Here is a 65,577-nt window from a genome sequence, read left to right as displayed (position 1 = left end):
TCAAGCAAATCCTTCCCAGGCAGCTGCAGTCTTAGAGGAAGCTCCTCACAGTGTAGAGCTAGCTGTAGGATACCACTGCCAAATGCTGGAGCAAACCTGAGTGGGTTGGCTGCAGCTCAGGGAGGATGCTGTTGCCACACGAGTGAAGAGCACTGCAGCTGAGGGCCTCCAGTGCAGCTCTTGACACACTTGGCCACTCTAATAAACAAAAAGAAAAAGCTTATTGTCCTATTGCATTGTGGGCCATTTGGGGGGTGATACACACAAGGATTACCTTCGATGCACCCTGAGCCTTCCATACGGTAGGTTACATGCTTCCCTGGAAGCAAGGCAGTTGTGGCGTGCACCTTATCTGTGGAAGTACATGGGTTTCATTCCCAGTTGTAGTCGTCTCCAAGGTAGTTTGAAGCTCAGACAATTTCTTCCTAATTACCTAGAGATGCACTGGAAACTCAATGTTGCTCATATGACTCTACAGTAATACAGTGATAACTTTCATCTGGAGTTAAGAAGGAGTTCTCAGAAGATTTGCTGATAAAGTGAGCACAGTTGTTTTATGAACCGTTACCGGCCAAGTGTTTAGAATACCAGGAGCAGAAAGGGAAATACTTGTTAGCAATATGGAAAAATCACTGCTGCTATCTGAGGTGAGGCAGATGGGATTCAGAAGGGGGGAAAAAAGCCACATGCAAACCGAGAAGAACCCTTCCCAAAATAATACAAGGTAGGGTATTAGGTATTAGGATAAGGTATTAGATATTCTGATCTAATAACCACCTTGTTTAGTGATGTAACTATATAACATTATCGTTTTGTGCTGTAGGAGAGGAAGGGTAAGATAAAATTTTCAGTATGTTTACTGTTGGACTGTACTTTGCTAAACCACATTTTACTGAACTAAGCACATGCAACTCTGCACATAAGCCCCAATGAAAGGACTTCAGCAAAGACAAAGTCCTAAGTAAATAATCATGTAGTTACTGTGCTTGTTATACACTGTTTGAACTTGTGTAGCAAAGCAAACTCAGATACTGGGAAAAGAGGCAGAAATAGACTTACAAACTCTAAGGTCATAGGAAAGAAAATTGTTGTGAACTTTAGGTCCTACAAAACTGAAATACATTTAAATAACTGTAACATTGATATAGAATTTCTGAAATTTCATCTCCCAGCGGAAGCTTTGAGTGGTAGGGGTATTTTAAGGCAGAACAAGTTCTTCAAGTTAAGCAGCCCTCTTCCTAGGCCAAATTTCCTAAATTAACTCAATCTTTTCAGGCTACCACAAACAACTGTGTTCTTAACTGGCAGCCTCCCAGACTAACTTCCAACCAGGCTACGTAAGCCATATTCCCATCACCAATGCAGAAAATCCTGTAAGTTCTTTTTCAGCATCACTCTTTTAAAATCTGATATGTTCAAACTGGACTTCCTTTAATATTCCGTTTTTTCAGCATTCATATGTAAAATGCTTGAATTCCTTTCACAAACTTGTCTCTAGAACAGTGAAAAACACCACTGTAATTTTTTCCTTATTCCAAGACTTTGAGAAAACTCACCAAACCTAGTAGAACTCATAATGTATTTTTTATATTGTTTCAGAGCAACAACTTCCATATCAGAACATCTTTCTGTTGCAGAGTGGTTTAAAGACAGAAAACACTTTATGTCACCTTTTGCTATGCTTTTGGCTGGCCTCCTCTCCACATTTGACAAAGAAATGGGTTCTCCCAACTGCCATAAAGCTTCCTTAGTTCCAGGAAATCACAGATATTCCAGTGATAAGCAATTACTCTTACAAAGAGTAGCTTGTAAGAATCATTCTGAAAATTTGTTCCTGGTCATATTATACGGTATATTTGACAGGTGAAAACCTTGCCATTTGCTTTGAAGGCTAAACAGAAGGACTAGTCATGAGAGCCTAACTCAGTTAGTCACACAAATGCTAATCTTCACACACAGAAGCAGCTACCTCCTGGCCATACCAAGGCCATTAATCTCAGTCTGACCTAATGATAAGAGAAGCATCACAGGTTTTCAAATCATGCAAAGATTAGCATCCTCAAGGGGGGCAGTGGAGGGGGAGGTGCTGATCTCCTCTCTCTGGTGACCAGCGATAGGACATGAGGAAATGGTACGAAGCTCTGTCAGGGGAAGTTCAGATTGGACATTAGGAAAAGATTCTTCACTGGGAGGGTGGTCGGTTGCTGGAACAGGCTCCTGAGGGAAGTGGTCAGGGCACCGAGCCTGTCAGAGTTCAAGGAGCATCTGGATGATGCTCTTGGTCATATGGTTTAGTTTTAGGTAGTCCTGTGAGGAGCAGGGAGTTGGACTCAATGATCCGTATGGGTCCCTTCCAACTCAAGATATTCTATGATGCTATGATTCTATGTATGTAGGGAGCAAGGTGGAGAAGAAACCTCGGATACTAAGTGAAGCAACATACCTACAACTACCTTATTTGGCAGAAATCAAGTAGAGACAAAGTATGGCAGAGCTGGGGTTGAGAAGGAGTACCTTTGCTTTATGCAGCTCTCTTTTAAGCAGTAACAAAAGGCAAAGGAACTGTGATCAAGGAACGTGGCTTTACATAGTGCCTGTGACCTGACACAGCAGGGAAATTTCAATAGTCTGTCCCTTTGGACTAGTGTGGCTGAGCACTTCTTGCACTTTGTTTGCAGCATCTATGGGAGCTCTACGCTCATTCTTCTCCTTAAAAACACAGGGAGCCTGAGATAAACACAGCACTCTAAGGGCAGCTAGCTATTGGGTGGCTAATTCTAACTTCCGCAACTTGCTAAGCAGAGGCCTGGGGAAAGACTGTGGCCCTATTTGTCTTGTTTTTCCTCTCTCTGGATAGTAATTTGAATTTAAAAGAAAATTAGTATTCAGCCACCTACAAAACTGCTTTGGTTTTAGTGGCTACAGTGTTCAAGATAAGGCAAGCTCTGAAAATTGGATGACATAGAAAAGTTAGCTGCTTACTGTGAAATATCACGGTTCATGTTGGATCACAATCTCATGAGTCCAGTAGAAATGCTCTGACAGAATTTTAGATCAGGTCCTTAATAGAGACATAGTGTAAATCCAATTTAGGAAAAAAAACAGGCCAAGGTTGCTTAGCTTCTCACCTCAACCTGTTCTCTGCCCCATATCTCTGCCTTTCTTTTGGCTGGCAGTAACTTTCAGTCATGGTGGACATGGTTACCGGGTATGTAATTTCAGGGTTATACAGACTTCAGTATTAAGTATGCAGTGGCCTCTTCTGAATTGTCTTGGCATCCATGAAATAAAAAATTGCTTTTAAAAAAAGGGGTGGAATCTACTCTAGCCTGAAACCCATAAAGCTCTAATTCTTAAAGCAGAGTGTTCATATGCTTCCTCACACGGGGCCCTGGGTTCTCATTGTTCTGCTACTCCATGTTTTTCACCAGGAAGGCTGTTTAAAGAAAAATCTTTCAAGTAGAAAAAGCTCAAGGGCTCAACCTCCTGATGAGATGGCTTTCTATGCAGGGAGTCTTTCTTACGTGAGGAAGTGCCAATAGGTCAACGAGACCTGTGTGCATGAACACCAATCAGCCGTGTCATTGCTCCTTGTATGTGGATTTTGAAAGATCTACATCTTCTTAAAAAAGAAAACAAACAGAAAAGAGCAGCTGAACTGATTCCTTGCAAACAGGAGTAACTAGTGCCCTTGATTAGTTCAGGAAAAGTCAAGGAACATTATGGCAAGATGAGAGGTTAAGGAGCTTTGTGTTCATTCTAAGGCAAAATGTAATAAAATACCCAACCGTCTCCTATCAAAATTAAAATACTGAAGGCATTCTTCATGTATTTTAATCAACAATTAATGACAGAGGTCCATTCCCTGCTTTTCCTCAGCCTGTTACAGATCGCCTTATACTTACTGCCAGCTGTTTCAAACTGTGTGGTGGACTCAAACCTGATGGATCAAATAAATCTTTCATGTGAATTTCCTGAATTCTATGGGATTATACCAAGGATAAAAATATAATCCATGTTGTTCTTGAATTCTTCTGGCAATTTAGAATGTGCAAAATAGTGTTGTAACCATAAGTTATGTAAAATATTTTGCCAAACTCACTTCAGATGTTTTTATCATGTGGATTATCAGCACAAGAGGGCTTGACACCAAACTCAAATTAATTGTTTTCCTAGCTAACATTACCTTGTTAGTGAAGTACACAGCATTTCTCTAGAGTTATTATCTAGGTAGTGCTTGTAAAACACCATTTTATAGTGCATTCATATTTTAAGAAGCAGTACCAGCTTTGCTGGAAATGAACTGGAACATTAGAGGATTTTCAGGCTGAATCCTACCAGTGCTTGGTCTGACCCAGGATGGTGTATTACAAAAGTGTTGGTAGCCTTAACACTTTACGGTATGTATGGGATCACCTTTTGACAGAAGGGTATGATACAAATGCAACTGCCAGGCTTCAGTATGGTGGCTGGCTATGAATGGCATTAATTCACCAGATGTCCCCAATTTGAGTGCCTCTTTACAAGTTTGTATCAAAAATATGAGATGTGAGTCACTGGTGTAATACATTAGCTTCATGACGGTTTATCTCCCATGAGTCAGTGGCGATAAAGAAGCTGAGTTAATATTTACCTATTGTATTTACTAAAATCACATACCCTTTGATGGCAAATGATCCATGAAATGGCTGTAAAGGGGCCAAGAGGAATTGCTCTTTTTGCTAGTACAGCTGCAGCAGAGTGAAGGCCTCTTATGCCGCAGGGCCCAATAAAGGGAAGAGTTATTAATACCAGTATGTCACTGCAGGGGGAATAGTTATACCTTGTGTGCCTGCAATAGCAATGATTCAGTGGTAAATGATCAACATATTCACAAGCTCCCTGTCTGACTGAATTTGCTTCTGAAAAGCTACCACGTTTTTCTTCTGAAAACCTCAGTGTTGCCACACGAATATAAAAAATTCATTGAATGCAAATATCCTTCCCCTGTCAGTAGTCCTGAAATCATTGCAGGGGATTGAAGCATCCAGTGATTTCTAAGGACTGTTAGCCAGCACTCTCTGCGGAGAAGCCAGAAGCAGCAGCTCTGGTTAGTCACTGACAGGAATTCTGCTCCCCAAGAAATGGCAAAGGAATGGCAAAAATGACAGAGCAGACAAGCAGAGGTAAGAAAACGGCTAGGTACAGAGCAAGAGGACTGGGTTTCCTCTTTCTCTGAGTAGCGACAGATGTGCTCTTGCTTTTCTCAGGGGAGGATCCCAGATGACTGATACTACTTTCTCTGCTGAGTGGAGCATAAGTGGATGGTGGTTCAGTGAATTATTTGTTTTATTCTGTCTGTTCCTTGGACACAGTTTTAACATGTGCTGTTCATGTTCTTCCCAGGCCCCTAAGTGCTACGTGGGGCTTGCAGAGGGAAATCATGCCTTAGTTCATCCCTTCTGCCCACTCTGACATGCCCCTGAACCACCCCACATGTAGAAGACAAAGGGCTGGGAGTTGCAGTGGTCAGCCTCACCATGTCTTTGTCATCTAAGGACTACTCCAACTTGAAGGGTATCTTTGGCAAGTAGTTCATATGTGGTTCCTGCTGCTTTTGTGCTGCCCGCTGGGAATAAAGTGATTTTTTTCTAGGGTCAGGAATCATACTCCTAGAGTCCTATTCTTCTTTCTGTTCTCATACCAATATGAATGAAATAGGTGCCCTGATTGCCTGGGTGGGAATGGGAAAGGAAGAGGACCATGATTTTAAAAAATGGACTCTATCTCAGCAAAATTCTGCATTTGGATTTTGACTCTAGCTTTGATTTGGGAAAATTAATAGGTTTCAGCTTTCCATCTTTATCTTCAACTAAGCTTTCTTTGTCAGTGTTTGTGGTCTACTGACCTATGTGCTTTTTTTCCCGGGCTTCACAGCCCTTCCCCACACCTGCCATTAACACTGTTGTGTGGCCTGAACAAGAACTCAATTTGAAAGTTACCATGGGAAGCTGCTGAATTTGAGTGTTACTATTGCACTGTATTCAATTTCAGATCATCCTCATATCTACAATGCCATATTCTCATGGTTCGGTTTATCTACTAGATATTCTGCTGGTTTACTTTGTAACTATTTGGATGGAGATCAGCAGGCAAGATGTGTTGTGTTTAAAAGGAAAAGCAGCAGAAGCCTATTACTTCCACCACCGGTGCCGTAAAGTCTGTTGGTTCTGTATTCCAGCCAAAATGGCAGGGCTTCAAGAACAGACTTTACCTTCCAGTAGTGCCCTGCCTCAAGTGCAACTGACAATGGAATTAATGGGGCACGGGCAGTGGGAAAGGGGTAACATGAACTCATGTTTCATGTACTGCACAATGCTCTCGCCCGCTAGTGCAGGATTTTCTTAAGAGCAACAGCAGCAGCAAATGTTCATCTGGCAAATGTTTGCACCTGCAATTCTGTAAACCACTCAGAAAGCTGCTCATAACTGTGTAGGGGGAACAGCTGAAAGAAGAAATGGGCCAGCTTTAGGACACTTAACTTTGTAAATGCTGGAAAGCTTGGTAAAGCAGTAAGCGAGATTCAGTTCTCAAGGACCAGCTTACTGTCTGCCAACTAGATAAAAGGGTATGCGTATAACCCAGTGAGTGCATGGACAGACTCGACCTGAGGACTTGCAACAAGGGTGAAACCCAAGTCCACTTTAAACTGTATTTGTGCCCACTTACTACTGACAATCATTCTGGCATTAGTGTATTCCCAAAGGGGCATGGAGCAGTTGAAAGTGTAGGAACATCTGTTACCCATGTTTGATTTGCTAGGACTAGGTGAGAGGTTTCCTCTGTGTCAGAGGCAGTTCCCCCACAGCATGGATAAGGTGAAGAAATGCTAGGTCAGCTTGTGCCAACAGAGCAAGTAAATCTCTAAAAGAGACCCTAAAATTACTGACAAAAACATCTGTGACAGGATATCTAAGAACTGTCCTACACTGGAATGTAGATCAGCTCATGACTGAGCCCGCTGGATTTTTTATGGGTATGTGATTGAGTATTAAAGCACTCTGATAGCACCAAGGGACCCTTTTGCAGCAGTGTAATTTAGGAGGTGAAGGAATGAATTTGCAGTCTACATTTTGGTGGGACTTGGGCACTGCTCCCCTATGCTGTTTGGAGAAATCACCACTTCTGTGTGCATAAAGAATAAATTAACTTCCCATGTCTGACTGGTGCAATTAAATCCCATTTGTGCAGTAGAGGTGAGAAGTTTGCACTTTGTGGACTAATGTCATTCCTGGTCTGTTGAAGCAGTAGATCTCTGGCCTTATTTGTAAGATATTTTAGATACACTTCTTAAAGGACATTGCCCTCCTGCCAAAAGTTTTTGCTCTAAATAAACCATACGTTACGCCTGACCTTACAATATTTTTTGCTCTAACATTTAGAAGTTGCCATCAAGCCAGCAGAGGCAACAAACACTTTTTCTTGACCTGGGGGACTGTGCTGATGTGCAAGCCAGAGAAAAGCTCTGGAAGATCTTGGACAATGATTGCTTGTTACTAATCAGATGTTATGAAAAAGAAAAAATATTGTTGCCAAAGAAAAAGCAACACTATAGGGGTGGGGGGTGGTCCTATATTAAAAAAAGGAAATGAGAAAAAGACAGCTCTCTGTCTCCACATAAAGCAAGAGAGAACTGGATACCTGTCTTGTCTGAAAGACAGGAGGTTGCTGGGTGCTACACATGAACCACTGAAAGAAAATTGAATGAAGCTCCACCTTTCAGGGACCCTGCCATCAATGTTTTGTTCTCACGTCAAATTCCTGGACTATAAAAATCTGCCTATAAGCCAAGAAAAAAACACTTCCCTGGAAGGATTTTCAAGTTACTGCTTCACGGCAAGATGGAAATAAAAAAGGGGAGGTCATTTTGGATCTTCTGCCTAATTTGGAGTTGTTGCAAGGGCAAAGAACCAGTTCAGATAGGTAAGAAAAAAATCTAATTCTCAGATTATTTGCTCACATATTGCTCTCCATAGGTGACAAATAGAGTTGTCAAATGAAAATGTGTAACATATTCCTGTAAGAGATGTAGGCATGCAATACTGTTTAACATTGTACGTTTTCATCCTTAATGTCAACCATTTAAGTATTTTACTTCTTTTCTTTCACTACTAGGTAGTTTATCAACTGTTTTATATACTAAGTGACTAATCTTAAATAGGACACTCTCTGGATGCAGTTTGCATCACAAAAAAATGGTGACACTCTTTTCAACACATTTCACATATATTCTTTATAGAAGAAGTATGTTACCATAATGCCTGCTAGGCTTGATTGACCAGTATGAAATACTGCATTAGGAGTAATCACATTTTTTGTGGTCTGCTGCCTCCTGGTTTGGTTTTGAATGTGTTACACTTTTCCTAGTTGCTTAATACACAAACAATTGATGTGACAGTTATTGCTGTCTTAGTAATTCTAGCAACTCCACTTCCAGGAATAGCCAAACTGTCTCATTTCCCCTCATTATTGTGTAGGAAAGTGCTAAATTACCCTTCTCCACTTTAGTGCTGCAAACACCTATGGCAAATTACAGTCCCTTTAAAAAGCTGTTTCTGTACGGACTTCTTGGCACTTGAGTTTGTGTTGCACATTTCTAACATCAAGATCTGAATTTTTCAGTGTTCCCCTGCTGGTTCTTAAGTAGGAATATTTAATAATATTTTAGAGTTCACTTGAGTACATTAATGACTGTTTTTGTTTTGATCTGTGATGGATGTTGCTATGTTGATTTTCCTAAACGTGCTGCATAAACACCACCAAAAAAATTGCCCATTTTCATTTGTCATTCTTTCAGATGGGCCTAAAGCATTTTGTAGCAGCATATCTTATTTAATTCAAGGTGATTCATATTGGCTTTGCGCAGCCAGTGGTATGGAAACTACTTTCTGAAGTGATGTCTTTATATGCACTTAAAGTATGTATCAATACCTTCGACAGAGGTACAACTCAGAGGTCCAAGACATGAGTTTTGGTTGAGATGAAAAACAAATAGCTCTGAGCCGACTGCTGAAGCTGGTGGCAGCCTCAACTGCTGAGATCAGCGGCTGCCATATTGCTGAAGAGTCATGCCACTTGTGATATCTCCTGGAAGGGACTCGATTCAAGACTTTGAACCAAAGTCTTGCCTGTGTTAAGAAGCAGGATTTCAAAAGCAGAAATGAGATTTAGGCAGCCAGGATGAGATTCCCCTCACTTCACTTTAGATATCTACAGTGTAAATGTATCTACAGTGTAAATGCTGAGGGGTGCCATCTACATTGGCACCCCTCAGCAACCTTTATATACAATGGAGAGAAACACACCGTCTTGGAACGTCTTCTTCCTAGGTAGATATGTAAGGTAGGGAAGCTGAAACTTTTGTTTCTCCCTGTTGACTTCAAAGGAGCCTAGGCTCATCTGCTCACACTGGAGGTATCTCTGGCATGGTCTTCAAAAGTTCAGTGAGATGAAACTCCTTCCCACAAGCTAGTATCTTCCAGGGGTTAACATTTTTGCCTTTGAAAATCTCTCCTTTAATGTTTTCCAACAAAAAAACCCAAAGCACCTCATGTGGGGTGAATTTCTAAGCTCCCCTCCTATGACTCTTTCTTTAGTCCAGGTCTCTACTGTCAGTAGGAGTGAATGTGCCACCTGGGGCAATTTCCACTTTCATACATTTGACCATGTTAAGTTCACTTTTCCTGGAACCTGCACATATGTCTTCGCTTCGCACTGCAATGACAGCTACCAGGACTTTACCATCCAAATCAGGCGCAGTGACAAGAATAGCTTCCTGATCTACTTCACTGTCACCATTGATGGAGTGATCTTGGAGGTGAAGGAGACAGGCATCACGGTGAATGGGAACAAGTGAGTAAAGACCATACTGTTGTTTTCTTGTGCAGCAGTTTTACTGCTATGTATTAGCAGTGGTCTGTCTAGAAAGTGGTCCTATTCTCTAGGGGTGAAAATTACTGTGTATGACATGTTCATAGCACTTTGAAAAGCGTATTGCAAAGAGTCCAGCCCATAGTGGTGGAGGAGGCAAGAAGCATATAAACTACATCTCCCAGGGATCAACACCAACATGTTAAGCAAAGGCAATGTGTATGTTATAAAAACAGAAGGTGTAGGTTTTCTTAATGTTGCGTTGATTTGGGAGGGAGGGGTGAAGGGAAGGAGATAAGATCAACACTTTATTTACAGAAGGTTTTGATTTTGTAGAAACTTTGTATTTTTTTCTCAAAATATTATTTCTGTGGTACTAACCCTACTGTTGTATGTTGCTGTTCAGGAACAGATGGTCCTTTTAGAAAAAGTTTTCTGTTTCCAGATAGATTAGTCTAGAAAATTGCACTGCTTTGCAGATCACAGCTTGCCTTGGGATCTTCTTACACATAAGACAGAAATTTCAGAAGTCAAAATCCACACCTTTAATTCCAATCTGAATTGAACCAGAAAGCAAACTGCAAACAGAAGGGTAAAAATACTCCATAAGTAAAAAGTCATATGCAACAGTAGCTGAAAGTTGGGCACAATTTTAAGGGCAGCCCTCATGAGAAGTGCAGTGACCTGCTCCCAGCATATAGGTATGAAAGGCCAAGGCAAGCTTTGACTCTGGGAAAAACCCTCACAATCTTGTTGGAGAGAAAATTGCAAGCATAGGGGCTGTCTTCTCTTGACAGCCTTCTAGAAACAATCAAATACAGAATAGCATCACTCAGTTGTAATTATAGTAGCAAAGCCCAGATGTATCTTCTAAATCAAAGGGGCAAGAAATCTCCTATCTTTTAGCCATTTTCTGATTTTCTAAGTTTTTCAGGCTCTGGGAAAATGAATGGTAATTGTCTTGGTGAGATGAAAATGTAATGTAGGTCTGAGTCACATCAGTACATGAGTAACAGAACAGACCTCTTTTCACACCTCTGTCAATCCCAAATGTCAAGGAAAGCCTGGAGGGATGATGAGAACCTGCAATATCCTCATGTGGAGGGCCATTTTCCCAGTATTGTGATCTATTATAACCTTTTGGGTTAGGTCCTCAGGATATGTAAACAAGCAGAGCTGCATTGGTATCAGTCGAGTGGCTAATGTAGTATTGACACACTCATACCAAAATACATTGTGTTGTGGATTAAGGTTGGTAAAACATCACAGTGGGCAAGGTGATCATACCTAAATTTAATGCATTGTGTGGATGAAGGCTGACCTTGAAAAGAATGTCCCCATGGTTTATTTAGCTACTTCTGACTCTAGTTTTTCTTCCTATATCTCTGAGAGGATTTCATGTCTTTTTTTTCAATGCAATCTGTTTTGTTCCCTCCAATTTCCAGGATCCCCATGCCCTTCAGCTTGAAGAGCATCCTGATTGAGGACACCTGTGCTTACTTCCAAGTGACTTCCAAGCTGGGCCTGACACTCAAGTGGAACTGGGCTGACACTCTACTAGTATGAACAGCCAGTTAGCTGTTTTTCCCTTGGTGAATCTCATCAATGATGAAAAGCAGAGCTGGATGCAGGCACCATGTTGATATAAGAGATTGTGGGGGGGAGGTATCACTGTATCCGTAAGCTGATAGGGACATACCAAACTAGGTAATAGTTTCATGGGGCAAGGGCATGGAGTCACAACCCCCAGGCATTCCCAACTAATTTTATGTGACAAAAGGTGCCACTGTTAAGCCTGGAGATAGCGCCTCTGTAGTTATCTGCTTCCTCCATGTGGCACTGGCAGCCGCACAGCTAGTCCCTCCAGCTCTGACTTGTTAGTTACCCTCTGTCTTGATGCACATCTTGTGTGGGAAACTAATCTGTGTGGCCAGTTCAGACCTTGGCCTCTCTCATTCCAAAGCCTTGCTATGCGGTAGTTCCCTTCCATACATCCACCCAAAAATATCCTCTTCTGCAACAGTGTATTTACACTTCTGGGTGTGAACACTTATCCTCCACAAACAGGACTGAGATTAAATAAATGAAAGCTGTATGTCATGTTTTGCAGTTCAGAGAGACAGAGAGAGGGTAGAAGGTGAATAGAGAGGAAAAAAGTCAGGAAGCAACCAAGTGGTATTCAAATTCTGATTTAATGAAGTATTTGCTTCCCCGTTTCCCCTGTACTAATTAATACCTGAAGTATTACAGGCACCACCTGTAGAGTGGATACAATTTTAGGGTGACACACTTGTAGGAAAAGCACTGCCTTTTTTTGGTGGACCTGAGTGACACCAGTACTACCCTCCAAGCATGTAGGAGTGATTAGGTGCAATAGTTTTATCTAGCAAGGCAATAATATGCTAACCTGGCTCTTTATTACCCCCAAGTATGGGGATAACAAGTTACACTGGGCAGACCCGCCCCTAGAAATGCTATGAAGTTTCCATTTAGCCTATGGACTAGAAAAAGCTTTAGATATGTCTAAAAGTTGACCAGAAGCTGTTTCTTCACAGCGTCCAGCATCAGAGCACAGTTATCTGACCTGCCCAGAGAGGAGCTGTGGTATCTTGCAAGAGCTACCACATGTCTATATACCAGTGTCTCTATACTGGGAGACACTGGTCCAAGGATTAGTCCAGTATTCAGCATGCTTCAGTTAGCTCTTTAGTAGGTAGGAATGACAATTGCTAGAGGATTATCTTCCCATTTAAATTCAACCTGTCTGCAGGTAAGTTTTATGACAGGTTTGTAATGGAAAAGGAGAGTGCTACAAATTGGTAATGAACATTGCTGCTGCTGTGCTTTTTTATTGTAAACCACTTTGTAACATGTGCTGCTGATGTGGGGAAAAGCCTTTAAACTCTGGGTTTCCTTTCCTTTTGTTTTGTAGCTGGACCTGGAAGAAACATATAAAGAGAAAATATGTGGTCTGTGTGGGAACTATGATGGCAGTGAGAAGAATGATTTGATTTTGGATGGTAGGCCATGAATACAGCATATTCCACATAGAACAGAACTGTTAATACGTGACGTGAAACTTGATATCTGTTTCCTCTAAGCGGGGTTTCGGATTTCCTGACAGACACTCTGAAATACATGAACATTTTCATATACAGGAAATTTATTTTAAGAGATTCTGGGATGATTTGGGTTCCTCTGCTGTTTGCAAACTTGCAAGTGTCTCAAACCTCTTTGACCCAAATTAATTACCTGACTATCATGCAGGAACTTTGCCAGGTTTCCCACTGATAGTACCAAACCTTAAGGAACTTGCAGTCTCAAATGAGGCACGAGTGCATTTTCTGTCCTTCCATTTTCATCATTTTACAGTTGGGTATCAAATGTGATTGTTTTTGCCTCTGTAATGAATTGAAAGCATCATCACTGAGCCAGAGAGATTTCACTGAGCATCTTTGCAGAAACCGTGGTGCCATCCAGTGACACCTTCAGATATTGCACTGAACTGGAAAGAGGCCAACACAGCAAACAGCTGAGGCTACAATCCTGCAGTGGGTTGTATGAGCGGAAAGAAACCTGCATCCTGGGATATTAGCTGCAGGACTGAAGCCGAAGTTATAACATCATCCCTTCATGTAATACCTGGGTTTCTTAAGTCACCAGAAAAATATTGTCCTCTACCTCACCCATTCAGAAAGAATCCTGAGATTTGATTAAAAATACCACTTGTAGTGATAGATTTGGGATTCATTTTCATATTTCGTATTAAGCTTTTTGGATGCATCTTAGTCATGTTTCTGCCCTTTACTTCACAAACACAACAGGTAAAAAATAAAGCTGGCTCAAATTTTTCTGAAGAAATAGTTTGCTACTGAGAAGCATTGCTCTAAGAAAAACAGGCTCTTCTTTTACACATCTGGTTCCACAGATAACAGGTTGCCACACCCAGGGACCAGGTGGCCTCCCACATCCCTCCTTTCTGCTCTGAATACATCCTTCTCCCTGGGCTGAGCAGGCAGCAGTCAGTCTGCCTGCCCAAGTTAAGATCCACTGCATGTAAAGGTCCAAAATTTCTTCTCACTTTCAGACTCTTTTCTCTTGAGGAGAAAAATTATCAGGAAGAAAAATCCCATTTCTGCATGGAGTAGCTCTTCTTGAAACTTTATTCTTTATATTCTTTAATGTCAATTGAGATCCTTGGCAAATCACGTGGCTCTAAGAGCTCAGGGCTTTAGAAGAGCTTCTGTTTCCAGAAAAGTTAGTGGTAAAGCACCTGAAAACAATGCTTTTGTGGAAGTCATTCTCTCAGGCCTGCACTTAGTTGAGGGACTGAGCCAGTATAGAGGAATAGACCTGGTTAAAAATCTGTCTATTAAACTTTTTTTGTTAAAAAAAAAAAATATCTGAGAATGGCAATTTATGCATACTCTCCATAAAAATATATAAATTTCAAACTTTGTCAGAAAGATTTCTCACATCCGGGATCAAGTTTCTCGTAATGGTTTAGGAAAATGCAACTCTCTAGCTAGTGTAATGGTTACATACATGTATTGTGTGCCTGTCTTCCTCCTGCTCCCTCTTCCCATCTTCTCTAGCCTGTAAAATTGACAGATTTCCAGATGATTACAAACATGCACCTAAGGTTGTATTGTAGGTTGTGATAGTAGAAGAAGGCAAACTAAAATGTATAACCATTACACATGCAAATACAAAACTCTGTAAGATCAAATACACCCATAACAAACAGAAGTCTTTGGAAGTGATGAGGTGCAACAGAAAGGTCAAGAGTCTTGTGTGATTATAAATGCCCAGGCTGACAGCAGGCCTTGATACAAGTGTGCCAGATTCCTGGCTCTAGCTCAACAGAAGTTGTATCAGGCTGTCATCCTCTACAATATGGATGCTGTGGTTACATTTGGCCATTTGGTGAAGAACATAACTGCCTTAGAGCCCAAAGATTAAGTGCATCTTTATAGCCCATTAACTGATCTAAAGAATTGCAGGCAGTTACTCAGATGCGACTGGGGATTTTGCAGGGTATAAAATGCATCCGAGGCAGTTCGGGAACTTCCACAAAGTAGAGGATCCATCAGAAAAGTGTGCTGATGTGAGTCCAGATGACCACACTGGAAGACATCCTAGGAGGGAAGACGATAGATGCAGTAAATACGTAAGTATGTGTGGCCAAGAAGTATAAACCCTCCTGAACTACAGCCCTGGAGAGACTGTGTTGAAACAAGTGTTAATTACAGAGCATGCACTGAACTGAATTTTTCAGGAGTCTACCCATGAATCTGAGCAAAATGTTGATCTTATAGCTGAAAGAATATCCTATTATAGTGTTAAAGAAATAGATAGTGGGAAAATGCACAATTGAATGACAGCTTCCAGTCCAAGAAAAAGGACCTCATGACAGAAAGTTAGACTGGATAATCTCCCAACCTGAATAATGGTCTGACCTGAATAAATTCCAACCTGAATTATCTTGTGACCCTGGAATTGTGTCATCAAAAATTGGGATGCACATCCATAAACCTGAAAGTTGGTAAAATGTCAAGTATTGCTTTTCTTTTCCTTCTTTTCTTTTTTACAGAAAAAAAGATGCAAGAAACTTATGTCGCGTTTTGGAAACTGCCCCAAAGTGGTTGCATTTGATGACTATGTAGAGACCTGCACTGAGGATATGTGCCACTGTGCAGTTAATTCTTCTCACTCTGATTTGGTTTCCAGCTGCATATGCAGCACTTTAAACCAGTACTCTCGAGACTGTGTCCTCAAGAAGGGAGACCCTGGGGAATGGAGAACCAAGGAACTTTGCTGTAAGTAACTACTGCTCTGGAGATTTCTTTCAGGTTAGACATATATGTATGTATTCTGATTCCAGCAGAGCAAAGCTAGGAGCTCTGTTAACTACTGTGAATCAAGCTGTAGAAGTACTTTGACAGAAACATTGTTAATGGAAAAGCTTCTACAAATTGAACTTGATTTTGCTCCTTAAATTAGAACTATATCTTAATATTGTCCCCCTCCTCCTTATGGCTAAGTTTTCTCCAGTTCTTTTTTGAATTTCACCATGCACAGTTAACTTATAAATAGCCTTGTTTTAAATGTTGACATCTAGTCAGAAGAAGTCACTGAGAAGTCTAATGTGTTTGTACTTAGCTTATCCTGTGCTTTCATACTCAGTAGTCGCAGCTACTGAGCAGGAAATCACTGTAAATCCAGGGGGAATGCTACAGGTATTTCTCCCAAACTGCTGGTGTGGATTGGGATAGAAAATTAATGCCAGAATGACTGATGCTTCAGGCAAAAATAAACTATGTCTAAAAATAGACACCAGATTCTGGTGTCCTTTATTTGTATCATGACTTCAGCCAACCTTGAGCTAGGAAAATAATGTGAAATAACTCGTATTTCCCAGCAGTACTGTTTTCTCCAAAGATGAAGTAAAAGTGACCATAAAAATTTCCTTTAGAGGTTAAACAAACATGACACATCTGGATAGAAAGTTTTGCAAACAAGATATAGGGGAAAGAGGAAGAAGGAGCTGGGTAGTGATACAATGATTTGAGAGCTCTCATAAATACATCATTAACATACCCCATTTTCATTTGGTCTTGCAGATCAGGAATGCCCAAATAACATGGAGTACATGGAATGTGGAAACTCCTGTGCTGACACATGCGCCGACCCAGAAAGGAGCAAGATTTGTAAAGCCCCATGTACAGATGGCTGTTTCTGTCCTCCTGGTAAGGCAGTTCACTTCTTCCAATGGGTCACACATATCAAGGGATAAAGAGGAAGGTTGTTCCTTTTCAGTTAGTGGCAATTTTTTTTCTTTAACATTTTACACTAAAACCTGTTTTAAGAAACTAAACTGTTTCTTCTAGCATAATTTAACAACTTTCTTCTTGGAAGAACCAGATCTCCAAAGATTCAAGATCCTGACACTGGAGGAGGGTAGGGAAAGATTTCTAAGGACTAGACAGAAAAAAATGGTACAGATGTGGAAGGAGGAGAGGTGTTCTCTAGACAGTAAGAATGCAGGTGAAGATGTCTGGTGAGGTGCCTCCCTGTTATGAGGTTAGATCTTGCTGTAGCTTAAGTCACATGTAATATAAATGCATTGCCAGGTATGTGCATGTGTAAGTTTGCACATGAAGTAGAGGCTAAGATGAGGGTCTGATTTCTGTTAGATTCACTATTAGAAAAAGGATGGAAACTGGCTCACATCCTTGCAGTCTGGCACTTGATAATCCTGCTCACAGTGACAAATTCCAGTAACATGCAGAGATAATCTTTGGGGTTTGCATTGCTTTCATTTGAGCTCTAGTAAGAAATGTTTCCCATCCATTAACACCTGAAAGGGCCTGGTGTGGTGTTCTCCTTAAAACATATCCCATTCATTTACAGAAATGCTGAATACTCCAGAGTTTTTTCCTTACTCTAATCTTCCTTGATGGTGTTTCCCAGACTCACCAAAGGAATAATAACCAGCCAATGTGTCTGAACAGGAACTATCCTTGATGACCTCGGTGGCAAAAAATGCATCCCCAGAGACAGCTGCCCCTGTATGTTTCAAGGCAAAGTCTACTCATCTGGAGGGACTTACTCCACACCCTGCCAAAACTGGTACTGTTGTGAACTTGTTTGCACTAACAAGGCAGAGGCATTTATTTCAGAGTGTTGATGAGTTGCATTCTGTTATTTTCCCCCTTTTTTTTTTCCTATTCCTAACATTTGTTAGGAATAATAACGCAAAACCTGAGTCTGAATTTCAACAGTAGAGGAAAGCTTAGAGGTAGTCCTCAATCTCACATAGTTACCACCCTCACTTGGAACTGCCAGCAAAAACAGCTCAAGATTTCAGAATGCAGAAAAATTAGACTCTTTGCTGGTTAGTTCAGAGGCATTGGCCACTGAAGTGAGGCAAGGAGTCATACCATGTTAATGAGTTACATTTCCAACCACCTCTAGATCTACAAAAGGCTGTTTCAAGGCCTGGATCTCAAAAGTCCCAATCCTCGAGAATGATTTGGTTTAAAAAAAACCCTGTAGCTTGAACCCATCTCTACTCTGCACTAGTGAAAGGTAATAAGAGCTCAGGTATATTGTTCTCAAAACAGTTTTATCTCTTACACTGATATCCATCTAGTATGTGTTATTTGTGCTCCCGTGAGACAGCATCGTTTCTTGACCACAGGCCTAACCTTTACTATAGGGAGGAATGAAATATGCTGTGGTGCATGGTGGGGTAGGCCAGATGTTCTGCAAACCTCTTTGGATTGAATATTTCCTGCATTTTCAGGAAATATTCCTCAAAACCTGCAATTTTGTGGAACTCAACTTGATGGGCTCTGGGTGGTTCCCATCTATCCACATCCTCACTTACTCCTCACAAAGCCTGAGCTAATATGGCCAGGCTGTTGTCCTCTTGTGTGCACAGCTCTAAGAATTGTAACTGCTCATTATCTCAGGTTCTCCACAATTAGTTGCTGAAATGTAGCATCAGCAACTTGCTGAAAGTTGCATCAGTAGCATAAAATGTTGCAAGATCTTGCTTGAAGAGGTTCTTTCTTTCTTTAAAAAGTCAAGTAAACAATTTAGGCCCTAAAAAACATTTCTTGCTTGACCAGCTCAGTGTCTCTCTGAAGGAGCTAGTTCGAAGCCCAGATGCAATTAACTCTCATTGAGAGTCATTCAGCCTTCACACTTTAAGGGCCTAATATGAAGTCTTCCTCCCACAGGTATTTAATAAGCAAATGAATAACAAGCTAAAAAGACAAAGAGGGTGTCATCTGTGCAGATTCAGATACAGATGTTATCTCACTTTTGCTCGTTTAAAGCCATGTTTATTCTAACCGCTCCTTTTTGGGTTTTGTACAGTACTTGCAAAGGAGGCCACTGGAACTGTATCTCTCTGCCCTGTTCTGGAAGTTGCAACATAGATGGAGGATTCCATATAACAACGTTCGATAATAAGAGATTCATTTTTCATGGCAACTGCCATTATGTCTTAGCTAAGGTATGAATAATCTCCCATTTCACTCCTAAATCTCTTGAGTAGCATGAGGCATTAAGCTGTGCTGGAGCTTTATATGACTTAATTTAATTAAATGGCACCAATCCAGCAAAGCACTTCAACACATGCTCAGTCTTAAACCCCATAAATTTTCCCATTTGCAGTGGATTGCAAGTCAATTGCTTGATGCTTAGCATCAAAGTTTTGCAGCTTCAACATAGTTTTACATCTTTTTTCTTCAATGAATTAGTTTTCTTACTGGATGCATTAGTGTAGATTTAAGCATTTCTCCTGAAGCTTTCTTCATGTATGACTGTCAAAAGGAAGTGGATAAGCAAAAATTCCTGCAAAAAGATTGAATTCTACGTGGCTGTCTGCAAATATGCAATCCACACAGGTTGATAGCAAGGAAACAGAGTGCAGAGGAAAGGCTGTGAACATTATTGATTTTGGCAATGAAATAAAGCAGTTTGCAGTTAGAGATTAAATGCCCCAGTTCTTTCATTATTCCATTTTAGCCTTTCAGAGACACCTTTTTTCTCTTCTAGCTCCTTTCCTGTAACATGCTAACAATGTCTGCACATCTGTTTTCTCACGCCTTTTCAGAATACTGATGACACATTTGTGGTGATTGGAGAGATCATCCAGTGTGGGACATCAAAGACAATGACTTGCTTAAAGAATGTATTAGTCACACTAGGAAGAACTGTAAGTAACTTGCTTTAATTAGTGACACATAATATGTCACTTTTATTTAGGTTCAAAGATGGGATTTCTCTAGCACTGTGGACTCATTTTAGTCTGTTGCAGTCCTGAGACTGCAAGATTAATACCAGCAGATGATGCGGTGCATGTGTTTATTGGTTTTGTTCTATGAGAGTTATTTCCTTTCCAGTTCTTTTGGATTCTGGCTTTTCCATTTTCTTTAGAGGTAGATGGCTAAAAATGTTCCTTGTTGGCTTTCCCTCTCTTTTTCATGACTTCAAACTTTTTCACTTGTTTCTTTTTGAAAGATTGAAATTTCTACAAGAAAAGATCCCCTTCTTTTTACAACAGTTCTGAGTCCTGAGGTTTTTCCTAATGCAGTGAGTGAAGTAGCAGAATTTTCCAAATGAAGGCCAGAGGCTTCTCCTACTGAAGATTATGCCATGATTCAAACTGAATTCAGTGGAAGCTGAGTTAGGGCTGGTATTTATGCACTCCTAAAGTTACGCAGATTCATTATGCCCACCTGGTATTTAACTGGTGCAGTCCTAACCTTGTTAGGAGATCCAACCTCCTAACCTCTTTCTATAGTCAATAAAGGAAGATGGGGATCTCCAAAGGACAAGTCAGCCTACCTAAGGCATGAGGTGTTCTTCTGGAGGGGCCTGTCTCCCTCCATTGACTACTGAGGGAGTTTGAGTCAGATAACTCTCATTTTGGGTGTGTTACATTTCCAATGAGATGGATCCAAACCTACACGTAACTTCTCACATGTGGTTCTCAAAAAGATAACTAACCTCTTAGGTATGTGAGAGCACTCAATCAAAGCTGTTGCTTATGGAGAGGGTTTTTCATTTTTTGTTCTGGCCTAGAGTTTTTCTCTATGTTACTGTATGGCATCCAGATGCTGAGTTACATTGACGTCAGAGGTGATCATGTTTTGAAGACACTACTTCTTAATGCTTAATAAAGCTTGTCAGGTTGCTGTTGTCTGTCTCATGTCATATGCATTCACTATTGTGGGCTTTTTCTTTTTTTTTTCACTGCAGACTATAAAAATATGTTCCTGTGGAAATATCTACATGAACAATTTCATTGTGAAGCTGCCAGTAAGCAAAAGTAAATGTCCTTCTTCACATCTTCCCCAGACTAGCCTACATCCATTTACAGAGGGATTCCTGCTCCTTTCTCTGAAAAGAACATGATCCTGCTCATTATTAGGTCATTTGACTTGGGTGGATACTAGGTCTGGGACTCCCTGGGAATTCCTGTATTACACTGGATGCACTGGTAAACAGAAGTTTACTTCAGCTTCATAAAGATTTGCAGGTGCATACATCTTTTTTTTTCTTTTTTTTCCTCTTTAGATGGCATCACCATCTTCAGACCCTCTACATTTTTCATCAAAATCTTGAGCTCAACTGGAGTACGGATTCAAGTGCAAATGAAACCTGTAATGCAGCTCTCTATAACAGTTGATCATTCTTATCAGAATCGCACATCTGGTAGGACACACCATGCTCTTTCAGTTTGCTCTTAAACTGAGTTATAACTGTTTGTCTATCACTTTAAGTGAACAAATTATTTGATTTTGTATTGACTTTGGTATGTTAGAACCCCTGGTTAAATCTATAGCCTTCCTGAAACAAAATGTTGGCTAAACCCTTTAATTTGCTGAAGAATATTAGATAATCTCTGTGATGTTTAGTGTGTGCAGGTCTTCTAGACTATCTGTAAAAGCAGGCTTTCATCAGAGACTTGTGAGATGCAGACTATGTTCTTGGTTTTGCCACTAATCTCCTGTTCACATCATTTAAGCTTTTTGTGCTTCTGTTTCCTATCTGTGATATGGGATTACATTCTGTCTCTCCAACCCATTTTGTTTTGCTTTTGCGATTTCCTTTGCTTATAAGCCTTTGAGGAAGACACTTCTCGGTCTGCCAGTGTTTACTGAAGCACATTTAAGCAGCTTCCAATCTCTGTGCTATCACTAAGTGCTACTGTAATGCAGAAAAATAATAATTACACTCTAAATACAGGGTCGTGTCTGATTTGTGGGAACATCAGGAAGTGTCTGAAGGAAAATGGGCTTCTCTCAGGCGAGGTCCATTATAGAGCTAAGAGTGTTCATCTAGAAGCCATTCCGTTTTCCACTCATGTAGTGATTTCTTCTTTTCTTTTGCTTTCTTTTTTCCTGCCACCCTCACAAGGTTTTTGTGGCAATTTCAACAACATACAGACTGACGACTTCAGAACAGTCACTGGAGCTGTGGAAGATTCAGCTTCTGCTTTTGGTAACTCATGGAAAACTAGAGCCAGCTGTTTTGATGTTGAGGACAGCTTTGAAGATCCTTGTTCAAACAGTGTGGATAAAGGTAGCAGGCTTTTCATCCCTGGATTATCAGTGCTAAATAATTTTCACATGACAGATAACCAAAAAAGCTTTAGATATCTCATAAACATCAAAAGCCACTGCCTTTGAGGCTATTACTAGAGAGAACACATTTGGTTTTGCAGGCCTTTAAGGTGACAGCTTTGCTTTTAAAACAAAAAGACTGCACTGCTGGAGAAAGAGCTAACATCTTCTTCACTGATGGCTTGAAAAGTACACAAAACATCAGTGAGAACAATTTAGGTTTAAGACAGAGCATACTCGGTTGTCAATATTTGGGCAAGATCTTAATCCAATCTAGGTTGTTACAGCTGTGCTGAAGTCAAAAGGAATAAGTTATCAACAGTACTGACTTCAACAAGCATTGTACTGTACTAGGTGCCCTGTCTGGTTTCTCACTTTGACTGGGTTTGGATATATACAGGATTCAGACTGTACTCTCTTAGGTATTGTCACATGTAATTAAAGCTGCAGCTCATAGCCACACAGCTCACTGATTATTACATGCTTGGTGTTATTGCTTGACTATAAAGAATCGCCTGACTGTAAAGAACTAGGAAAGTTTGATGGAAAATTATGAAAATGGGGAGTTTTTGCAGATGTTCTGCAAATCCAGCTACAGTAATAATGTTAGTACTTGGAAGGTGAAACCGTTCTTTTAGGAAGATGGCTGGTCACCCATCCAACTATGTTTATCACCTTGATATGTTAATGCCCGTGTTTCCTTCTGGCATCTAAACACTTCAGGACATTCTAGTTCTGTGTGATACCTGATAAAAATATTGATTCAGGTAGTAATGTGGTTTAAGTGACTATGGACAATGATATTTTTTCCCACTTCAGAAAAATTTGCCCAGCATTGGTGTGCTCTTCTGTCTAATACAAGCAGTGTGTTTGCTGCCTGCCATTCTGTTGTAGACCCTTCTGTGTACATCAAGGTAAGGCACTGGTTGAAATGGGTGGTTTAATCTAGTGCAGAGACTGATCTGCCATGAAGGTAGTCTGGCTTAGGGGAGTGAAATAGGTTACAGTAATGCCTGTTTGCAACGTTCACTGATGCTAATAAGAAAAATAACAAAATGAGAGTTTATGCAAGATACAATGGGCCTTTTTGGCTGCAGCCCTGAAAATATTCACTGCCATCACTGACGGTTCTGTTGCATGACCCAGAAGCAAAATAGGAAAAAATGGATTTACTGTTCTTGAAAACTGTTCACTCTTTGAAAAGCCAAATCAGCATGTCTGTGTGGAACTGAGCTGAGAGTTTTTTCAGCCCCATGGATTCCCTCTGACTTGGTTTAAAATTCACGTCTAGGGAGAGAATATATACTATATTTACATCAGTTATATCCCATTTATTACTGTGGAATCATGTTAGTCTCCTAGTATTTAGAATGCAAGAAGGTGCCCATAAGTACTCTTGGTGTACAGCTCTATAATGCTGTTGAGGAAGTTGGCTGAGCTAGAGAGTTGCCGCATTTATGTGACTAGTAAAGAAGTTTCTGCAAAAATGCGGAAAATTCATGTAAGGAGTGTGTGTGATACAACTTACTGAGAAAATATCTGACCTGAAATTTTGTCTGAAATTTAATGTCTTCAGGTACCTTTAAAAATATGGCTTATGCTTTACGTCTCCCAAGTTTCCCTCAGAAAAAATGTCTGCCTGAGAATTCATGTTAACTATAAGTAAAATAGCAATTTGCAACTTTCAATTAAGGAAAAGTAATAACCATTTTCTTATTAATATATCTGTTACTCCTGCTGATCTCATCAGATTTTAAACCATGATTAATGGAAGCATTTTCCATGACATCAGTAATGGCAGGATAAGCCACCATCTATGCAGTATGACTCTACTGCTCTTGAGTGACTAGGTGTATCTGGGTTCTTCTGTCCAGCCACCCAATTAAAAGAACTTGAGCTTTAAATCCCCTTTATACTTACCTAACTAGTTCTTTATGTCATACATATAATTCTATTAAACCACCTTCTGTTATGCACCTGTCATTTAATTGGGTGTATCTTATCTACATACTAGATAGGTACACAAGTGCCAGTCATTACGGTGCAGTATTTTCAGTTCTGTATATTTTCAGATGACATATTTTGACATGTCCTAGATTGTACATCCTCATGGGAGGCTGGTATAGACTTTTCTTAGTACTTTAATGAACTGTAGATGCCCTTATCATTCTTATTATTCATTTATTCATGAGTGTTAGGCATAACGTCATTGCAGTTACATGACTGTAATTGATTTCCTATTTTTCAGGTTTGCATAGTATTTCATTAGCATACATTTTCTCTTAGAGATATTACAAATTAAGTTTCACTGGTAATAATACTTTTTCAAAACTATATTGGTTGACTACTTTTTGAATTGCTATATGTTTCCCTGTTTCTTCTGTGAGCTGGGCATAATACTACCCATGTCCTTTTCTGTCCCCTAGAAATGTATGTATGACACCTGTAATGCTGAGAAGAGTGATGTTGCACTGTGTAGTGTGCTCTCTACTTACTCCAGAGAGTGTGCTACAGCAGGCGTGTCCCTGAAGGGCTGGAGGCCGGGCATCTGTGGTATGCATTCTAAAATACTTTGGGTAGGGATATGGGGGAACAGCTTCAGGAGAGCCTGTGGCACTGTCTGTGGCAGTCAGTATCTTTTGTGCTTAGTCATCAAGTTAGTGGCTCTTTGAAAAATAGAATAAGCATATATTCTATAAAAAACTTCTGCCTGCCAAAGTCAGTTCATGTCCACTTCACGCTTTTATGATGCATGTTGCTTGTGTAAAATATTAGGTGAATTCAGTACTCAGAAAAGCAACATAGTGTAAGGTGTATTAATCAAATCGCAACAAAGAGTTGCAATTAGGTTAGTTTTGAACACATGGGCGTCCCTATGTATTTTAATTCTGATACCTTTTTTGCAGTTCATCTCAGTTCTCTTGTCTCAGACATTGCCCATACAAATAGTATCACTCTCATTAACTGCATTTTTCCATGTTACAGTAAAATAGTAATGGTTTTTAATAAATATATATTGGTGATATCTGAGAATGTGAAAGTGTTTAAAGGCATTTTCAGCTCAGGACTATCTAACAAATGGATGAAAGTTTCGTGGACATACACATTGTCACTAAATCCTGGGTTTGGAGTCCACATATGTATATTTTTCTTTGGCACTGCCAGAATTTATTATGAGATTGTATCAGAGCTGAGAATAAAACTCACAAGTCCCAGCTTCTGAATTTTACTTCAACATTTCCATTTTTACATTGACAATCAGATAGTTCAAGTGAGATTTGCCTATATCAACATGAAAATAGGTGTATGGGTTTCTTGACTAATAACATGTCTGAATAGGAAACATAACAACAATTATTTTTATGCAGCTTTGATGCACCTATCATCTATTTAATTGCCTGACTTAGAGGCTAGCTGGGATATTTAATAGAGACAAACAATGTAACCGGTGTGGTGCTTTGTCAAAGGCATTTAAGACTGCAGTAAGAACAATTTAACAAACCTGTGCTGAAATAATTCAAAGACAACACAGTGTAGTCCACAGCAAATTATCCTAGAATCATGCAGATTTATGTACTAGACACAGTCCCTGTTTATTGAAAGCTTTGTTATGGACATAGAATTACTAACATGCCAAAGCGAGACTGGTTTGCAGCATACATTAGACTGAAATCTGTGGACTCACGGCACAGCAGGTAATATTGACGCAAACAATGCAGTAACCTTGGGAAAAAAATGCTAGTGGCTTAATCAGCACGATCGTTTTAGGCCTTATTTAAGAAGAAATAATCTTTTGGGAACATGCCTGTGATAAGATTGAAAGTTGCACTATTCATGAGTGAAAGAATAAATGGGCCAGAACAGTCACTCTCAGTGGTCTGTCCCATTGCAGGGGTTGGAAAGGCTTTTCCAGCTCCTGCAGCTGTGTCCAGCTGTGCCGGGCTGCAGGCAGCATCCAAGGCAGGTTATATCCTAAGGGGATGTCTACACTGAAGTAAGTAGAGTGTATGAAATAAGTAAACCCTACTAGCTAACTGTTAGTAGTGTATGTATGTGACACGGTCTTTAGTGGAAGCATGAACCATTACTTGAGTTACTGGTTACCCAGAAGACGACTGGGGTTAGTAGCCTCTGCTAAGTCATGGCACTGTTTTTCTAGCGGTCCTTGTGCAAGCTAGCTTGAAGCTATCTTTGGTATGCTCATGTTCTCTCCGCTCACGCCTCCAGTTGTGATGTATGTAATCTAAGATTACCAATCTGTGATCATGAGTACTATAATCAAATAACCTTTTTCTTACCAGATCTTGCTCTACCAAAATTGATCTTTTTCCTCTATGAAAAATTAAGGGGAGAAAGTAAACACATTATTTTATTGCATTAATAGCTGACAATTGAGACACCCATTAGGGTAAATCTGATGTAAACTCATGTTCAACATCTTTATTAGTATCTTTCTATTTGGCCTATTTTGATTTACAAATACCAGTTGATGCATCTTTATAGTATGCTTATAAAGTAGGTGAATATGGCCTGCTCGATTCATACATGGGATATCATGTCTGCTTCAGGTAAGACCAGGAAACCAACAGGTTTTTGTTGGTGGAGGTGGTGGTTTTGAATGTGTACACAAACCTAGCACGCTAACTAATCTAAGAAAGTCTACTATGGTCATGGACTGGAAAACCATACAGAGCTTTGTTTAAGTATGGAACGTATTGCTGATATGGTGATAACATTGCTGCAAAGTTGATTAGCACAATTGCCCATGAACAACTCCCCTGTACCTTCTAGTACATCTGTGTGTATCTGAAAAACAGCTGTGGGGTTAAATCTGCAGATGTGAGTTAGAAAGATGTCCAAGATGACTAGATCTCCAGTTCTCATTGAATTTCAGAGGAATCTGGATGCCAGGCTTTCTTGAAAACCACAGCCTTAATGCAGGTGATATTTCCTGACAAAATTTGGTGTCATCCCTATGGATCACTACTGCAGATTTTATGGCAGAGTTTTGAAGGTGTTGTTTCTTGGTAGCCTGTGAAAATTAACCAGCTTTTCACTGTCTTACAGGGTCAGCTGAGCTTTTTAGATTTTGGTATTTAACTGTTTGGTCCACCCAGAGATCTTAGAAACTGTTGTTTCTCGTTTCCCCAGAGGATGACAACAAGAGTTTTCCTCAAGACATCTATGAGAATTCAAACACACTCTGGTAGCATCAAATGATTAACAGAGTTCCTTGGCACTGCCCACTTAACGTCAAAAATTGCCCCTTACAAAATATGCTCATTTCTTTAATTATTCCCAGCCAAAGAAATCATTAGTAAAGGACAGAAAATTAATTTTTAACTACAAGGACAAGTCAGAAGTTATTGATTTCAGTTTTTGGCATAAGATAGAAATGTAAATTGTACAAATTACAAAATTATACTGATTTCCTTATTCAGGCAAGATATACCCTGCTGAGTATTTCAATATTCAGTGTCACATAGTTTAGGCTACATGAGCAGACTTCCCCCAGACCACTGGGAGACAAGGTCTTCTAGTTTGAAAAAAGCACATTTATGGCTACCGATGTGCACAAAGCTGCATTAACAGCATAAGCGATGATTGCACAGAGAAGGCCATACATCCATTTTATTTCTCTTGCAAAGATCCCTCTGAGGAGTGTCCTGAGACTATGGTTTATAACTATAGCGTGAAGTACTGTAACCAGTCTTGCCGCTCGCTGGATGAACCTGATCCACTGTGTAAAGTTCAGACTGCTCCTATGGAGGGCTGTGCTTGCCCTGAAGGGACCTACCTCAATGACGAGGAGGAATGTGTAACTCCAGATGACTGTCCCTGCTACTACAAAGGCAAGATTGTTCAGCCCAGTAACTCCTTTCAAGAGGACAAACTGATGTGGTAAGCTGCTCTGATGATGCAAAGGCTGCATACCAGGGGGTCATCAGGGCTCACTGGGGAAGTCCCTGCTCTAATCCCTGAATGGTGTCATTTTACCATAAGGAATAATGACAAATTTCTCCCAGATTGTAGCAAAGCAAATATTTCCCTGGCAAGAAGTGCAGCCACAGCAAAGGTTAAGATCCTATATTCCTGCTAGCAAACAAGAACACGAAAACATGTTAAGTAGAGTAATGTTTGCAATCTATCTCTATGCAAAGTTCATTGTTGTGTAAAAAATATCCATATACAGTGGGAGCAAGTTTTCTAGAAGACAGGGGACTTGGGGGAGTTTCTGCCTTTGAAATGAAGAAGCAAAGTGAAAAACACCCTCCAACACACCATCCTGCAGACTATTTAAAAAATAAAAGTGGCCCAGGAAAAAACGCCAAAATCTCAGTTATTAAACTGAGTTTTTTAAAAAGAAAGAGAGAGAGAGAAATTTTGGGGAAAATACTAAAACCAACATAATTAATTTGCATCTACAGTGAAAAACAATTGTCATTTTCTCATTTTCAACTAGTTCAGGGCAGCAATACAAACAAATACCAGGGCAAGGCTGTTTTATTCAAACAATTTATTTATATCTTTAGATGTCTACATATTCTCTCTCTCTCTCTTCCAACTCCCATGTTTTTTTCCGAGGATTCTAGACTATTTTGTAAACACAGATTCATTTAGTAATTTAAGAGGTCTCTTATTTAAGAAAGTATTAGTCTCATCTCACGGAGTGGAAAATAGATGCTTAGGAAAAACTTGATTGAGGGAAAACACACAGTAAACCAGTGGCAGGTGAAGGAAGAGTATTTAAGAACAGGGTGTCTTAATCTTCCTTCTGGGGATGGTAATTCATGTCTGTGAACCTGATAGCTGTACCAAATATTCGTTTTGATAGGAATTTGTTATCTGTGTGACTACTGAAACGTTACAGTGCCTTTCTCTCTAGTGAGAGAGAAATGTGCAAAGAGCTGATGTGTTTCATTTTATGGAATCTCTTTAGCAAATGCATTCAAGGAAGATTAGACTGCATTGGAGAAACTGTCCTGGTAAAAGGTGAGATTTTGTTAAATAATGGCATTATGGTGTCAGCTAGTATTTATAATGTTTTTTTGTGTTATCTCTCACTTTCTGTAACATTTTAGTATTCTGCACATTTTTGCCTTCTCCCTGAAATGTGCTGGTTATTGATAATAGTTGTCTTTGTAAAAATGTCACAAGACTTGCTGAAGTCTTTAAAAGATGAAGACATTTCCCAAATCTTAGAAGTTATCTGCCTCCTTCTCCCTGCACTGTTGGTGGGCAGAAGCAAAAGCTAATAGAAACTGTAAATGAGAGACACATGCTGCCCTCTGAAATGCTCCACTCTGTTTTACAATTGCTGATGGCATCCTTATTGCTTTCACTAAATTACCTTCCTAAAATGTTTTCTTCCTCCTATAGATTGCCCAGCTCCTATGTATTACTTCAACTGCAGCTCTGCGGGTCCCGGCACGATTGGATCAGAGTGTCAGAAAAGTTGTAAGACGCAGGACATGCACTGTGTAAGGACTTCACCTCCTAGCAGGAGCATGGGACAACATGATTGTGCATGTATGATTGTCCTTAACAAATGCTGATGGTAACATGTTACACTGTTCACAGACCAACTACTTTACTGTTAACACAACAGCTATAGCTACCCACATAGCTGTGTTACTTGTAGTTTGATTGTCACTAACTTACAGTTACAGGATTTTTAAAAAAAATTCAAAAGTTTGGCATCCAGAGCTAGCACCTCTGCTTGTTCCCTGTACTTTCTGTGCATTAACGAGTTGCCTTGTGTTGTATCTTTATATATGCAGTATGTCACAGAATGTGTTTCTGGCTGCATGTGTCCTGATGGGCTGGTATTAGATGGCAGTGGAGGATGTATTCCCAAAGATCAATGCCCATGTGTCCATGGAGGACACTTTTATAAACCTGGGGAAACCATCAAAGTGGACTGCAACACATGGTATGTTATTCCAGGGAGCCTTGTTTTCTAAAAAAGGCTGTTAAAATTGTCAGTGCATAGTGCGCCCATGGGGCAGGATGTATTTTGAAGACTTCCTCTTCATCATTAGAGCCATCAGGCTTCTAGTAAAAATAAAAGGGGAAACATTTCCTCTCTGCAACACGCTGCATGAGCCTGCACTTGGGGAGAACAAGTACCAAGATCTTCTGTCAAAAGATTTCCATCCTTTTCTGTGAACTGCTTCCACACCAGCTTTAGAAGTACCAGCCTCATCCAAGTTGGTCTGGGGCTGGTCATTCTACAAGGGAGAATTGAGTCTGTGTCTGTTGGGCACAGCTGAACCCCAGAAAAGGATTGAATTTAGAGGAGGGAGGAATCACAACGATCTTCCAGTGACTTGCAGTGCTTCCAGGTGTGTAGTTCTCAAATAAGATAAATTAATACTCTAGTTGTTCTAATTGCTGGTATAACTCTGCCATAGACTTCACTGTTATTACTGATCATGGTGGGTAAAACACTTTGAATCCTTACCCATTATTTAGTGAGGTTGACACTGTATAGTCCTGCGAAGAGGATGCACAGAAAATAAGAGCCAGAAACACTTTGGTCTGATCACCACTGGTACAAGCAATCAAGTTTAACATGTGAAACCAAACCCTCATAAGCAGTTGTTGATATCACAGAGGCCATTAAGAGGTTTTATTGCAGTGAGGGCTTTGTTTTCTTATGAGAATAGGACACATAGGGGAAAAAATTGCAGTCTCTGTGTCAAGGGTATAACAACTAAAATTTTCTGTCTGTGTTCCCCCTGAACTGGAGGTAAAGTTTGTCAAGGTGTGGTGGGTTGACCTTGGCTGGATGGCAGGTGCCCACCAAGCTGCTCTATCACTGCCCTCCTCAGCAGTGGAGGGGAGAAAATAAGATGGAAAAACTCGTGGGTCAAGATAAAGGCAGTTTAATAAAGCAAAAGCAATGGCCATACATGGAAGCAAAGGAAAACAAAAGATTTATTCTCTACTTCCCATCAGCAGGCAAAGTCCAGCCACTTCCCAGGAAGTAGGGCTTCAGTACATGTAGCAGTTGCTCCAGAAGACAAACACTGCAATAACAAATGCTCCCCCTCCTCCTCCTTTCTCTCAGCTTTTATTGCTGAGCAGATGTCATATGGTATGGAATATCCCTTTGGTCAGTTTGGGTCAGCTGTCCTGGCTATGTCCCCTCCCAAGATCTTGCCCATCCCCAGTCTACTGGTGAGGGGGGAATGTTGGAGAGACAGCCTTGATGCTGTGCAAGCACTGCTCAGCAGTTGCCAAAACACTGATGTGTTATCAACAACTTTCTAGCTACCAATACAAAGTACAGCACTATGAGGGCTGCTATGGGGAAAATTGACTCCATCTCAGCCAGACCCAATACACAGGGGAAGACAGGGATAATACTGGTTCACACCACTGTAGTCAGGGACAGAACTGACCACATGGTACCTCACAGATTAATATTCAGAAATAGTTGAAATATTCAGTTCTTCACCTTGAATTTACCTCCTAAATCCCCACTGTCTGCTGCCAGGACTTAATGATTTAAAAGATATTTGAAGAAAAAAATAGAATAAAAATAGACAAAGTTCAAATGTGTCTTGGTAGTAAACATGAACTTTCTGATTAGTAAGCCATCTCATGGCATGGTCTCAGAACAGTTGAGAGGGTAAGCCTGGAAGAGTGAGAGATGATCACTTTCTTTGAAGTACTGCAAAAGACAAACCTTTGAATTACTCTGCCCGTTTGGAGTTAAGGAAAAAACGCGCTTCATACAAAGATTGTGATTCTTTGCATTTTGCCTCCCAGCACCTGTAACAAAAGGCAGTGGAACTGCACAGACAATCCCTGCAAGGGAACCTGCACTGTGTATGGAAACGGGCATTACATGAGCTTTGATGGGGAGAAGTTTGATTTCCTGGGAGACTGTGACTATATCCTAGCTCAGGTATAAATTTTTTTCACTTTCTTATCCATATGCTTTTCATAGCTTACACTGTAGGGTTCAGTCTGAGTAATTAAAGGGCTATCCCATGCAAAATAGTCAACACTGATGAGCAGAGCCTACTCTCCTCCTCTTGTACCTAGAGCAGATACAGTGAGATTTTCCATATAAAAGCAAAGCAATTAACCCTCAGAAGTGACACAAGAGGGCACTGTGTGATCCTAAACGATTAACTCATGGGCTGGACAGCCCTTTCCTGATGTAATTCCAGCATCTGTAAGGGAAAGGAACTGGTGTGGTGTTGAAAAGCTAAGTGTTTCTCTCAGCCATCCAAGACTGACAGTATTTTTGTTGTGACAGAAGCACGTAGAGGTTAACGTGTGAGTCTCATGTATAATAATTGCATATAATGAGACAGTACTCAGTGAGACATTTTGTCATCCCCAAATTACAGTTGGTTTTGCTAATTTTAAGAAGAAATATTTTTACCTTTTTGGCTGTGCAGGACGCGTGCTATGAAAAGCTCAGTTTTTTCCTTAGCTTTTCTCCTTGAAATTCCTGGTCAAGTATGAACCTGCCACCAGGTCAGCTGCCACCAGATTCTTCTAAAATGCCCAGAGTTTTGGTGAATAAAAAAGTGACAAAATTGCAGAAGTCAGATTGGAGTGTCATTCATTTAGAGCTCCTGAAAATGTTTAAGACTGGTCTAGTTGCCTGAAAAGATCTAATACAACGTTATCTATTTTTCTAAGGATTTTTGCCCCAATAACATGGATGCTGGCACCTTCCGAATTGTAATTCAGAACAACGCCTGTGGGAAGTCACTCTCCATCTGCTCCCTAAAGATCACACTGATTTTCGAGGTTTGTCTAGAATTGGTTATAACTGAGGAGCTGTAGTCTTGATTTTGTAGCAGTTAGTGTAGTATCCCCTTATATTCCAACTCAGTTGCTGCTAGAGAGTACCTGCGGAAGTCAAACAGCCAGAAAGCAGAGGCAGGCAAGCTGGGAAAGGTTTAGGTATTTGGTGTTAACATGGCTGGACACTTCTGCAGGTGAGGGGATAGGTGCAGGGAGTCAACAGCACTCTATGTGCATGTGTGTGTGTGTATTTGCATCTATGACATTAGTGGTATAGGAGTGATGCTAAAGTTTTTAGAGGACCATGTTTCTGTACCATGGTTTGAGCACAGGGCAGATGTAACTACAGAGGGAAGAATTTCTTCCCTCCAGCTCGGGCTTAGCATTTCCCCAAAGTGTACACAAATGAGATTTCTCCCATAGTGTGGGGTGAGGGGATGGTGAAACAAAGTAGTATGACAAGGGGTATTCTAGCATACCCAATTGCCCATGCACTCAGGAGTTGCTGTGCCAGCAGAACAGATTTCATCTAGAATGAAGGTAATTTCTGTGGCTGTGAGATAAGACTTGTCATGCAAAGGCAGATGTTTCCCATTGAGATCAGTGGGTCTTGCCTGTGGCTCACATGTCTGGCGATAGACCAAGATGTAGTGTAAAGACTACAGAAAAATAAGATGAAGGACCAGAGGCAGAATACGAGTGCTGTTACACTAAGATTTCTATTCAAATTCCTTCCATGCAATGTATCTGTTCCTTGTAGAACAGTGAAATCAGGCTCTTGGAAGGAAGAATTCAGGAGATAGCCACTGATCCAGGAGCTGAGAAGAATTACAAAGTGGATCTCAGAGGAGGTTATATTGTGATTGAAACAAATCAAGGGATGAACTTCATGTGGGATCAGAAGACTACTGTTGTTGTTCATGTGGCACCATCTTTCCAGGTAGGTATGAGGTGGACTGATTTCAAACTCAAATTTATGCATCCAGAACTGGAGCCCCAGTTTGAAAAGCAGGGCTTGGAAAAGTGTTCAGTTCAGTGGACAAGAAGAAGCAAGCAGGCCATGTCTTGTGTTTTATTTCATTGTTCAGTCAGTATGAAACGCTCCAGAATATTTGGAGCTAGAAGTAAAGCGAGACACTTTGCAGTATTGGAGGGCTAACAGAGTGATCTTGTCACTTGAAGTCCAGCTTTCTCTAAGCCATATTTTGATGGCTGTTTAGAAATTTGCAGCTATTTTGCCTTGGCCTGCTCTATAGTTTATTTCTGTCAAACAGTGGGCTGCACTCAAAATAACCAAACCATTTACTGTGCCTATGCAAATTACCCAGGGAAAAGTCTGTGGCCTTTGTGGGGACTTTGATGGCCGCTCAAGGAATGACTTCACAACCAGAGGGCAGTCTGTGGAGATGAGCATCCAGGAGTTTGGAAACAGCTGGAAAATAACAAGCACCTGCTCAAATATAAACATGACGGACCTGTGTGCCGATCAGCCTTTCAAGTCTGTACTGGGACAGAAGCACTGCAGCATCATTAAGAGTAACATCTTTGAAGCCTGTCACAGTAAGGTAATCCTGTTCTCTCATCCTCAGTAGTTTCACACTAGGTATTTGTTGCTATTATTTGCACACACATTTTTACTATTGAAGGCTATTACACAGCATCCTCGAGTACAAGGGCTACCTCTCTCAAAATCTCACTTTACAGCTAAGCCAGTTGAATCCTGTTGCACAGTATTGAGGAAACAACAGTGCCTGTTTGGAGCAACTGAAGACAAAAAGGATAATAGTTGGCCACCAGAAGTAAAAAGTTAGGTATCAGTTTGTAAAATCTAGAGATAAGTTAGCATAGGACTATTTGTATAGGGATCCTTGGGAAAGTTTATTCAAATTACCTAAAGAGATTAATTATTTGGTTTATTTTAGACACAAATTGAATTAATCTAAACAGAAACAAGGCTACTAATTCTTAATGAGAATGTCTACACAAAGCTTCAGTGCAGTTTAACAAGCCATTTTAAAAGCAAACTTGGCTTAATTTCCTTGGTTAGTTCATGTTGGCACAGGTTAAAACATGAGACGTGAAGTTCAGTGGAAATAGGATTTCCTTTTACACTCACTTAATCACTATCTCTCAGTTAGAGAGTGCACACGCTATATAGTTGTGCTAACCCAAAGCAAGGTAGTTCAGTCCTGCAGAAATTACGCTGGAAAGACATTTTGAGCATAAATGCCAGTATTACACACATGAGAATAAGATTTAGAGTCCAATTCTACCAGGCAGGTGAAAATAGAAAACCACCTGTTGTAAAATATCACAGCTCCTCCATGACAATCCCAGTCTGTCACAGACTCAGCCTCGTTCTGCCAAAGAAATGGCAGAAAGGGTGGCAGAAATTCAGAGCCCTTTCTCTGATTAAAACACAGTGCAGCAGGTACATCTGTGGTAACAGATCTGTTGGTATTTTGATAGGTGAACCCAATACCATATTATGAATCTTGTATTTCTGACTTCTGTGGCTGTGACAGTGTGGGAGACTGTGAGTGCTTTTGTACCTCAGTTGCTGCTTATTCAAGAAGCTGTAGCAGAGCTGGTGTCTGTATTGACTGGAGAACGCCTGCCATTTGCCGTAAGTATTGCACTGAAAATGCACACAGAAAAGCAGTGCTCCATGCGCTCAGGTACATGGGAGATAAAGAAGAGCAGAATTCTGACATTGCTGTGCATGCGTGACTTAGCAAGCTCTTGTTTACAAGATTTAGAAAATAACCCCTGCCCTGTATCTGAGACTTGGAGGTTTTTTATTCTTCATTCCAGCTGTGTTCTGTGATTATTACAATCCACCTGACAAACATGAGTGGTTCTATAAACCCTGTGGAGCCCCTTGTCTAAAGACCTGCAGGAACCCACAAGGGAAATGTGGGAACTTGCTGTACAGTTTAGAAGGTAATTCTTGCTTGACTTTGATGCAGTTTATGGAAGTTGAAGCTATTAGTCTGGTTTTAAATGTCTTTAGCATCAAGGTAGCTGACAGGCTATCCCATTTGCCCAAGAAACTTATTGACCATGCCTCGCCTGGGCTAATTCCCCGTGTGATGGTGCCATTCATAGCACAATTTGCCTGTTGTCTTTAAATCTGGGGAGAGGTAAAAGATCATTCAGTCTAAATTTGCAAAGAATAATTATCTGTTGACAAACGGAGTTAATTAAAACTTTTGGGAGAGAGGGAAAAGAGGACGTGGAAAAATAATTAGTAGAATAAAGAACATTCATACTGGGGTCACATTCATTTTGGGATGAAATCTGCATCTGATAGAGGTATTTATGTGTTTTCCCTGGATCTGTGTAAAGCAGACTAAGAATGCTTTGTTTACTTTAACTTTCCAGGCTGTTACCCGGAGTGTAGTCCTGACAAGCCATATTTTGATGAGGAGAGCAGGGAGTGCGTCTCCCTCCCCAACTGCACTTCTTGGTAGGTCAGTTGATGGCGAGAGAGGTAGAATAGGACTGGAAAGGACAAGCTAGGCAATGTTTGGTTTATGTTCATAGGCAGTGGCAATTATCATTAAATCCTCCAGGAGCAGGCTTTTATGTAAAAGTAGATACTGTTGCAGACGTTGTTATTCCACATACTGATTCAAGCCAATAAAACAAGTCTTCTCCTTTTCTCTTTATCTTCAGCAATCCTGAAGAGAAACTATGTACTGAAGACTCCAAAGGTAACTTTTCACCACCCTCACCATTCATTGAATGATGATAGGACTGAAACAACCCAACATCACATGTTACTGCAGGTGCATTGGTAATAGAACTCCAGCTAGCTAGTTCAATTAACTAGTTCAATAAGTGGATGCACAGCAGTACAGATATGCTTTGATAAGCAAAATGCAGCCTTTGACCTGAAGAACTTTCTAAACAATAATCATAGGGAGGAAGGAGAGAGGCGTGAAATGTGCAACTCATCTCACCCAGGTAAATACCACTTCTCCACGTTTACACTTCCTCGGTTGTCAGTGAAGACAGACAGAAAGTAGTCTGAAGCAGGCCATTCATGGTACCTGTTTTAATGAGCACTTTTAGAATGGGACAAATCTTGTAGAGGTGCTATTTCCTGTCCAGTAATTTCATAATAAGCCTAGAAAACTAGCTTATGAGAGACATGTTTGTGTGCCTAAAGGACACACTTGCTTAAGGTATGGTATCAGTTCATTCCCATATCTGGGAGAAACCACATCCCAAAATACAGTAGACAACACATCTTCAGTTTTGCTGATTTTGTTACAGTAATAGATATATTCCCTTCGGTTCCTGAATGTATGTTCTCCAAAATCTGAAGAGCTTCTCATATATTTAAATGAAATTGTTTATCACTGCATGTTCCTCATTAATGGATTGAAATGGCTGTACAACACCTTCTGAGCCAATGTTTTATCACTCAACAAGGTAGTAATCCCAGTCATGTTCCCTGCCAAGAGGGAATGCACCTGTGCTCCATGCTGGGTGAGGACAGTGCCAGTTCTGATGCTTTCACCAGCCAGTAATTCCTCCATGCAAGCTGACTCCAAGAAACACGAGCAACCACAAAAATCCAACCCACTTTAAATAAATGAGGTTGACTCACAGTGCAACTTCTCAAGTAGAAACTGAGAAAGTTTTTTAGCCAGGTAATTCATATTTGATGATATGAGCTACAGATGGGTAAATCCAGTTTGGTTTTCTTTTCATTTGTATTTCTATTACAAGTGTCCCCTGTTACCATGGCATTTGCTCTTTTGGTGCCTCAGATTGCCTTTGCTGCTACAATGGAAAGACCTACACCTTAAATGAAACTGTATACAGCCAAGTATATGGGACCGAGTGCAGTGATGCTGTCTGCGGCCCTAACGGAGAGATCATTAAAACACTCATCCCTTGCAGAACACCATCCACACTAGCACAAGGTACTAGATTTATAAGATGTTTGGTGGTGATTTTATGAAAGCCTGTAATGGTAATAAGATTCTTCCATCTTGGAAAAAGACTCCTACTGCATGTCTAGGATAAGCACAGAATTTAAGCCAGTTGACGGTTCAGGAATGAGGGGTCAGAGCTTGTGGGTCTCATGGTGGGGACCAAAAGTGTAATTTTTATAGATTCTTACTGTCAATGGGATAAAGAAAGAATAGAAAGATTCGGCCATTTTTCAGTACAGCTTTTACAATAACCTTGGGCATACCACAGTTGACACTCTGGTGTTGTTAGTCTCAATATTTCATACTTCTAAACCTTGTTTTTCTCCTTCTCATCACCTATATCATGCTATGGTTCTTATCGTACCGTTTTCCGCATTGGACTAAGTCAGTCTCAAATGGGTCGCTGGAGCAAGAAAATAAAGCTGCCTGGCGGTTTATTCCCTTCCCAAAAGAGAAGTTGCAGGGTGAAGGGGATGTGAATGAACAGAAAATAGGAAGTAAAAAGAAATAAAGAAAAGGTGGAGTTTTGCCGCATGATTATAGCAAAGAAAAATAAGTGGCTAAAAAAATGTGTATTGTCCTGGTAGCAAATTATACAAAGGGGACAAGGAAAATTAGAAGTTAGCTTCTCTACTCAAGTGAGTGGAAGAGCTAAAGACTTGATGGTGAGCCCGTGTGTTTGGTATTTACTAAATGCGTTAACAAGTGGAATAAGAAGTATAATGGAGTAATAACTAGGAAAGGAAGGACTATTGAAAGCAGAGTGTAGGTGGCATAGTAAAATGTCTAAATGATCTGTCTGTATTTATACCAACAGATTCTTCACAACAAGGCATTAAAAGACAAAATGGAGTGCCACTGGAAATAATCTCTCCAAAGTCAGGTGAAGTCCTGCAGGATTAGAAAGTTCCAAGAAACCTTAGATTGGAATGAATAAGCAACAGTAGAAGGGCAGTTTACTGTATTCTATATAGAAAAAAACTAACTACAAAGGGGAGTGAGTGTGTATTATTCTGGTAGCATACAGTGTAATAGAGAGAGTGTATATAAATACAGAGAGGATGGTTTTAGTGTGTACATGTACAGAATGTGGTGGGGGTATAAAAATGATTATTTTTTCCTGTTTTTGTGATTATAGAGAATGTAGTAGATGCCACATGGCTTGAAAATAGAGTAGCAGAAGATTTGAATATTAATTAATTTCATTTCCTGCAGAACCACATATGCAACCTGTAACATCTGCACCTCTGTCATCAACAGTAGCCACTCCCTGCTTCTGCAATGACAATGGACAATTGATACAAATGGGTGAGAAACCAAGCAAATTTTTTTTCTGCACCATTGATGTGGGAAGATGTACTGTTAGATAAAAGTGCTTCAGCAAGTGCTCATTCAGCCTGCTGCAGTTACACATTACCACAAGTTGTTACATCTTTGAATTGTAATTAACACCTTCAGAACTACAACTCTCTCATATCCTATAACTATGTCCTGGTTTGGATATCCCTGGTGTAAGGAAGCTTGTACCAGATGCTATCTTCAGTGGACTCCAGCACAAACCCTGAATCCCAAACTGCTGAACATGGGCTTGTAATCCACAGTCATATTCCAAAAACAGAGGAGGGAAGACTCTTCTTCATCTCTTAGTAGGTCCTGAACCACCTATCTCCTGGTCTTTGTGAAGACCAGATGCACTCAGTGTTGTATTCAGTATTCTCTTCTCTTGTACTCATTTTCGATTCCCACTAATGTACTTAAGAGCAGAATTTCAGATTAGCCACCTGTGGCCCTCCCTCAGCCTTTGCCATTTGGATGAATTGAGCTCCGGTTCAGTCATTGAATTCAAGGAGTTACAGACAGACAGTCACACCTGAACATGGCCATTGGCTACTGGCAGACCCAGCTAGTTAAATGCAGGGCTGAGTATGTGGCCAATCTGTGATGCATAGGCCTTGAGAGTTACCAGTTTCATGCACAGTCCAGCGCTAACAGTCGGGTTTTGGCCTTGCAGGAGAAAATGTTTCTCTGCCAGTGAATATATCAGGTCATTGTGCTTACTCCGTTTGCAATGCATCGTGTCAGATTGAATTAATTTGGGCAAAGTGTAAAATTGGTCATACTGAAGCGCTCAAGATCTGTGATCCAGACTCCGAAGCCTGTTCACCAACATCTGCTCCCAGTGCAACAAGCCAAGTTCCTGCTTCCACAGGGACTCCTGTGAGCGATTGTCTTGGGCTCATTCCTCCCAGAAAGGTGAGAGTCTTGAAAGAAGAAGATGTGTTTCTTCAGCTACAGCATTGCCTACAGCCAAGATTTGGTGTTCTCTGATGCTGGTAACCACCACTACAGCTGGACTGTAGGTGTGGCTGAATTAGATGATTTAGAAGTATACCAGAAGCCCCCAAATAATTGAGAGAAGAAGTTGAAGATTATTCTGTTCACCTGAAACATCTAAATGATTGTACGTGGGCAGAGCTACCTAAGCTGAACAAAGGCTAGGAAATCACATCTGGCAGTGTCCCATAATCAGAAGTGGTCAGGACCTTAATATTGAGTCCTATAGAAAATGTTGTAGAACTGAAGTAGATATCAAGGCTCTGTTGATTGCTATATGTTTCATATTGCCTGGTTTCCAGAGAAAGAGTAGATAACAAATAATGCCATGCTAGACAATTAACTGAATGGAGCATAGTTGCTGTGTGTGATCTTAAAGATTTTGTTACGTTACTTTGTTATGTGCCTTTCCTCTTCTTCTTCAATCCGTCAATAGTTTAACGAAACATGGAACTTCGGAAACTGCCAGATTGCCACTTGCCTGGGAGAAGGAAACAATATTAAACTGTCCAGTATAACTTGCCCTCCTCAGCAACTGAAACTCTGTGCCAATGGTTTCCCATTCACAAAACACTACGATGAAACTGGTTGCTGTGAAGTCTCTGAGTGTCAATGTAAGTACTGTGGCAGGAGAATTCCTGAAATTTATGTTATGTTCAGCTGGGCCTCAAGAAAGATAAGTCTATGTGGTCAACATCCATATTATGTTCATATTAATTCAGTAGGATGTAATGGAACAGAAGTCCCATCTAAAATATTGGCTGTTAAGAGCAGATAGGAGTGTCCTTGCTAGGCTAATTTTTCTTTATCAAACTGGTTATTTTAGCTCTCACTGAAAGTGAGTAAAAGAGTTAAAACCAGCTTGTACTTATAGGAAGCTCAGAAGCCAAACTTGAAGTCTGTCACTCTGTCTTCCAGGTATTTGCAGTGGATGGGGAAATGAGCATTATGTGACTTTTGATGGAACATATTATAATTTTAAAGAAAACTGTACCTATGTCCTTGTGAAGTCAATTCATCCTGACTTTCACAACTTCTGGATTCACATAGACAACTACTACTGTGGTGCCATTGATGGAGCAATTTGTTCAATGTCCCTTCTCATTTTTCACTCCAACTCTGTTGTTATTCTGACACAAGCAATGGAACATGGAAAAGAAACAAACCTGGTAAAGTATTGTGTTAAAATGAATTCTCAATATTATTTTGCTGTTGTTATATTACTGTACTGCCAAATGTCCTGTCACGACATAGGATGAAGCTTGTAAAAAATGGAATGGTTAAGAAATGCAATTACCTTGCTTGCTTTCTCTCTCTCTCTTTTCCTTTGTGTCAACAAAAATTTGTATATTCTAAAAACTTGGGAAATTATCACAATTGAAAGTTGTGTTTTTCTTCCTGACATGAGTATTTAAATGTAAATTACAACATATTAAAAAGGAATCATAGAGAACTGCTTAAATGACTGCCTTCGACAGACTTCATTTGGTGCACCTGAGGTCTGAATTTGTGCCGCTTTACTTTCCAGTTGCACAAACTGTATCTTATTAAACAGCAGGATGTCCATAGAGACCTTTTGTTTCTCTTCTTTTTAGATTTTGTTTAATGATAAGAAAGTTGTTCCAGACATTTCCAAGAATGGTATCAGGATAACCAGTTCTGGCCTTTACGTCATAGTTGAAATACCCGAATTAGAAGTTTATGTCTCCTACAGTCGACTTGCATTTTACATAAAACTCCCTTTCAGAAAGTTTTACAACAATACCATGGGACTCTGTGGTGAGTGTCCTCATCAGCTGACAGTAATGAATGCAATAAATTTTCCTCCTTCTTTCTCTCGTCCCCTTGTAAACATCTCTAAATGCTTGCAACTCCACTGATTTCTATTTCTGACAAATTTTAACGAATTTATCTCTACTTGGTGGAAAGACACTGTCAGGAGGCAGAGTTTTAAGTCACTTCCTTTCATTCTGTTCACAGTCTGTTGGTGGATGGAGATAGGCTCTTTCTAAGCCCTTCCTCTTGATCCTGTCTACTCAATATGGGAATGTATGAAATCTGGAGAGTCCTGTGCTAGACAGAGCCATCTCAGTTGCTTTAGCCACCAGGAGAAATGCATCAACCAACACGTCAACTCTGGTTTTCATGAGTAATTGGCAAAGTATTTCTTCTAGCCTTCTCTTTCTACAAACAGTTCTTGTGAACTCATCCAGGACCCCGCATGTTGTTACCTTCCCACAAGGAGGAGAACTTCGTTCCAGGTTTTCTCTAAAAGCAGCTTCATCAGCATCAACTGTCCTCAAACTGTCACTTTGCTTTTATATTGCTACCAGGTACCTGCACCAACCAGAAGTATGATGATGCTATGAAGAGGAACGGTGAGGTTATTGAGTCCTTCAAAAAGATGGCATTAGATTGGAAAGTCCTAGATCCTACCAACAGATACTGTAATCCAGGTGTTTCAGAACCAGCTGAGATTGAATATCATCAGCACTGTGAGCCTTCCAATCTGTGTAAAATCATCTGGTAAGACAAGTCCCAAAAGTGCCAGAAAAATAAGATCACAATATAATTTTGTGCTTCACTACATGACTTGGGTGAACCGCTTATAGGACATGATGAAAATATGAAGTCATGCCTTGAAAAAAATATGAACTCATACCTTGAAAAACTGCAAAACTGATGTGTGAGTGTTCCTCAGTTTGGCAGATATTTTTCAGCTGCATCGTCAAAATCAGTCCTCCCTTAATAGTGTCTGCTGCTTGGCACTCCCTCTGCCTGTCAGTTCTGGAGAAGCCAACCAGGAACTAGCTATAATTCAGTATCTGAAAGCTCTGGATGAAAAGGAACACAGTCAGAATATAGTAAGCAAATGAGTGTGTCTGTTTTTAAAATAACTTTGTGGTTTAAAACAGGATTGTCAAACATGCTGACATAAAAATGTCAGCATATAAAATTATAGCTGTGAGCTGTGCAGGAGACTTTTCTTTGCAGGTATCAGTCCAACATAAAATTGCTTCCTTTCAAAACACTGTAAAGAATGGGAGGTAAAACTCATTCTTAATTAAGCTATGTGGGCATATTGCCTATCAGACCAATTTGTAGTTGTATCTTTACCTTGAGGCTTCCTCTGGGTGGGGATGGGTTTGGTTCTAAGTTGAATTCTTCCTTGGAAGTAGCCCAAGGAAGTGAAATGCCGTGTCTGTCTCCTTGCTTTGCAAAGGAACCTGACCGAATGTCATGGTGTGGTCCCCCCACAGCCCTACTATGAGGCATGTGTGGCCAGCAGGTGCTCAGAACGGCACCCCAGCACTGAGTGCCAGAGCATGCAGACGTACGCAGCCTTGTGCGGGCTCCATGGGGTCTGTGTGGACTGGAGGAGGCAGGCGAACGGGCAGTGCGGTAAGCCTGGAAAAGACATGCTGCTAGTGAAGTGGCTCTTGTCTGTTCTTTCCTCACCTACACGCCTGTTTGTGTTCCTCCGCATCATCAGGCTTCAATCTTTCCTGAGCTGCCCTGGACCTGAGAAAAAGCAGGAACAAATCAAAAAGGTTGTTCCAGTCCAGAACTAGTGCAAAACAAGTGGGAAACAGGCCCATAGTCTCTCCTGAGCAGCTCAGCTGAGGAGCCCTGTGTGTTACCTAGAGCTTCAACATCAGATGGCACCACACAGTGTCTCTCTGAGTGCTTTGCCCTGCTCAGGGGGACCCAGTGATTCAGGGGTAAGCACTACTAGTACTGTCGCAAACACCTTGCTGAATCCATTGATCCCCTCTTGCTGAAGCTGCAGGGACTCCCTCACTGGGCAGGAGCCTGGGCTGTGAGGACCCATGGGGCAGGCTGTGTTAGCATGTGCAGTTCATCTGTTGTGCATTGAAGGGTACGCATGGGTCTGAGCTTTCTAACCTGTGTGTTGTAATGCTCCACAGAGGCCAGCTGTGTTCAGGATCAGGTATACAAGCCATGTGGGGAAGCAAAAACAAACACTTGCTTCAGCAGGTGGGTCATTTTCTAAGGCACTTTTCAAGTCCATAACTTGAAGGCTGGAAGTTCACATTCCCCTGGGATTTAGGTGTCTGATTGCCCTGGGGCACATTTCTGCCTCTCATTTGTTCCTGTTTATATTCTAATTGTGCAGAGAAGTCATTATGGACACCTTCCCCTCCAAAAATAACACACCAGTGTTTGTTGAGGGATGCTACTGTCCTGATGGAAAAATTCTGCTGAATGATCATGATGGCATTTGTGTTTCTGTCTGTGGTAAGAAATAATGTAAATGGTGGGGTGGGAAGGGGAGATAAGACCCTGACTGGAAGTGCACATTAAGGGGGATGTTCTGGGTACAGAGGAAATGGGAGAGACCTTGATACTGACCCTTTCTAGTTAGGCTGGAAATGTTTCAGATTGGCAGTTTCTGCCTGCTCTTATGCAGAAAGTGCAACTTTCAAAAGAACAAAGAGGAGGATCTTTAAGATGGTTTGGGTACACAACCTGTGACTTTGCACTCTGAATCTCTCTTTGTGGCTGTTTCTCAAATTTCCAGACCTTCCTTCTATTCCTGTCCTGCTTCTGTTGTTTTCCCCGGTTCAGTTATCATTAAAGGAATCTGTAATTCATTTTATAGGTTGCACTGCACAAGATGGGTCAGTGAAACAGGTAAGAAAAGGGAAAATACTGTCTTTATACTATAGCTGGGTGCTGTGACCTCTGTAAAAATGACTGCATGAGTTTCTTCTTTTAATTCTAAGCTTAAATACCAGTGAACTGCAATGACAGTGGGGAAGAAAACAGCTGATTTTAACTCCAGAACTTTATTAATCACTTGAGGTACAGAAGCAGAAATAGCAGTTTGTGGGACTCACTGTTTCCTGGCAGAACTACCAAGCTTCCCTTCTGGAAACACGTAAAACCTGCAAAGGAAGGTGGCAGATAATAGCATTTTTTCTTACTGTTCCCTTCTCCTCCCTCTGGGATTTGAACTCTGATTTTCCTACATAATGAATTAGGGCAACCTAGCCCTATACTGTCTTGCAGCAGGCATTCATTAATATAATGCTTCTAGTTTTTGCTCTCTGAACTACTATCCCTATTGTTTTCACAGCCTAGAGAGGCTTGGGAGCATGACTGTCAATACTGTGCTTGCGATGAAGCAACCTTGAATATCTCTTGCTTCGCCCGCCCTTGTGCTAAATCTCCACCTATCAACTGCACTAAAGAGGGTTTTGTACGCAAAATAAAAACACGTCTGGATGACCCATGCTGCACAGAGACAGTCTGTGGTGAGTAGATAATTCAGATGTCATAATGCGGCATCATTTGCCTTTAGCAGCAACCCTCAAGTGAGATCTGGTACCCCACAGGTACCAGATTCAAATAAACACACTGGCATGGTCATTTCTTCCATCTACATGCCAGGAGCTCTTGCTATCAGAAGAGACCTCCTCTTATCCAGTTTGTATTCTAAACTAGTGCTGTGACCCGCCAGATGCTTACATCGGATAATCCCCCGTGGACCACTGAGACAACCAGGTGCTTCACAGGGTGCTCTGGCTCTTGCCTCTTCTGAGATGAGAGGCTGATCCTTGCACAGATATCCATCCAGTAAGCGAGGATGTGCTCATCTTCCAGGCTCCCGCAAGGCCTCCTGTGGAGGTTCTTGATATATGTTTGCCTTCACCTTTCCATTTGCATCCTCCCAGTCCCAAATGCCCACCACAGCACAGGACCTCCTCATCAGCCTGCTCCTAACCCTGGCCATTCCCAGCACCTATTGGAAGATGCAGGACAGGGGATCCTGGCAATGGTGGTGGGATGTTTTTCTGTTCCTCATCCCTTCATGCTGCCAGGCAGTGGTCCATCAGGCTCCTTGGATGCCTTGAGTGGGCACTGTCAGGGTGCTTTGCCTTGCATGTCCCAACCTTTATATCTTTAGCTCTCATCCACTGCCTCTTTATTATTTGTCACTCTCTGATTCATTTACCTTTACCCCAACTTGTTTCTCTGTCATTTCTCTGAGATAAGGGTGTTTAGTTTTTTTAGACATGACATCCAGTGGGGGAAGAGAAGCAGGAACAAAGGCCAGAAGTATATGTCCAGGGAAGAGCTTTACAGTAGAGCAAGCTTAGAGATACTTCACCTGAACATGTCCCAAACTCCAAAAATGTGTGGTTCAGGAATCATCTATTTTTACCTAATTTCTTGCATGTTCAAGCTTTGGTCTGCAAGTGACACTGCTGGACGGAATGCTTTGGCTTACTTTATCTCTGTTGCTATTGCAGAATGCGATATAAAAACCTGCATTATCAAGAAAACAGCCTGTGACTTAGGCTTCCAACCAGTGGTTGCTGTATCTGAGGACGGTTGTTGTCCTATCTTCTCCTGTAGTAAGTATCATGTTTCCTTAAGGTGTTTTATTTATTCCTTGAACTATTTCATTTTTTCTAAATGAGTCAAAATCGTAAGCAGTAGCCTCTACCCTTCCCTCTCAGCCTTTTCTTTTGGAGGTGGAGTAGCTCGTGCAGGTTCTCTGTAGCTAGTATTCAGTGAGTTAAGTTATTGATTGGATACGGAATGTCGGTTACATTGAACCCATCCCGAAGCTCTGCTGCCAAATTATATTTCCAGATCCACATGCCTGACCCAGCTTCCCACTGTCTCTGTTACCAGCAAGGTGGTTAACAATAAAGAAAAGCTCAACTAATTTCAAGTATGGGTAAAAAAACATGAGGAAACAAATGGAAACATTTCCATATGGAAAATACCAGGATATAGAATTATCCTTGACTTCATGCGTAACATCTGAGCAGATGTTACATGTGGGGTTCTGAATAACAATTAGCACCATGTACTAGTTACTTTTCCCCCCCTTTTGCGGGGGCTATTAAGGCTAGTGAATAAGCTCAGTTCTACTCTTTGTCTCCTCTAAATTACTCACAATTCAGAGATGAGTACAGTAACTGTTTACATCATTCCTAGCACATCCTTTTCATTTTATTTTTTCTTACAGTACCAAAAGGTGTATGTGTTTCTGAAGGAGTCGAATTTAAGGTACGTCTTCTTCCAGAAACTTCTTTCTGCAGGTTAATGCTGCCTGAGTCAGAATTTTCTGAAGTTGTTATTGTCAACACTCACATAAAAAGCAGGATTAGAATGGCCCATAATTTTTCTCTGCCAGTAGTCTTATGTATCATTGAAAATGTTACTGAATAGGTAACACTAGAGACCAGTAGCTTGCTTACTAAATGAGATCTTACCTATGTTTTAGAGTCAAGAAGTCAGAATTGTGATTGAATACAAATTGTAAATCTCATTGGATGTTGTAAGATTAATTACTACATCAAACTGATCAAAAATTGATGCATGGAATTTATGAGATAATGTAATAACTCATTTAATGCGATTGATGCACTTAGGAGTGTCAGCCTTGTGTTCATTTTGTGATACCGACAGTGTGAGGTTTTAGAGATCTGGAGGTATCCATTTCAGGAAGTTCTTCCAAAAATAAATCCCAAGCACAAGCATTCATTTTTGATAGTCCAGGGGATGTATGTTTATTCTAGAACGCACTGAATCCTTGCCATGGCCTGTCTCCTCTCTCCTCTGTATTTCCAGCCTGGGGCAATCGTGCCTAAAAGCTCTTGCGAGGACTGTGTGTGCACAGATGAGCAGGATGTTGTGACACGGACCAACCGTATCCAGTGTGTTCCAGTGAAATGCCAAACCACCTGCCAGCAGGTCAGCACTGCACGCTCAGCCTCCCTGACCAAGAACAATGGCTGTTGAGGGGATGTACAGTAAAACTGGGATACTATAACTGCTTCTTCACCGAAAGATAGCAGGATATAATCTATTAGATTTTTTGTAAAGTCCTTTTTAGGGTGCTGGTTATTTTTGCTCTAGCAAATTTAAGACATCACCCTTGGAAAGATGCCCTGAGGGAGAATGATTGCAAACCTGTTAAAGAGAAGTCTGACTGCTGAAGGATGATGTTTGGGCCTTTCTGTTGGTGTTCTCATTGTCAGCTCAAAAATTGAGATTGTAAAGAAACTGCACAGTGGTTTATATGTTTCCAGACACTTCTCAGTACTCGTGAGCTGAGAGTGCACACAAACTGTTCAGTCTATTACTCAATGTAAGCAAAGAGTGGTTTCTTTTCCATTCTTGCCCAGATAAGGCCAGACCCACCACCAGTCCTAAAAATGGATAAACCCATTATCCTTTGTCCTGAAGCCAGACACACTCACACCCACCAAGAGACCAATGGATACCTAAAACACAGGGGAGGAAATAACTGATAGATGATCTTCACATGTCTGACAGCAACAGCTCTTGTGGATAATCTTATCAGACCAAGCACTGGTGGTAGATTGTGCAAGTAATCATATGCTGAATTAATTTATTTGGCCTGACTTGTGTGTTAGCCCAAGGAGGAATAGCCAATGACAGGGTCTTCATGGTAACTGAAGTGCCCAGAAGTCACTATTCAATAAGGAAAAGAAATTGTCACCTCTGATTGTAGGCTTAAAGTGGTTCCAACAGGTTTCTAAAGACAACAGAAATGAAACCAGAAGGTTGACTCCTTTCCTCTGCCATCTCCAGTGTGGTTTTGATCCAAGATGTTTCATAAACAAGACGTCAGGTAACATGGCTAAATGGAAACTTTATTCCCACAGGGTTTCCGCTATGTGGAGGAGGAGGGTCAGTGCTGCAGCCAGTGCCAGCAAGTGGCATGTGTGGCAAATTTTCCATTTGGCAACGTGACCATTGAGGTAAGCACTCCCTTGCTCTGCACACAAGGCTGAATTATCAAAAAGACCTCAACATTTTTTGAATGAGTGTCATACATTTTGAGGCTGGGAAGACCTCTAGGAGATTTTAAAATATCTGTATTTCTAAAGTAAATGTAGATGTTTATACAGCTGCTCTCTGCTGTGTGCATCTCACAGGCAACACTGTGTTGAAAATTATGCACCTCTGGCAGGAATGGAAATCATGTTACTGCCCCTCCTCCTCACGTGCAACAGAGAGAAAGAATTTGGAGGGGATGGTGACATTGTGTAATACTGCTCTTGCAGAGATATGTGAGCTGGCTTGACATCATACTGCTCCAATCTGGAAACAGTCTCATTGTCTTGCCCTGGAGGTCCAGGGCTAAACAGTGTGAGCGAGCTGATACAGCTGTACTACCACTAGTTCTGAATTTGCTGAGGCAGAAATCAAAAGTGGAATAGCTCCTGTAGTGTAGTGTGACTTGGTAACACACCCAGGTAATACCTCATGTCTTGTGAGCATAACGTTGTGTAGACATAGGCTGAGCCTCAGGCTAGCTCTTTGGTTTTATTACAGCGTGCTACTCCTGTGAACGGTTAATGATGCTGTCTCAACCTGGTAGCTCTGTGTTCTGCATCTTTTCTATTTCATCCTTTTATTCCTTGATAATTTATCTTGCAAGCTAGCTTCTCCTGTGCTAATATACAATTTTTATGTTTCCATGAGGAGGCTTTCTATTTATCCATTAACTTCTATTATGAAGACTCTTCTCCTCTTTCACACTTTTTGCTTTTCTTCCATCTATTAAAAAAGAAAACTGTTGAAATCCTTTAAAAGAATTCTTTTTCTTTTGTATATATTTTATTCCACATACATTAACACACCTACCATCTGGCATTTCTGTTCATACCTCTATGCTCATTCTGCCACCAGCTTTTGATTCTTTCCACCTAGGTGGCCACAGAAGGGATTTTGCCTAGGCTGGTAGTGGATGAGCTTGGTACGTAATTTGCAGATGTGAGTTCCAGACGTCTCAGCATTTTCAGAGTGATATGAACAGCCCAGTCCCTCTGCCAGTTCATTGACAGTATTACTGTTGCATTATTCTATTTTTATTGCTATACTATACTGGTTTGGGTTTTTTTCCTGTTTTTATTCAGGTTGGAAAGAGTTATAAAGCTCCATATGATAACTGTACTCAGTACATGTGCACTGAATCAGTGGGCCAGTTTTCCTTGACTAGTACAGTAAAGGTCTGCCTACCATTTGAAGAATCAAACTGTGTCCCAGTAAGTATTTTACAGCCAGAAAAAAAAGCCTTCTGGAGTGAGCCCTGCTGCTGGTCTGAGAGTTTTCTTTACTGTTTTGAATGAGCTACTTCAGTATTTCTTGATCTTTCTGAACTGAATCCTTGTTTGAAGGAAATGTGCTTTTTCAGCCCTGAATTGAGTGTCCCACGGAAGTAAAACAAAACTATTTGCAAACAACCCACACATTTTACTTGTTGTGGGATAAGCACTAGAACTTGAAAGAGAAAGGTATTGGGGCAATAGCAAGGTGGGATTTTTCATCACTTGAGAAACACCAGTGTTGCGAAATGCAATTGAGCAAATGGTAACTCATCATGGACCCCTGGGGTAACCAATGAACACAGTGTTTTCCGATACATGGTGCATCACTAAACAAAGTGGTACATGAATGAGCAAGGGGTATCATTCATGCCCTGGCTTTCAGCAATTAGTGGTTTCCAGTAACTTTCAGAAGCATTGTGGGGCTTCACAGCAGATCTGAAAACCAAAACAGGGACAAAGACAGCCATTGACTTGAATTAGCTTTGGGGTAGGTTCTGTGCAGGTCAAGCTGTTCAATTCCAGGAGCAGCTGTCATTCTCTGGGGCTGGGTTTTTTGTGCTGGCTTCAGTAGGACCTACATAAGGTCAGGCATGTGTTACAGGACATCTTACCTGGCTTGTGAGAGGATATATAGTTTTAAGAAAATTCACTCCCTTCCTTGCTGGATTTTTTTTAAGCAGTTTTATATATAATTACTACACAAATGGGTCTGATGAGGGATCTGTGTTGGTTAGAGATGAGGGAATATACCTGAACTCTTATCGTTTCTACTAGCTGCTTAGCAATATGTGCATCTGAACTGTTCTGGTTATGTTTGCTTTCAATACAGGGGACAGTTGATGTGACTTCAGATGGCTGTTGTAAGACATGTGAGTGCATTAAATCACTGATTCCCTATTCCAATACTGTTAGGTTCTCCCCTGCTTCTGTCCTGTTTCTGTATGCACTGAGAGTCTGCAGTTTCCACAGACTGGAAGACACTTCTTACAACAGCAGAGCTGTTTTGTACCTCACAGCTGAGGCTAAAAATCTGCCTCATTCTTCCAATGGGGACACTAAAATTCTTTGATCTCCTTTTCTGTGTTTTTAATTAACTGAAATACTGTTAGTTTGAACTATACTCCTGATAAGAAAATTTGTAGAAAATATGCTCTGTATTCTTCCATCTGGAAACTGCATAGGAAAAAGGGTCTTTTTTCTGTAGCATACACCCAGAAATCACAGGTTGTTATAGAGTCACAAATGTCATTTGTAGCAATTTTAAAAAAACAAACCCTTCATGTCTCCTTTAGGTCTTAGTTCAACAGTATCTTTACATGAACTTACACATAAGTCTTCATTTAAGCTAGTCCATAAATAGAAAAGTGCCTTGACCAGTAGGAAATTGCTTTGCTGAATTAGTGCCTCTTTGCACTCTCATTTGATTTTTGGTTATGCATTTGAACTGTAAAAAGTTTTAGGAGGATGGTCTGCCCTTGGTTTCCTAGCAGATAACTTTCAAAACATTTACTCCCTAGTCTGAAGAAGTCTAACAGAAGTGTTTTCCTACACAGGTATCGACCTGCCACATAAATGCAAACGCAATGTGAAAGAGCAGTATATCATCCACGACAACTGTAAGTCAGCTGCTCCAGTCCCAGTGCCCTTTTGTGAAGGGACGTGCAGTACCTATTCTGTGTAAGTAGGAAACCTTTCTCTGTCCTCCCCCATGTCTGGTCTTCCTGGGTTCTTGTCACCACTGGGCTGCAGCTGTTTGTCCCCTTCCTGCTGTTTAAAAGGACCTGGTTGGGAAACTGGGTGTACAGAACAACAGTCTTCGCAATGTGATTAAATGTCTTTAGTGTGACAGGAATGCCTTATCTTAGTTAGGAAAATAGGTTCCTTTGAAAAGACATCAGCTAAATTTATTAACTACCTGTTCTTAAACATGTCCTTATGTAGTTTTTGAACAGCTCTGGTGTTTAGTGGAGTTTTTCCCTGCTCTTTGGTCTCTGCATGAATTGTTACTTTCTGTCTTGCCAGAATGGGCCTAATCCAAAATCCACTGAAGTTACTGGGTTTTTCCCCACTGGTGTCAGAGTATCTGGCCCTGCATGGCTAGTAGCGTCCTGAGGACAGACTGTTATGAATAAGCAGAAAAATAGATAGGAAATTTTGCTCCTCTGCTCTTTAGAAGTACCTCCATTCGGAGCAGCAAATACGGATGAGTTTGGGAAGACAACAGGCAGCAGACTGATGTGCAAATCTCATTTCTATAGGTATTCCTTTGAGGCCAGTGAAATGGAACACAAATGCATTTGCTGCCATGAAAAAAGGAGTCACAAAGTGAAGGTGGAACTGGTTTGCTCTGAGCATAAGACAGTCCAATTCACCTATGTGCATGTAGATGAATGTGGATGTGTGGAAACAAAATGCCCAAAGAGGAGAACAGGAGCATAAACTAAAGGAAACATTTTGGCTCCCATTTAATGCTTCCCTAGCAAGTGAGTAGTTTAGAAAACAGCTGTGAGTAACCTTCAAATGACCATACTTCTCTCTTGTGCTTTTTCCTTCTGGTATTATATGCAGTTACGGAAATTAGCTAAAGATTTTACTCTAATTGTTTGAGAATAAACTGCATTCCAAAGAGGACTTGTTCTCCTGTTTCAGTGATGCTGCTAACGGGGCAAGGTGGCTAATGTCTTTAATCCCATAGTGGTGTATAAACCAAGGTTATTACAAGACACTCTAGAGACAGCTGATGCCTTTCAAAAGTCCTGCCTGAAGAAAGTGCACATTGTAAAACCATAACCACATGCATCACTTCATTTCCCTTAGAAGGGAAACAGCAATCACTTCCACAGCTGCAGTTGGAGAGGCAGGACTCAGCTTAGGGGCACATTTGCATTCTTCTCCCCAGTGATCCTGAACCTACTTTGGCTGTGACTCTGGGTCACCGGAGGAAAGCAAGGTGCTTTTTTCCTTCTACACAGTGAGCACTACATCAGGAGTGTAAAAACATGTTTTACATATACACTACAAAACTACTATATTTGCACCCTTACTGTGAGTCCTTATCTCACTGGTGTTTTTTATTATTTGCCAACATCAAACTGAGCTGTGTGTCAGGTGAGAGACTGATGTTGTCTCACTACTGGTTACACGTGTTATAAACGGTTGACTCCCAGCTAGCATGTCCCATGGTACTGGTGACAGTACCATACATCTTATGTGGACAGGGATCAAAATGGTCCAACAATACCTTCAGAGTATGCAAGGAAGGCAGATGCTTCTGCTACTTGAGCAATTTGGTCTTTTGTGACCTGAAAGAGAACTGAGGACTGTGACTTTCTTAGAGTGCAGTGTCCTACAGCCTGCTGTGTGGGGGCTTTGGGGAATTGTTTCGAAAGGAATGCTTTTGAACTGACCAAGTAGATATGAAGTGCATTAACGTTTAGCGTTCCATTTTAAAATGCTGCAGCTATTGATCCCCGAGTAATCTTTAATTTAATTCTTTTTCATAATAAATCATTTCAGCTGATGTCAGGTTACTTTCACGTGTTGTTTCATTATGTTGTTACTGCCCTTAAAATTGTGGGAATCCTTTACTTTGAATAGGCACATGAGTTGAACGGTACATGTTTTTCTCTGCTCTCACCTGAGAGTCCCATGCTTATTGGGTCATCACTGTGATGCAATAGGGCAGTCCATGTTATGCCTCTGCAGGATTCAGCTCAGATTGTTTTAACTAACCCATTCTCCAGCCCCTAAGACTGGTGTAAGAGCCCTTGGAAAGTTACCAGTTCCTGAGCACTGGGTATTTTGAGAGCCAGGGTAGCCGGCTTAGACAGCTGTAGTCAGAGGAGGTGAATTTCATCCATTGTTTTTATTCTGTTTCCTTATAAACAATAAAAGACATGTTGGGTGTACCTAATGATCACAGTGGGAATAGGCGCACTGCAGGTATCTTTGGGAAACACGGACAACAAAATCCAACAAGGTGTTTGTGCCGAATCATAGAACCATAGACCGTCTCAAGTTGGAAGGGACCTATAAGGATCATCAAATTGAACCTAACTCTCCCATTCCCAGTCTCTGCACTAGTCAGTGGACCAGTTTGCTTGATTCTAAATTATAAGAATCTCCACATAATTCAGTTAACTGTCAGTGTAATGCAAATCCCTTGGAAGGCATGTGTTGCAATTGCTTGATAGTGAGGCTCATGTATAAATTTCACATTAGTCAAGAAAACGTTCCTACTGATACAAATCAAGTGCATGCATACTTTTACAATGCAAAGAACAGCAGCAAAAAGGGACATTCCTTTCTTTCCTCCTTGCCTTTCCCTGAGGGGGAATAAATCATTCTTGAGTGCTTTTGTCATCAGAAGAGTAAACAGACTCTGTAAGTAGTCAGATACACACTCATGTAAACCCTGCAAATCAATCATTCTCAGCAGCACGGCTTAGCAAGAACACGATCAGAAAACTTTCCCATTTCTGCATTATCTTCAGGTGGAAGAAGGGCATAAAACACAGTATAATCTTACCAGGTGTGCTTGGATTTCTGTTCTCCTGCGTGTTTTAGTGATGATGAGACTTTATATAGAAACTGAGAATGGAATTGATTTAAGGGTATACTTTCCTGTTCGTTTTTGGCATGCATTTTGCTTTTCAGGCAAGTGAAATGCTGGAACCAAAGGCATATTCCCATCTCCAGAGTGCTTTTGAATAGAGGATCATGTGAAACCTCACATGCTCCTTCTCTATTCCCAGTTACACCTGGCACTTCATTTACTCACTCAGTCCAGCATCTAACTGGCCTGTGCCTGTGCAGTACTATTTACAGCTGTGATGGCCGGGTGTTAAAGTGAACTTATTGGTCCTCTGTTTGCAGATGCAGCGTCCTATTTAGCTGAGATGCAGCCAGCAAGGCAAAGCCTCTTTAATGAGAACTTTCAGCTTCCTCAGTTCAGAGACAGTCAATGGGTCAAACATCTTCCCCCACCCACACACACACAAATGCACAGAAACAAAATCAGCCTGAAAGCTGCGCGATCTTGGGAAAGCGTTACACTGGAAGGAAATAGATATAATGACCCACTTGCAAGCTGGCCCTTCTTGCTGAGTGGCTCTGCCTCTGCATGCAGCAGCATTGCCACGTGCACAGAGCAAGCTGGACTGCAGCTAAAGTCTGTGTGTCGTTCTTTAGGCTGTTGTCCCAAGCCCCCCACCAGAACTGGCAAAGTTGAACACAGGCGGCAGTTCCAGGAAAAGCTTCCCTGTAAATGCTTTACTTGACCATGATCCTGCTGCCACTGTTGTGTGGCTGCTTCTCACGTGTGCACGGTCAAACCCTCATCTGTAGCCCCAGGCCATCTCTTCCAGTTAGTGACCAGCCTCTGCAAGTCAAACAATCCCCTGGCGTAACTCAAGAAAAATCGGTGGCATTGCTCCAAGTACTGTTTCTTCCTTTTGCGTGAATTCTTTACACCAGCATCCATTTCAATAGGGTAACCCCAGGAGAACCAGCATTCAGCTGAGCCAGTTGGGCCAGGGCTCAGCTGGTTTCAGCCTGTAGCCATTCTTTTCTTATCATGCGAGGATGGTACTCCCACTCACTGAACAGTTCTGAGGCAACACACCAGGAAGTACTGTCCCATATTGCTAAAATAAATATTTGCCAGAGATACTGCCTCGTGTCAGGTGAACAAGTCCTAAGACACTTTATCATGTCACTGGTGTGCTCTGAGCCTGGGTTGCCATTATGAGATGAACTCTGACTTGCCTATTGGTTTGTGGCTTGGAAAGGTCAGTTTCCAGCACTACTTTGACGTAGTTTAGCTAAATTTTTGTTTGGCTTTTGTTAGCTATTATTGGTGTTTGCAAGGGTGAAAAGAAAATTAAAGGTGTGCTCTGGATTTTTATTTGGGGAGAGGCACTGTTCTTTTACAAACATTTCCACTGAGCGGATCCCCTGGCTGTGGAATTGGACCTCTAGTGTTATCTACGGTGTGCTGTATCGATGTCAATCTATTCTGGTATCTAGAATCTCAAGCTGAAAACAAAGACTGTGAACTGTAAATGCCCTCTAATACAGAAGGGATTGTTTAAAAGAATGCTGCACCTATTTTGTTTCAGCATACTGGCTTAACAATTAGAATGAGAAGGTTGCAATGTAAACATGAAAAAATTTGTCTAAATATCACTGAGGAAAGTGATCTAATTAGTAATGAACCAGAAAAGAAAATAATCTGGCAAATTTGATGGATCATCTTGCAGGTAAGGGGGAGACCAAGCATTAGGTGGTCTGAGAGCTGTGCCTGACTCTTCTACAGATTTGTGTGCTCAAATACATGTTCTTGGCCTTGTTTATATTTCCTTTCTGATAAGGATAAAGGTAGGCCTTTGTTTCTTTTATGTGGTTGTAATATTTAAGTTCATAAAGCCTTTTTGCAGTAGTATATAACATGCTATTTGGAAACCTGAAGTGGCTACACTTGCTTTTGTCAGGCATCCCAAACATCCTTTAGGAGAAAGAACTGTGACAATTTTCCAAAGACACCAAGACAAAGGTATCAGTTGTGAAAATCTTTCTGGTTTTTACACTTCAAAGGATCTGATTATTCAGTATCTTTAGGGCAACAATGGAGTCTCAGTTTACCTTGTACAAGGCCATTCTCACATCCATTTAATTCTTTGACAACAGCAATCCCTCTCTCAGGAAAGCAATCCCATCGGTGGTGTGCCCAGGCAGTTGGCTTTGTGTCAAAAGTAGGCCTGGGTTTGATTATGAAGCTACAAAGAAGTTGTAATTTCTTATGCACTTTACTTTTCTCTAGGTGTGAAGACCCAGTTTTCATCAGTACTCTCTAAGGCAGTTGAATTGATACTCACTGGCTTTAATTTAATGGTTTTTTTTTTAATTCAAAGGGAATCTGTCCAGTGGCTTCCTGTAACTGTAGGTTGACGCCTCTGTATATAGATATCCCTGTTTCACTTGAGTTTGCTTTTTGTGAAGGCCTGTTTTTAAAATATTCTCCTTGTTGGAAAGAAAATTATTTAACTACTGGTCCTCCAGAAGATCCAGACCGGTGAGGTCTCCCATTGATATGAGTGAAGAAATCAAAGACGACTGGGTGGGTAGGCTCTGGTTTATCCCATCTACCTAAAAAACCATATGTATAAATTGGGACTTGAGGCACTTTAATCTTTCTGTGTAGTTACTGAAAATTGTTATGCATCCACCTGAGAGCTCAGCTGCCTTCTGGAAATGCTTCCACCTCTCCCTCTTTTGATTTTGTAGGCACTCTAAGGTAAGTACAGCCCTATCTCATCTAAATCCTTTAAAGCAATGTAAGAAGTTGATCCCAAATGCCAATTTTACATATTTGTAATGGGAAGCACCAGATATTTACTGCAAATTCTGCCAACCCTATGTCCTGCCTTGAACATCTCAACCATCCTCAGGACTTTCAGTGAAAGACCCCTTCACTCTGATTTCTAATAAAAGTGATGCTGAGAACAGTTTCATTATTTTTGACAGATTCTTTAGCGAGGGCTTCATCTCACTTACTTTTAACATTTGTAGTGGTCTTGTAAATTTTCCCTTTACTCCCTTTTGTTTTTTCAAATGTAGTCCTTAGTAACTGATCTCATTCTCAACCCTGACACAGAGTGAGTCATATTTTGACCTATACCAATGTCCCTTAACGTGACTCCAGCAAATCAAAGGGAGCTTAAAATTGGGCTAACTTAGCAGGCAGGGAGTTTGCTGCCATTCCTATGTGTTTTATATGTAAGTTAGATTCAGCTTGAATTTCTGAAGGCCACTGAAGAAGTGCATAAACCCTTTTGTGTTCCAGCTCTGAAACGTTTTTTTCCATGTCACCACCTCTCCCTACACTGCTATTCAAAGATAGTCATGAGGCAAGTCCATTGCCACTCCTTTACAGCATCTTGCCTTCACCTCTTTACATATCCAGACATTTTTCTATATTGACTCATCCATTTCTCGTAATGCCATAAAAACCTGGCTTAAAAAATAGGGTTTAATCTGACCCTCAGTAAGCATTGTTCTATAAACAAAAGGCTACCAAAGTGCAATGTAGCCATGCCAGCTGCTACCTTATGGCCTGGAATTAGTTTTTCCCCCAGGGCTATTTCTCTCAAGGACCACAGCAGATACCTTTACATCTCCAAGTACCCCAACTTACTTCTAGCTTGCCCACTTACACTTTCTGTTTGCTCTTGATGATGTTCTCTGGCTTTTTCAGATGCAGTCATTTCAGGCTGGGCATGGAAAAGATTTCCTGGGTATGCGATATATGCTATAAATCCATCTTTCTTTACTGTTACCCCAGGAAAATTTTCAGGAACTGCTACAATTCGTTACACCCTTCCTAAATAACTAGTTTGGGAAATCCTTCAAAGAATTTTCGTAGCCTGCAATGCTTGCTCTGTATGGTGAAGTGCCTGTCTGGAGGCTGTTTACTGAGAACCAGAATAGCCCCTGTGGCACCAGTGCGGATGCTTGCTCCTCTCCACCACCAAATAAATTGGACTGGACATCTTCCTGAAGACATCTGTGCCTTTCCAGCAGCAAGTAGTTGATTGGGTGACAATTTTGTATCCTGTGTTGTGCTGCTCAGACTAGATTATAATAATGACCCTTATAGCTTTTGTAAAAGGAAAAGCAGTTTCAGGCATATTCTCACCCTACATCCACACTTTCATAATTGGATACTTAGGTATTCGACTACTGGTCATGCAAAGATTTCTGGCAGAAACAGAAGCTATGCCTATTAATTCACCTTTCCCTCAAGCTCAATGACTTGAACACCGCCCCCCCCAAGTTAAAAAAAGCAAACAAAGTTTTCCCAGCGGTCTCATATTTTGCTTTCAGAGCAATGCTTGAGAGTGTGCTCGACTTCCCTGACATGTTTTTATTAATATGAATAAAATGAATTAAGCTGCTTGCTTTTGATGTTGATTTTTCACTGCAGAGTAAGACTCGGTGAAAGGAGTTCCTTTGCATCTTGGACACGAGTGCTATCGCTGTGTCTTAGGTCTACCTGACTGATATTTGTCCTGGGATAGCATGGCCCTTCTGATAATAAAATTGTCTGTTCTATAAAAATCCTAAAGAAATGAGTCATTATTTTATTTGACGAACAGTTCTACATCCCTATGTAATATCACCCTTGCTCGTAGATACTGGGGGATTCCATAATGTAGTTATATTTCACTGGTACTGAATCACTTTGAATTCTCTGGTTTCTAATAGCTTTGGGCCTGATTCTCTTCTAGTTTATAGTTTATAAATTTGGGATAATTCAGGAATCATCTTTTTTTTTTTTAATCACAGCTTTTTATTACAGCTTTAAAACTGAACTACTTTTTTAGGTTTTATTTCCCTCATAAGGTGGGCTGCCTTGCCTGAGAAAGATTCTCCTAACAAAACAATAAATAACAAAGTTTTTCATTATCATCAGCAAAGATGAATACCTTGTACATTGAGCTTGTAAAACACTGCAGGCTCCAACTATTTGAACAAAATAGTCTGTTAATAATGCATGCAATGGATTATTAGTAATTAAGAACTGTTTCTCCTTGTTCCTGCAGTCAAGACAACAGAGCAAACACTGAAATATGTAATCTTTGTTGCTAATGGATTCTGACTGGACTAACAGGTCCTGCTTTGTCTGCACAACTTTCTTTGAAGGAAATACAAATTAGTTATGTGTTCAGTCTGCACTACAGCTGGAGACATGAGATGGGTCAGTACTGTCCTTTAGAGTGATATATATGCTTACACCAGCAGAATCTGAAAGTGAGAAAAGCCCTTGCTCTCTGTGAAAAACTCAACCTGTCATTTGATACAAGCTGACATTGAAAGTGGTGTTATGATGTGACAGAAACATGGTGTGACAGGATCCCTAGCCAGCCAGTTCACGGAAGTGGAATGTTTTTAAAGTAAAAAGGGCTCCTCCATGCCAAAAAAATACCAGATACTTCCAGTCCCTACAGCTGGATTTTACTAGAGTACAAAATAATAATCTGCAACAGGGTCACTCTCAGCAGAGGAACTGCAGAGCTGTTGGGTGAATCCGATTTTAAAAGGTTTGATTAAATAGCCCCCTGTCAGCTGTGTTCATGAAGAGTGGATCCTTTCCCCCAGTCCACCCCCTGCCAGCACCACTGGGGTTGCCAGGTCTCTTCAGGGTCCCTGGGAAGCCTCCTTCTCTCCCTTGCCTCTGAAGTTTGGTTTTGGGTCTGCTCTTAGCTGCAGAAAGCCCCTGTTCCTTCTCTCCCTGTCTGCACTCCTGTTGCAGGCTCATCCCATATCTTTCACACCCTGCCTAGCTTCATTTGCCCCCTCAAATCTTCTCCCAGCTAAGCCTGTGCAGCTGCTCTCAGGAAAGGAGCCATCTCCCCTTCCTCGAGAGCGTCTGCTTTAGGCTGCAACAAGTATCAGCCAATCCCCAATACCAGTGTAGACTGGGTGATGAGAGATTGAGAGCAGCGCTGCAGAGAAGGACTTGAGGATACTGGTGGGTGTAAAATTGGACATGAACTGGCAACGTGCACTTGCAGCCCAGAAAGCTAATCACATCCTGGGCTGCATCAAAAGAAGTATGGCCAGCAGGTCGAGGGAGGTGATTCTCCCCCTCTACTTGTGAGACCCCATCTGGAGTACTGCATCCAGCTCTGGGGCCCCCAGGACAAGAAAGCATGGACCTGTTAGGTCCAGAGGTGGGCCACGAAAATGATCAGAGGGCTGGAACACCTCTCCTATGAAGAGAGGCTGAGAGTTGGGGTTGTTCAGCCTGGAGAAGAGAAGGCTCCAGGGAGACCTTACAGAAGCCTTTCAATATATAAAGGGGGCTTATAAGAAAGATATAGAAAGACTTTTTACCAGGGCCTCTAGTGACATGACAAGGGACAACAGTTTTAAACTGGAAGACGGTAAGTTTAAATTGGATATAAGGAAGAATTTTTTTATGATAACGGTGGTAGGACACTGGAACAGGTTTCCCAGAGAAGTTGTGGATGCCCCATCATGGGCAGTGTTCAAAGTCAGGTTGGACAGGGCTTTGAGCACCCTGATCTGGTGAAATATATCCCTGCCCATGGCAGGGGTGTTGGACTAGACGGTCTTTGAAGGTTCTTTCCAACCCAAACCACTCTATGAATCTATGATTTTAAGTGTTGTTCTTCTCTACAGAGACATACTCTTTAACAGAACGTGCAACAAACAGCAGTTGTTTTCACCAAACTGAAAGTCAGTAATGGTTACTTTGGGGGCTTTTATTTTCAATAAACACAAAGACCAGTGAAAAGCAATGCAGTGCTCTGCATCACTCTTAGGCAGAGGAAACCACTCCAGTACCTCCCAGCACTACCAAAAATCCCTCCTTGCTTGTTCTCTGGGCTTCTGTCTCTTACCTGTCAGGGCACACTAGCTGGCTTTCTAGTTGTTTAACTTGCAGCTGGTGTCAGCCTTTTTGCAGGCTTTTGTCCCACAAAATTATTAGCAAAGTAACGGCAAGTTGTAGTAGTTTCTGCTGTTAAAAAATTTCATGCATAATTGCATCACTGGAACAGAAACCTCTTGCAAATCTGTCTTTCCCCTTCAGTGACATTGTTACTCCTGGGCTCACTATGAATACTCAGCATGGCATCTTATTTATTTTACATAAATCCTGGTTTTCTTTCAGCAAAGATTTGCAATACTGTGTCAGAAAATAACCTTGATCTGAACCTTTTGCAGTATTTTTAAATGTGACAAATTGCCAAGGTGAAAAAAATCCAGAAGTGATTTTTTTTAAACTGTTTGACTTACATTAGATTACTATACTGCTATATTCATAACATTATTTGTGCTCTGGCTTTTAAATTATACCAGGGGTATTGTAGGCATTCCAGAAATGAAACTTTATAAAGTACCAGTTCATTCACTCTGGTAGGCCTTGATCTCTCCTTTACAATATCTAGAGAGCACAATTAATACAATGAAGCTATTAACAGAACAAATTAAAACCCAAAAATCTATGTTAGACCTAAAAGTACTGAGATGCTTTCTCATGTTTTGATAGAAGATTAGACTAAACTGCATCCACAGAGGTGTAATTTTAAGAAAAAAAAAGCCACAGTTTGACCATGTGTCAATCCTAGCTAAACATTTTCTTGATTTACTGGAAATTATTTTTGGATTTAAGGGAAACATGGAGAAAAATTCTTTTTAAACCAGTTCTGGACATAAATTACTTGATGGCCTTTCATTTCATTAAATGTCAGAATATTTAGCATGATGAGAATTTTATTTATAATCCTTATGGCTATACTTAACTATTCTTAAATGTTTTTTCATTTTTTAGATATAATTTATGACTTCCTACTATGTATTTTTTTCTTCTGCTTGTACCAGGGTCTAGTGCAGTCATATTATTATTAATGGCATTCTCTCAATACATTATATCACCAGTTATGGAACATCTTATTACGGATGACTTTACATCAGTTTTAGCATAGCATATGCATGTATAGAGAAAATATTAAGTACTGCTGATTGTGTTACCCTTTAAGTCCACTTGAAACAATCCTATGTTGCTATTGCAGGTGTTACTGTTTTTATTTAGGCCAATACAAGCAAGAACAAAATTCACTGAAGTCCACAGAACTTTAGTGAGACAATAAAGAAATGGTGTGAAGGGAGAGTTATTCTTTTGTTTACAGCAAAGCATTAGATTTATTAGTACTACACCCATTTGATTGTATACCAATCCTGCTATTTCATGTATCCTGTATTATAGTTCTCCTAATTCCTACTTACAACCATAGTCCTTCTGTCTGTAAATATGAACATTTGCTGAGAACCAAAAAGATCTGATGCTGACAGAGCTTTTTCAGGTGAAGGATAAAGAACCGATTTGCATATTTTGGTGCACACACCATCCGCACCCAGAAAGTCAATACAAGAATGGTGGAATAATTAACAGGTTTTACAGAGGTATTTGCTTTTTCTTCCTTAATCTGAAATCAGATATAGTTTGTAAGCCATCAAAAGTGAAAGACCCTGTAACAATTTTTCTTAGGGAATGGCAAAGGCAAAAAAGCTATTGGGTTTAAGGTACAGATCAACACGTTTATGAGAGATAACCTGATATGATTCCTTCTAGATACAAGAAGGGAATCTGGTGACCTGAGAACTCTCTTCCACTTTGAGGCTCTTAACAAATTTCATGGGTAGACCAGGGACATGAGTTTTAGTGGCACAAGTCAGGAGGGCCATGTTGATGCTGTTAGTGCACATTAAAGTCCATATTGCCTGTTTGAACATGTTCCTGACCGTTGGCATACTTCTGTACAGAGACCCAAGTTAAACTTCATCCTCTTGCTTTCAGTACATGATTTGACATAAATCATGACTGCAATGGAATGTCCAGGACCTTTGCCAGACTGAGCATTTAACGTAGTTTACATCCTGAGCTAGTGTTCCTTACCCAGCTCCTACACTGTTTTTTTAGCACTAGCTTTATAATTTCTATTATAATAGTGGTAATGTCACTGAATGTCACCTTATCTTATCTGTGACCCTTTCTTCACCATGAACATGCCCATCTCAAAGTCTAAAGTTAAATCAAGTGGCCTGGCTTTTTTTTGCTATGCCTGGCAGGGAGATGTGGAGGCTTGTAAGACTGTCTCTGTTTCATGATTCACGTGTTGTTTGAAATTCACTGTCACAAATTCAGACTGTCTTGGGTGTTCATACTGCAAAAAAGGTGACTGTATCTCCATCCTAGCTCAGCCATATTTTCTTTTCAGGATAGCATATCCTGTGGGACCAAGTGTTACTCCTGTGGTATTTTGCCATGGTTTGGGAGGTCCCAAAGGAAAACATTAGTGAAGCAAACTGCTGTGTGTCACTAGTGGTGTTCTTACACTGGACAATGTTTGCTTTTCAAAACTCGTGTTCAATAGAGGTAATAAATCATTTAATTGCTTTCCACATGTCTGCTGCAGCACAGCCAAACTCGTGCTTAACTGGCCAGGCAGACTTCGGCAAACACTGTACACAGGAGAAGTGAAAAGAGGCCCAAACATAATGGCAGGAGAAAATTTGTTTCTGTGTTGGCAAAAGCAACTATTTCTCCCTAAATCAAATGCCAGCACAATGGAATCACCCCAAAATAAAGTATATTGTGTTGCTCTTAGGTTTTAGCATGGGAGTCTGTGCCTTCATTGTTCTTTCTGGTATACCAGTAAGCAGTAGTGTTTACTGTACAATTTCCATGGGTTCAGCTTTTGTGCTTAGTTAATTACAAGGAAGCAGCTACAATTTAAAGTCATTGCATTTCTGAAAACAGCACAAAGTGCTACCGAACAAAACTTTTATATTCTGTAACTGAGCAAGTGCTTTTGAACAGCTTTTAAGGCACTGTGGACTTCATTCTTCCTATCCATGTCCAGCCCTAAGTCTTTTTCACCATGTACCAGTGAGCTCCATGTCAAAGGTGAACAAATTTAGGAGTTTAGTAAATTTGCAATGTCAGCGTAAGTGACAGGAGCTACCTGGGTAGCAGCAGATGATCTACATGGGGTCTGAAAAAGTCCTGTGGTCTGTTGCTTAAAATACATACAGTGGAAGATGACAAGGGCCAACACTGCAAAAAGGTATTGATGCAAAAGGCTTTTAACATGTTAATTGGAGATGCTAATAAAGCAGTGATGAGGCAAACTCAGGTCTGCTAGGCAAGGACCACTGTTTTCCTGGTAAAAATGACCCAGACTTAAAGAAGCAACTTAGCTGCAAAGAAGATAGACCCACCTCCTCCCTTTTAAACTGTACCTCAGGTTCACAATATGGAAATGCTCCTGTGCAACAAACTTCCTAAGAAATGCGCTAAAACTAGCTGCATCCATGTTTTCTCCCAGTGATGTTACTAAAGATTCCTTGTTTTTTTTAGAATAATTCAGTTTCTTTTGATGACCCACCAAGGGTGAGTCTCTGCTGAGCCAAATGTTAGGATAGTCACTGGAGGGTTTGCCTCTAAGCTTGTCAGATGAATTGCACATGACCCAATGTCCTGAATGGTTCAAGTATACAATAAAACCACTCCCAGTGACACTCCTGGCTTTGGAAAAGCTGCTGTCTAGTAAGGTTCCTCACTTTTTTTTTTCCTTCCTTTATATTCAACCCATCCTTTTCAATGGTTGTTTATAATTTTGCAACCATTTTATGTCTTGGTTCTCAGTTTATTTTTTTCAACTGAGTTTATCAGCACATGCTGGCTTGTTAAAAAAGAAATGTTTTTGATAGAAACTAGTATGGGAGCACTTCTCTCATTTTACCTTTGACTTAAATTAA

General features: G+C 40.8%; 1 protein-coding gene across 3 annotated transcripts; it reads left to right on the top strand.

Annotated features, from left to right (window-relative positions):
* The first annotated feature begins 4,888 nt into the window (after nucleotides 1–4,888).
* LOC143163253 (mucin-5B) lies at nucleotides 4,889–52,829 on the top strand. 3 transcript variants are annotated; one of them, XM_076344227.1, is made up of 49 exons: nucleotides 4,889–5,165; nucleotides 7,763–7,962; nucleotides 9,636–9,891; nucleotides 11,355–11,469; nucleotides 12,842–12,929; nucleotides 14,946–15,079; nucleotides 15,503–15,728; nucleotides 16,533–16,658; nucleotides 17,424–17,541; nucleotides 18,796–18,934; nucleotides 19,538–19,639; nucleotides 20,686–20,755; nucleotides 21,004–21,141; nucleotides 21,847–22,011; nucleotides 22,872–22,966; nucleotides 24,479–24,605; nucleotides 27,701–27,953; nucleotides 28,993–29,045; nucleotides 29,433–29,533; nucleotides 29,834–29,985; nucleotides 31,830–31,968; nucleotides 32,718–32,828; nucleotides 33,586–33,765; nucleotides 34,154–34,390; nucleotides 35,295–35,451; nucleotides 35,640–35,768; nucleotides 36,210–36,294; nucleotides 36,504–36,541; nucleotides 37,607–37,762; nucleotides 38,592–38,657; nucleotides 38,990–39,082; nucleotides 39,786–40,027; nucleotides 40,545–40,722; nucleotides 41,027–41,277; nucleotides 41,704–41,887; nucleotides 42,442–42,634; nucleotides 43,332–43,510; nucleotides 44,038–44,107; nucleotides 44,247–44,368; nucleotides 44,733–44,764; nucleotides 45,210–45,387; nucleotides 46,387–46,491; nucleotides 47,115–47,155; nucleotides 47,720–47,842; nucleotides 48,781–48,876; nucleotides 50,038–50,166; nucleotides 51,059–51,098; nucleotides 51,783–51,906; nucleotides 52,488–52,829. In XM_076344227.1, the coding sequence occupies exons 2-49, from the start codon at nucleotides 7,881–7,883 to the stop codon at nucleotides 52,666–52,668; spliced, it is 6,399 nt and encodes a 2,132-aa protein (XP_076200342.1). In that variant the 5' UTR covers nucleotides 4,889–5,165; nucleotides 7,763–7,880; the 3' UTR covers nucleotides 52,669–52,829. The 3 variants fall into 3 exon arrangements, with proteins under 3 accessions (XP_076200342.1, XP_076200343.1, XP_076200344.1); XM_076344228.1 differs by lacking the exons at nucleotides 44,038–44,107; nucleotides 44,247–44,368; XM_076344229.1 differs by lacking the exons at nucleotides 45,210–45,387; nucleotides 47,115–47,155; nucleotides 47,720–47,842; ... (3 more) ...; nucleotides 51,783–51,906; nucleotides 52,488–52,829 and having other exon boundaries at nucleotides 46,387–46,448.
* The last annotated feature ends 12,748 nt before the right edge of the window (nucleotides 52,830–65,577 follow it).

The sequence above is a fragment of the Aptenodytes patagonicus genome, chromosome 7, assembly GCF_965638725.1.
Source record: "Aptenodytes patagonicus chromosome 7, bAptPat1.pri.cur, whole genome shotgun sequence".
In the NCBI taxonomy this organism is placed as follows: domain Eukaryota; kingdom Metazoa; phylum Chordata; class Aves; order Sphenisciformes; family Spheniscidae; genus Aptenodytes; species Aptenodytes patagonicus.
The sequence above is the reverse complement of the archived record's forward strand: the minus strand, read 5'-3'. Positions and strand labels throughout refer to the sequence as shown.

What these genes read in the sequence shown, in the direction of transcription:
- LOC143163253 (XM_076344227.1), top strand. Translation starts at nt 7,881, where the DNA reads ATGGAAATAAAAAAGGGGAGGTCATTTTGGATCTTCTGCCTAATTTGG. An exon ending in CAAAGAACCAGTTCAGATAG is followed by an intron (nt 7,963 to 9,635) that starts GTAAGAAAAAAA and finishes CTCTTTCTTTAG; the next exon opens with TCCAGGTCTCTACTGTCAGT. An exon ending in TGGACAATTGATACAAATGG is followed by an intron (nt 39,083 to 39,785) that starts GTGAGAAACCAA and finishes TTGGCCTTGCAG; the next exon opens with GAGAAAATGTTTCTCTGCCA.